Source organism: Rhinolophus hipposideros, assembly GCF_964194185.1.
Source record: "Rhinolophus hipposideros genome assembly, chromosome: 10".
NCBI classification, from domain to species: Eukaryota; Metazoa; Chordata; class Mammalia; order Chiroptera; family Rhinolophidae; genus Rhinolophus; species Rhinolophus hipposideros.
This window is the reverse complement of record NC_138056.1, coordinates 35,313,403-35,374,350: the sequence shown is the minus strand read 5'-3', so window position 1 is coordinate 35,374,350 and position 60,948 is coordinate 35,313,403. Positions and strand designations below refer to the sequence as shown.

Sequence of the window (60,948 nt, the reverse complement as noted above, 5' to 3'; positions counted from 1 at the left end):
CCCTGCCCAGTGCAGCACGTACTGGGGAAAGGCATGTTCTCTGGACCAGGGTACCTGGGCCTTGAATGCCAGCTCCACTGCTTTCTCACCTGTGACCTAGCGAATGTCACTTAACCTGTTTGTACCCCAATCTTCTCGTAATACGATGAGGTTGGTGGTAACAGTATAATAGTACCTACTGTGCAGAGTTGTTGAGGGGAGTAGATGAGCTTAGCGCTTAGAATAGTACCTGGCATATAATCAGTGCCATCTAAGTGTCAGCTCTTGTCACCGGGCTCCTTTGGGGTCCATGCGCCCATCCTAGTCACTGCAGTTTGAGATGGCAGATTCCAGGACCCAGCCCAGGCCTAGCACATAGTAGGTGGCAGCAAAAATGAACTCCTGCCTTTTACCTTCCTTTTGGAATTGTCTCTAGAGCCAAGTTAGAAGGTAGGTAAGAAAAACAGAGAATTTCTGTCTCTGGAGCCAGTTATTAGCAGATCATTGTGGTTTTGTCTCTACTGAGATCAGAAAGTCCAGCTGATTTTTTTTCTCTCTCTTTCTCTCTCTCTCTCCCCCTCTCTCTGCCCCTCCCACTGATCATTAGTCACTGCCTAGACTCCCTGCTGCCTCAGGAATCATGTTGGGTGGGATGTGACCCCATCCTCCGAGCCACAGCTGATTGGACCTGGGAATGGTCCCTGACCCCAGGGCTGCCCACTCAGGTGAATCGGCCAATCACATTCTGCTTTGGGAAATGGAGACTGAGCCAGGTAGAGGTAGTGGACCTATAGCTGAAAGATCACCTGGAGTTAGGCAGACAATTATGATGGCCGTGTTTAAGCTGAGCTCTGAGGACCCAGAGAAAGCTGGTGGCAGAGACAGGAAGCCTAAACGGAGAGAGCTGCTCCTCTAAGACACTTTAAATCAGAACCCCCTTCCATCCAATTCACAGGAGGCCTAGGGACCTCTTGGCTTGGATTTCCATCCAGTGCCTATACTGACATGATTCCACTCTCTTCCCCGAAGCCAGCCTGAGAATGTCTCTTGGCCCTGTAACCAGGAGAGCCTCCACTTACCTTCTGCCAGCCCCTTGGAGTTCCACCCTCCTGACTCAAACCCTTGCCTCCTTCCATGAAGTTCTGCTGGATTTAATTTCATGGACAGAGTGGACCCCCTGCACCTCCCTCACTCATATCCTGTTTTGGGGACCTCTGGAGAAGCAGCTGTGGCTGTGCTGTCCTTGAGAGAAGCTGGGGCACCCCACCCCTTGAGGTGAGCTCTGGAGCTCTTGCCTTCAGCTACCTTCAGTTACATTTTCTGGAATGGAGCCAAGTTCCTACCATGCAGGTTTCATTCCCTGCCATCTTTCTGCCGAGAAGACATTGAAGCCGAGCTCAGCCCATCTCTTGCTGCCCCAGCCCCCTGTTCCAAGCCAGCCCCTGGCCATTTCGTCACGTCCTTCATGTTAGACCCATATCACAGCACTGGGTTCTTTTTTCACTCTTGAATAGGAGCCAAAACCTTATGGTTTTTTATTTGACAGTCTTGAATCTACTGCCCACATCCACACTTATTCCCGTAAGCTGGAAATCGTTTTCTTTTATTAATGAGTTCAGAGTAAGGTTTGTGGTAGCAATCTTAATAGCTATGATAGCAGGAGAGAGAGGAGAGGGATGGAAAGAGAGACCCAAGAGTCAGATCCTATTAGATTTCAAGGGCAGAGTCTCCCAGCGCTGGGAGAGACCAAATTCACAGGGTCAGAAGGAAGACATGAGAGTCTGGATTCCAGGGACCTGCTTCAGGATGGTCGGCGGCTCCCTCCCCATGTTGTCCTTCAGAGGAGTGGCCCGAGGTGTCCCTTATGCAGCCCGACCTCAGGGCCAATGGGAGTCCGAAATCTCTGCGTCCTGGCTGTGGCTTTCTAGGGTGCCTGCGGGCTAGAGTCTCTCAAGGCTGCTTCCAGGCTTTGTCTTCAGGAGGGGGGGTCCAGAGCTCACTGGCTTCTAGGGGTGAATTTGGTTTCTCCTTCTGCACTTCAGAAGAAGGTCCTGTGGGGAGGAGGAAATAGACCAGGAGGGTGCAGGCCTTGTGGGTGCACACTCAGCCCACGGCAGGGCCTGACAGCAGGGAGCATCCCCCCAGTGGCACAAGGCCCTGTCACCCTCCGGAGGCCCCTCTCGGTGCAGGCCCCCAGCAGCTACATACTAGCCACAGCACACAGGACGCCAGGGAGAAAGCGAGGGACCCCTGGGATGAGCTAGACGGGGACCCGAAGGCAGAGGGGCTGGGGTCTCTCACAAAGAGCAGATGACAAGTGACAGAAAACATAGGGCCACTGAGGCCATCCCAGGAGCCATGGCATAGCGGCCAACTGTCTTGGGAGCATGAGGCCCTAATGTTTTGGGAAACTTGTAACAGGCACTTCAGGAAGTCTAGGCTTGGGTCTGCCCCAGATGCTGCCAGCTGTGGGCCTTAGACCACACCAAACACCACCTGCCGGCTCTGTCCACGGACACAGCCCTGTCACAGGATGGGAAACACATCCCAAAGCCGGGCGCCACGGTGTCCCACAGATAAGAATCTGGAGCCACGGGAGAGAGAAGGCAGAGAGGACAGTTTGATCTGAGCAGTGCTCAGGCCACAACAGGTCACAGCAGGACGTGAACAATCCCAGTAGGCCAACCCTGGTTCTTTGGACCAGCCCGAATCACCTCTTAAGTGCCCTGGCTCTGCCCAAGCATGGGGCCTTGTGAAGCAGGGCTTCTAGAAGGCGGCACCCCTAGGGAAGGGGAAATGCAGGTTGTGCTCCCATTGTGCCTGTTTGGGGCACTGTCGGTGCCCAGCAGAGCATGGTACTCACTGCTCCATCCTGCTCATTTGGGTGCTGCATGAGACCTATGACAGGTCCCAAGGGCTGTGGTGAGTCAGGATGCCCAGTCCCAAGCCTGCTACAAACTGGGCTTTGCTTGGCTCCCTGAGTGGGAGGGCCTTTCAGTCTGACAGTGTGGCCAGCAGAGGGGCCAGGCGGCGCTTCAGGGATGGTGCCTCGTGCGCCCCTCCAGACACCAGTCCAAAGAACCTGCCGACAGCATGGGCAGCAGACGGCCACGACACACAACATGGACAGACGGGGCCCTGCAGCCCGCCTGCCTATTCACCATGGGGGGCTGCCGGGCTCCAGCTGCAGGAGGAACCCGTGTCTATGCACGGGAGCACGGTCTTCAAGGAGCTTTTGGACTGGCTGGGGGCTTTCGGCTGCAGAGGAGGGAAGAGAAAAGCTACATACACAGAGCAGAGCAGGAAACTCAAAACAGGGCTCGGTTATTCCCAGGCAGAGCTCCACTGGACCTATGCCTTCACATGGCTCCTGCCTACGCAATGGGTTCCAGAATTAGTTGCTATAAGACCTGGATTTCTCTAAGACATGCACAGAACTCAGCCTCTGCTGCGTAGTGGGAGCAAGCAAGCAGAGCCATGACAGGCAAGCAGAGGGGTAGGGAGGTGATATGATGAGATAAGAATGGAGGCCAGACACCACAGAGGCAGAGAGAGAGACAGAGAGAGAAAAATGGATGTAGAATGACAAAAACGCGAATTGGGGACTCAGAGCACGGGATAGAGAGAAGCAAGAAAAGGAGGGGGTAAGAAAGAAGAGGGAAGGTGATAAAGGGAAGAAGGACGTAGGGGAAAGAGAAGAGCAGATGGTAGGTGGGGGAAAAGAGCAGAGAGAAAGACAGAGAATGAGATAAACAGACCCAAACAGATACAGAGACAGGAATGAAACAGATGTCTATATAGAGAGAGACATGTAGGGAAACACAGAGAAAGGAGACTGGGCCAAGGCTCCTTGGAGATCCTGCAGGTGGGACCAAAGCCTGTGGTCCTGGCCGCTTAGAGACTCACAAGAGGGAATGTGATTACCTATCAGGAAGACCTTCCAGAGAGCAAAAGACACAGGACTCTTTAAACTAGCGGATTCGGGTGCAAAGGATGAAGTTCTGAGTGGGGAAGCAGAAGTCTTGAGGCCTTGTCCTGACTTCTTCCTTTACTGGGTCTGACACCTTCACCTCTCTGGGCCTCAGCTTTTCGTGTGTAAAGAAGAATTTGGACAAGAGAGTCTTGGTGACAGCTGTGACGATGCTTGAGGACAGTGACTTAGTTCTAGGCTTTCTCTAGCCCAGGAGCTTTCTAGGAGCAAGTACTACTACAAGTTGTGTGCTTGGGTCATTCCTTCAGGCTGGATGGGGGCCAGGAGTGGGGGGGTGCAGGGTGTCTGGGAGAAGGTGGCCAAAACTCTGGAGGAGAAGGGGGAAGAGAAAGAGGAGGTCGCAGGCCAGTCTTCCGAACACACTTACAGTTCATCATCATAGTCCTTGGGGGGACAGACAGCAACAACAAGTTCGATCCAGTCCTGTGGGGAGAGGGTGTGTGAGTCTGGGGCATGCGCAGGGGTCGGTGACGGGTCTTACCCTGATACTCCATCCCCATTCCTGGGCACCATAGCCCGGGATCTGCTGGCTAAGGCCTTTTGCCCATGGGAAAGTGGGCCCAGGTGGGGCTGGAGGACCTCCTGGTAGGGATGGACTTCACTGTGCAGTCCCAGGGTGTGGGGAACCTTCCAGTCTTTGAAGCTTCAGAACCATAGAGGTCAGGGCTTCTAGGCCCTTGAATGACACTAAGTTCCCAAATGCTGATCTGTGGACCAGGGACAGGCAGCAACCTCAGAATCACTTTGGAAGAATTTCTTAAAACTCTAGACTCAGACTTGGCCCCTGGAAATCTGGGGTAGGTCCTGGGAAACAGTATTTTTTAACAAACTCCCTGGGTCCTTCTGATGCACAGACAATTGGGGGATTTCAGGCCTAGCTTTCTGATCCTAACACATGAATCCCTTCAATGGTGTCACTGCCATCCTTGGCTTATCCATCATTGTCCTCTTTGGCTTGGGTGTAACCAATAAAAACTATGTGAACCACCACTGGGCCCCTCCCTCTACCATTCAATAGCTCCTAATACTGAACTGAAATCTCTTCCCAGTACCTCCCTCCATCCAATCCAGTTCTGCCCTTAAGAACCACAGAGAATACTTCTGCTCCCTCCACTCTATTGCAACCCTTCAGATAATCAAAGACAGTCATCATGTTACCCGTAAGTCTTCTCTTGTCCACATCCCTTCATGGGGGTCCCAGTCCCATCTGGTCAGCTTCCTCGGCACTGAACTTAATACCTCAGACTCGGCTGCCTGCATACAGTTGCACAGGTTGTGCATTGCACAACATGAGCAGGCACCATTCACACTGTAGTCGGTAGGAGGACACCCCCTCGAATTGTGCAGTGCACAGCCTGGGAGACCGTTATGTGGTGGCCATGACCCAGGTGGGTGTGTAAGAAGCACAGAACAGACTACCACTAGCCCCTCCTCCATTCTGGGCCCTTTACTTCTGTTAACACTTTCTAATACCCCAAGAACTCTCTTGATTCCTAGGCAGTGCACACTTAGAGAAGACCTTAAGTCTTTTTCTTGGGTGGGTTGCCACACCTGGCCTTCTGGAGTCTGTATTTGTCTCACTTGCTTTTTTGATTCAAGATCGGGATGTGAATTTATTTTTCTGAATCCCATCTTGTCAGCTTGAGACCATTGGCTGGATGGGGTATGTGGGTGTCACCCAAGAGTTTCCTGGACCATGAATACCCGCCCTGGGATGGGGCACCCCGACTGTAAGGCCTGGCAAAGAGGCCAGAGTCTGAGGCAGGCAGGCAAGGGAGGGAGACAGGAAGGGCGTTCACTCTTACCCCCTGATTCCAGGCCTTCTGCAGGAGGGCCTCAGCCTCAGCCAGGGTATAGTCTGTCACAATCTTGCCATTGATCGCCATGACCTCGTCCCCTTTCACAATGCCACCTGCAAGGAGATGAGGCTGATTGGCGAACTGGGCTGTATGTGACAAGTGCCTAGCCCAGGGCTCGGCAAAGGAAGTCATTGTAGGGCCACAGAAGAAGCCTAACTCCTGGATTCTGAAAGCTCCCATGGGCTCAGAAAGCACAAAGGGAAACAATCCACCAGGTTACTCAAAGGATACTTCCTTCCCATACCAGCCACACACGCTCATCCCACTCAATAGAATAGGGACCCCAGTGATGATTCTTTGCCACCCCAGCTTTTCTATGGTCTTCTGCTATTGCAGAGGGAGGCAGACCTGCATTCCCAGTGAGGTTACTAGAAACACGAGCTCGTTCTGTGAGCCCTCTCTCTCTGTGCTCCAGCCCTGCTGGTCTGCTTCTGGTCACTGAGCATGCTGAGCTCTTTCCTGCCTCAGAGCTTCACATGTTGTTCCATCTGGAATACTTGTCCCATCTCTCTTTCTTCTCTTCTAGGTCTGAGATGAAATGTCTCCTCTGCAGAGAGGTCTTCTCTGACCCCCACTCATTCTAAAGTAGATCGTTTTTCCTTTTATCCTTTCATAGTATTCTGGTCTTTCCCTTCATAGCATTTTTCACAATTTGGAATCACATAGCTGTTTGTTGACTGACGGTCTCTTTGACCAGACTGTTGGCTCCATGAGGGCAAGAATTATCTTTTTGGCTCAAGGTTCTATCCCTTGCACTTAACACAATGCCCACCGCAACATAGGAATTCAATAGATATGTGTTGAATAAATGAATGATGTTGAAGGTGTTCCTTGGTAAGATGACCTATGATCTAATAAATTTGGGAAGAATTCAGTTATAAGCTAAACAGTTACTCACTGCAAGACTTGTCAGGACATTGAATATGCTAATATGTATGTGGCTCTCCAAGAAGTAGATAGATGGTCAATGGTTTCCTATACATCTTCGACTTCAGAACCTTTTTTTTTCCTTTTTCTTTTTTTGAGGAATTTCTTCTATTCCTGGTGTCCACAGCACACTCTTTGGGTTTGTTGAAATAGCTTTGTGGGCATGATGGCCCATGGGAATGTGATGTGTGTTACTGAAGATGGCAGCTGTGGTGGCTTATAACCCATGTGCTCCCAGGGAAACTTTCACCAGCTGCTTGTATGTCCAAAGCGGTGTGGGCCAAGCTGTAGCGAGGTTTCCTCTGGATAGTGGGCCTGGGAAGAGGTGACTTTTATTTTGTACAAACCCAAGATAGAGCCTCAGGAGCAATAAGACAGTGGTTGGGCTATGGCTTTATAAGCGCGGGGGGGGGGGGGGGGGCGGGGAGGGCGGGAGAGGTCAGGAAAAGTCAGGCATTCGTCCTGGTCTTCTTTACCTGCTAGACATAGCAGACAGGTGGCCTCCCAGGGCCAATTGTCGTTTCTACCCTCCAGTGGCACAGAAATAGGACAGAGCAGCAGGGGGTGGGCCGGGTGGGTAGTGGTGGGCTATGGCAGCTGACTAGCTGAGCAGGCCCCCTTCCTATAGCTGAAATGTAGGTTCAGAGTGTGGCAGTGAAGTGTGATGACTTCAGCCTGAAGTCGCTGAGGCCATCCATCACTCCATCTCCTGCCTCAGGCCCTTACCCACCCTCTGTTCTACCACCTCGGGCTTGCGGGAGAGCCTGACTCCAGCCTGGCACTGCCCAGAAGGGATCAGAGCACAGGATTCCCCGCTCTGGCTCAGAAAGGTGAGGTGCCTGGGCTCCTCCTCTGAGGGCACCTATGCTTCCACAAAGGACTTGGGAATACTGAATAGCCTCCTGGACTTGGAAGCCGCGATCATTAATGGTGGAGTCCCAGGTACCGTATGACAGTGAATGGGTTGATAGTTTGAGGCAAGAGTCTGGCCCGGGGTCCTCAGAGGCTTCACTCATCAGCAGAAGGTGTTTTTGTTGATGAGGGGATAAAGGCAAAGCAAGAAGATCATGCCACAAGACAGACACAAGGTGTGAGGGGGGCACCCTGCCCCTCTGGGAGGGGGCGAGACAGTGCAAGGCCCAGGCAGACGTGGCACTTCTGCTGGGCGGCATAGCCAAATGACCAAAGTGCTTGGGTTCAAGCGCTGCCTCCACTGCTGACTGGCTGTAAAATGAGAACAATCATAGCACCTACTCTTGGGGTCGTTACAGGATGAAAGGAGTTCACACACATGAACGACATGTCTACATGTTAGACACAGGCACTTAGAGTAGCATCTGGCACAGGGTTAATTCTTGACAGACTCATCCTTGTTAAAAGGACGGGTAAGATTTTGATAGTTTTTCTGTTGCCTTTATATGTGCTATCCCCTCATTCTGGAAAGCTCTTTCCCACCTTCACAAAGGTAATATCGGCTTCTCTTTTGAGGCTCAGCTCCGGAATCACCCTTCTAGGGAGGCTTCCCGACAGCCCCCTTTCCCTTGGTGGGGTAGGGGCCCCTCAGAGTTCCACAGCTTCCCTCCGCCCCCTTACAGCTCTTTGAGCCTTAGCAGACCACACTGTTCTTGCCAGTACCTAGCAATTCTGGGTATATTTTCACCACAGGAAAGGGAGCCCCTGGAGGGCAGGCTGCTGTCGGGAGTGGCTGTGTACCCACCCATAGGTGCTGGCACCATTGCACGCACGCAGACAACGTGTGGGACTGGGTGGGGTAGATGGATGGATGCATACATGTAGGGGGGCATTCTCGAGCAACTGTTGGCCCCGTCCATAGGGGCTGCTGTCGGTTTTCTTGGAGAGACCTGTATCACCATTGCACCATCCCCAAATTGGGGCCCTGCTGTCCCCACTCACCATGCCGCTCAGCCGCTCCCCCCTCATATACAGCAGAGACGACCACCTTGCCGATCGGGGAGTCCACGCCGCCTTCTAGGGCCAGGTCTAAGGCTCCCTCCTGGTTAGAGGGAAACAAGTTTTAGGGAGCCAAGCAAACAGCAGCCTATGGGCCCATGGGCACCAAGGAGCCTCTTGACAGGGCCACAGAGGGGACAGGAGAAGCCATGGGGCCAACCACAGAGCTGGAGGGGAGAAAATGAGGCATGGATGCCAAGTGGGGCCCGGGCATGGGATTCCCCCCCCAGGAGGGGGCATTTTCAGGGGGCGAGACGAGGGATAGTGGGGATCTGAGGGGTCTCCCATGAGTCATTTTAAGAGAAGGAGAAGGTGCAGGGCCAGAGAAGGATGGTGGCTACCCAACCTCCATGTGCCCACGTACCTTCTTAATGCGCAGGAGCCGGACGTCCTTCCCTATGATCTGCTCTGGGGTGAACTAGAGGGAAAAGACAGTGGGGAGCTTTGAGTCCACCGGAAGGCTGGGGGTGGGGCAGGGGTTAGAGGGGAATCCAGGCCCCTGTGGGACATTGGGCCCCACGGAGGACATGAATAAGGGGAACGTTCCCAGCCCTCTCCTTGTCAGTCTTTAACTAGAGGATACGTGGAAGGACACAAACACTCAGGGGACCACACAGAGCCCAGATCCATTCTTCTTGGCAGAATTGTGAAACTGGTGAGAGTGCGCCTTGTGAATACACAGCACAGTGTCTGGCCTGTAGTTAGTGCTCAGTAAGTTTACCGGTCATAAACCACACCCCCCCCAGCCATACGCTTTACACGGTTGGGCCACGTGCCCCACTTCACTCTGGGACCCCCAGGGCACTGAATGCATCACCACCAAGTATAATATAACCCCCTACCCCCACTCCTGGGGTTACTCCCCAGGGTAGGAGAGTTCTCTCTTACCATGGAGTAGGGGTCAAAGCCTTCCTCATATTTCCGGAAATCCTGGAAGCAAAAGAGGGTGTTAGGGTGACAGAGCAGATGCCCTTGAGGGTCACTGTAGAAAACAAGCTTAGGGCAGAGGAAGACAACAGTAAATGGGTCAGAGGCAGGGGAAAGAGGGGGACAGTCAGATGTGGCCTGGATGGGGGATGCAGGGAGGAGGCCGGCAGCGCCAACAGCCCAGCGTTTCTCCACCCAGTTCTCTGACCCTAAAGAAGAACCAACACTGCTCAAGAGGTTGCTCCTCCTGGGGAATACAGCCACAGGATGATGGTGGGTGGGGCAAAGGGACATCAGGCATCATGAGGAGAGGCAGGGGCCTGAGCTCAGCATTGTTCCTAATGTAATGCTTAATTGGAAGGCAAGAGGCCTCCCCAGAGCCTTAGCCCTGGGGGGAGGAGGGCGGACACACAGCTTAGGGGGTCTGGTTTGGTGGGGGCTGTGGAAACAATATCCTCAAGACGTAGAAATAAGATAATGAGAAGGCAGACAGGGGAAGAGCTAGAACACACCACCTTCCCAGGAGTCACACAGAGAGTGCTGGAGCCCGGGGTCCCCAAGGGGAGCAAAGTCTTGGTTAGTCCCCACGGGAGGTGGGAGTGAAGGAGAGGCCTTGCTGGACTGAGTGGAGCTGCCCCCAGCACCCAGTTCCCCAGGACACACCAAGTGTCTCCTGGGGCTGTGATCAGCATCATGGGGCGGTCACAGCCCCCCCTATGCCCAGCACGCAGCAAACCAAGCTCTGGGCACAGATGAGGGCCAAATATCAGCAGATGGATCCCTGGGCATCTGCCTGCCCTCCTTCCTCACTAGTCTTCATTGCTCAGGCTCAACCCCAAGAAGCCTGGTGGTCTGGAGTGTGGCGCAGCTCTGAAGCCACCCCCAGGTTAGTCTAGGTATCAGGACAGGAGAGGAAAGGATGTAGCAAATCCATGGGCAAGAGCGGTTATTTAGCTGACTATGTGGAGTTAATGCTCTTTCACTCAGCCTGCCCTCGGCTATTTCTTCTAAAAAACTGGGCAGTGCTGGCTATAAGCCTCCTCCTCTCCTCTCCACTTGAGAATCCACTCTCAGGGTTGGTCCAGATGGCAAGTACTTGTATCTCATGTGAATTCAGATCAGAGATGTATAAGCCACTACCTGGTCAGCCCTTGAAGAGGGAACCCAACCCTTCACCCAACAGATGGAGAAACTGAGGCCCAGGGAGGTGGCAGTTATGCCGAAGGTCACCCAGTCTGTGGATAGTGGAGCAAGGGTTTGACTCCCAAGCTGGGCCTTTGGACCTCTCATCTTCCTGCCTCTCCCTTTGAGACCCATTTATGCTCTAAATAACAAGGCTCTTAAATGTCTATGTTATAATCGCTGTAGTTTGAGAGGCAGGATGGTATAACATTTAGGAGCCTGACCTCCTGGATTAAAATCTGGGGTCTGACACTAGCTCGGCATCATGGGCACATTTCCTAATCTCTCTGCTTCACTTTCTCATGTACTAAACAGGATAATAATAGCACTTAACTCCTAGGTTACTGTAAAGATTAAATGAGTGAATGCATATATTTAGAAACAGTGCTTGGTACAGCACACGTTCCAAGTGTTAGATGTCACTTGTCACGCACGACTCAGTCCTGGGCTGGGAGCAGCCTCCTTTGCAGACACCATGTCTCCCTATACAGCTGACACCTCCCCTTTGCTCTCTGCCTGTAGTCAAATCAGCCTGTGGTCAGGTGGGTGGCGGGGGTGGGGGTTATCCATGAGGAGGTTGACTGCAAGGTCTCCCTCCATTTCGGGGTCTCTTTCATGGGTGGTGAGACACCCAATCCAATGACTGGATGTTGATGTAAGCCCCAGGAAACGGGCAGGATAGGGGGCTGCCTGCCTGGTACCACTCCTGTACCAGCAAGGATGTCTAAGGCCCCGTCCACAGGAGTGCCTCCAGCAGATAAAGGACCGGGGCTACCACGTCCTCCCCGATGCTGGCTTGGTGCCGGGTGGGATTCGGTGAAACTGTGCTTCTCTTTGAACAAACAGCAGCAAAAGGGCAGAGCCTCCAGGGACCCTGCTGCTTTCTCAGCTCAGGCATAGAGTCTAACAAGCCCCAGGCCCACACCTGATACGAGATCCTCCCCCATCCCTGGCTGAGGCAATGAGGACAGAGCTCTGGCCTGAGGCTTCCAGCAGATGGCACTTGGGGCCACCTCAGAGCCGGCCAGCGCTCCCAGAGCAGAAAGAGTGGGAGGCACCAGGAGTGGCAGGGAGGATCACGACACACAGTGGGTATCATTTTACGTGTCTGAACGTTGTCTGATAAACCACCATCCTCTTCAACATCTCCTGTGGCTGCCAGAAAAAAAACACACACAAAGTTCCACACAGGACGTTACCAATAGGTTTCGTCTGCCCCTGATGCCAGGCCCTGGGCCTGCCAGCCTGGGGCTGCCCTGCCAACATTTCTCCCCAAACAGACACAGCCTGATTTAGTTCTGGCCCACTCCAGGTCCCCAGACGCAGCAGCTACCCAGTTCTAGTCAAGCAGACACCACCGCTTGTCATTGGCCCGAGAATACGATATGGATACATCAGCCACCTGTCACAGGAGCGTGAACTTTACCCTTTGGGAGCTGACAGGACAGCTAAAGCTCAAAATAAGTATCGGAGCTGCGCTGCCCTGACATTTGGATAGGGTTTCCTGGAAAGGAGAATAAGAATTCTGGCATGACTCTTCCCACTATGGGTGGCTGGTGCCCCTGGAAGGGGGTGGTACTTGAGTCCCAGCTTCTCAGCTGCAAGTGACTGAGGGTGGGCAGACCCTCCCCACTCTCCCAGGACCCGGCACTCCCTGTCCCAGTGAGGAGGGAGATGTGAAATGAAAAAACGGAGTCAATCTGCTTTGGCCGACTGCCCACTTGAGGGTATTCCACGCCATGCCACAGGCCGTAGGGCAACTGGAATTGCTGTAGGTTTTGGTAAGATGGCAACATAGGTAAGAGTCTGGGCTTTGGAGTCTGAAAAACTCTGGAGTAAGTAGTAAGTCCTGGCTTTGCCTTGGGCAACTGACTTAACCTCTCTAAGCCTCGGTTTTCTCAAATGTGACAAAGGGATAACAGCAGGTACCATCCACCTCACTGGATTGTTGTGAGAACTAAGTGGCAGGCTCATAAGGCTCATAAGGCTCATAAGGCTCATAAGGCTGAGCTGTTATTTTCATTACTTCTAGATGGAGCACCAGCCTGTTTGGTCAAGTGAGGAACAGGAATCTCACTGGTTGTGTCAACAACTGCTTACACCCAGGTGCATTCATCTCTTGACCAATGAGAAGGTTCGGATATGGCACCTGATGCGAGTTTGTATCCCACCCACCTCACTCCCCCTCCAGCAGAACCGAGGGGAGACAGCCCTGGTCTGCTCCTCTGGAGATGCACTGGAGGGGCCCTGAGGAGCTTACCAGGACCTCGGATTTCACAGGTGTCCTGTAGATGAAGCTGGGCTCCTGCTGGACCATGACAGGCTTGGAGATGGTGGACACGCCAGGGCCTCGTGGAGGCTGTGGGCTTGGGCAAAATGGCTACAGGGGTTAGTTTAATAGAGAGCCATGTGAGTTCATGGCGGGGTGGTCCAGGCCAACCATGGCACTCTGCCACGCATGCAAATTCACACCATGCACATGCTGAGCCAGCCTGGTCCATTCACCATGCCAGAGGTCCTATGGGTGTGATCTGCAGCAGAGAGATGAGAAATCCAATGGCCATAGTGTGCTCTGAGGTCATATAAACTATTGGGTGGCTCTAAGGAATCAAGGACTTGAGCCAGTGTCTGGTAATGGGGTTACCAGCAGCCACGGTCACTCAGAAGATAGTTTTTCAATTTTTCTCAGTGGCTTTGGATGCCACCCAGTTTCCTCTCTCCCTAAGGGTTCTCTCTTCTGGCCATGGTTCTGGTCCCCAGGCTGCACATGAAGCATCTGCTGTTCCTGGTGGGTGGGCAGAGTCTCTGGAGGCTGGAGGTGAGGACCAGTATGAGACACATCCAGGAGAGCTCCTGCACCCTGTCTGCTTTGCTCTAACCCACTTGATCATCTTGGGCAAGACAAATCAGACTGGATCACAACCCTACCCCAGACCCCTCTGGATCCCCACTGACTACTGAGATCCTTGGCTTGACTCCAAAGTCCTTCATGAGCTTCTCTACCTTCCTTTACAGACTCATCCCTCACTCTTTCACACCTTCCTCACACTGCCTAATTTAGCCTCCAAAATGGGGGCTAAATGGGGGCCAAGCTTTCTTGCCTCAAGATTTTTTGCATGTACCCTTTTCTCCTGCGTTACCTGCCTGGGTCTTTGCTTGGGTTTCATTGCCTTCAAGGAGCATTCCCTGAGCTTTTCCTCTCTATCCCCACCACTCATCACAGCGCTTGTGTTCCCATGTCTCCCTCTGGCAGTGTGGTAGTTTCCTGCTTGCTTGTCTGTCTTCCCAGCAGACTGTCTCGGGCAGGGACTGGCGTGCCCATTTTGTGGTGGTGCTCCAGTGCCCAGCATAGCGTCTGGCATGTAGTAAGTGCTCAGTACACATGTTGCATGAATAAGTGAATGCCTCAATAGTATGGCGGGCACACAGGACAGTGTCTGGGGGCAGGTAAAGCCTTGAAAACCTTTCCCTGGCAGGTGCGGATGTGGCAGGCATACGTGCCAAGCTGACATAGGTGTTTGTTGCCACCACCTGAGACCTGCTGGTGGCTGGGCTGACAGGACAGGTGTGTGAGCAGCCACACTTCCTGCTGCAGCCCTGATGACCATTCACCAGGAGCATGCAGGGAGATGGAGGTTGGGGAGTGTCGGTGGTGCCAGGGCCAAAGTGCTGACGCAGGCAGCACGAAGCTACAAAAGAGCAGCCCACCCCACCCCACCCCCACCTTCGCGTCAGGAACAACCATGGCTTTGATGTTGCTTAAGACACTTAGGGTCCAGCTCTTCATAGGCTCCTCGTGTGGGGGGAGCTTTTCACCGCCCCTCCCCTTTGACCAGGAACTAACAGTGGGAACTTCATGGTTGTTAGAAGAATCCAAGAAAGCTGGGTCCTGGTTTGAATCTCAGCCCTAACTCAAACGTTTGCAGAGGTTACGTGCCATCTCATGTTTGCTGCTTCACCCTAATTTTCCTCTATCCCGATTTGCCACTGCTCATAGTTAATGTCTACTGAGCACTTACTATGTGCCTATCACGCTCCTAAGTATGAACTTAGAATAAGTTCATGTGTTAACTCATTTGATCCTCATGAGAGACAGCTGCCACTAGCATTCCCAGTTTTAGCATTCCCAGGCTCAGACAGATGAAGTGACTCAGGCCTGAAGTCATCTAGCCAGTGGCTGAGCCAGGATTCAAACCCAGGCAGTCCCTCCTGGCCATCTTCATGCTTCCTGCACCTGCAACGCCCTTCCTCCCAGCCTGCTTGTATCACCATCTCTCAAGGCTCAGCTCTGACAGCCCTTTACTCTACAGAGGTGCCTTCAACCGCCGGTTAGGAGGCCCCCCCACAACACCTAGGCTGTGCTGATATTATCGCTGCATCCTGTCGGGTCAGCTGCTCACCCTTCAGATGGCAAAGTCCTGGAGAGCACAGGTGGTCACCCTCCTCTGTGTCCTTTTCAGCACTACTCCCCTCTCCCTTTCATACAGACGGGCACAAGGCAGGCGCTTGATCAATGATGTTTGAATCAAATTTGTTGAGGAAAAGCTGCCACCCGTCTTGGTGGGGGCCACTCCCAAGAAGGATGTGACACTCTGTGCCAGGCTAATTCAGCCCCCTGCAAACCCGGTCCTGGCTGGGCTCTGGGGGAAGACATCCCTGGAACAGACAGCCTTCTCTCTGTCAGAGGATAGGGCTCGGGACTCCACCAGAGGTTCAGAGGGAGTCCCCTGGGACAGTGCTGCTGGAAGCTGCAGCCTCACCTGCATCTGATACTTTCTTCACTCTTACCTCCCTTCCCCCAACATCTCCTGAATGCTCTGAGATGCTTTTTCTGCTCTTCAGGCAGCAACTCAGATCCATCAGCGAGATTAATAAAAACTATCAGGTACTACTGCCTGCCCCCCACACAACCCCCACCCTCAGCTAACACGAACTGCTTCAGCTCTGACTTAAGCCTTGCCCCACAGCTACTGGAGAAGAGGAATATTTTGCTCTTCCTTCTGTGGAATAGAAGCTCCATGTCTTCCTTGGGGATATTCTCTTCCAATATAGTCTTTGGATTAAGAACAATTAATAAGAAATCTGGCTTTTTGAGAAAGATCACTGTTCTGCTGCTTGACATCCATGAAAAAGATCTCTAGTCTTTTAATAGTAAATTTGGAGATTTCTAGGAATTCTCCATCTTCATCTTTTCTGTAGCTGGAAGTCGGCCAGACATTTCTGGGTATTGCACGTCAAGCCAATGTAGTTGGCTAGGGCCATAGAAAATGGCACTGCAGTGTCCTAATACTGCACTGGACAGTGTTATTATTTCATTTCCAGAGTCTAATACTGCTCCCCGTTTCCCCCCTGTTAATCTAGGGATTTATTTCCCATACTCAAGGCTTTCTGGGTTAATATCATGACACAGAGCTCTGGTTATTCAACACCGTCTTGCCAGTACTACATTGAATGTTGCCATCCATACTGGCCAAGAGGAAGAGATGACAAGGAACACCAGTACGATACACTGTAGCTCATCCCAAGTATCACAGGCAATTCTCCATCCAATAGAGCACTTCAAAATCAGCAGAAACCATGCACATGCAGATGTCCACAACATGCAGGTTGGGGAGCTCATTCCTGGAAGATGGGGTGGGGTGATGTTTCTTCCCGTCTCCACTCACAGGAGCAGTGGAGGACGTGGGAAACAGCAGCCCTGCCCATTTTTCCTGCTTCCCAGTACAGCAGGCAGAACAGGGGTGGTACCTTTGGGGTGGGTGGGAAGTTCCGTTCAGGGTTGGGGGAGTTGGCAGGCTTCCCGCTGCTGTTCTTTGCCTCCCAATCCTCTGTGGGATTGCCTGGGTCCCCAGTGCGGAAAGGGTGGTTGCCCAGCACCTCTTCCAGTGCTGAGTGCAGTGGGCGGGTAGGAGTGACATCTTGGGCGGGAGCAGATGGTGGGAGAGGGATGGGAATGGGGGGTGGAGTGCGTTGCACCCAGGGTGAGGATGAGGCACTCACATGGCCTGAGGACGGAAGGACAGGGGGCGCGGGGACCTTGGAGGGTGGATTGGGGGGAGGAGGATGGGGCATCACAGGCAAGGCAGAGACAGTCTTGGGAGGATAGTAGAACATGTCCAAGGGGATGTCATCCAGGTCAGTGGTGTGGAGATGCAGCCCGCCGGCGAAGCGTCTCAGAGGTGGGACCAGGGGAGACACAGAAGGCGGGGGAGGTGGGAGCCCTGTGGTCATCTGGGAGGTGGTAAGGATGTTCTGTAATCACCTGACTTGTGCTCCACTTCATGATACATCTAGTATAATGGTCTTCTAATCTATTTCTCTTACTGCTGGAGACCCACCACCCTCAAACCAGAGCCACGGGGGTGTCACTTCTCTGCCACCTGATCTCATACCAGGCAGCCAATAGTGAACGCCCAAATGCAAGAGGGTCCCACGTTATGCCATATGTGGGTGATAAGTAAGGTGACTATATAATTTATCATTTAAACTGGAACACACATGACAGTGAAAAGGGCACTTGCGGTAATTTCGCCAGGACAACAGGCCTAACTGGGTTCATCTCAGACGAGCTAGGATTAGTGGTCTCTCTGGAGATAAGCCCAGAAGACAGGTATGTTCCCCTCCTCCAGAGAGGAAGGGGGAGTGGGCTGGTAGGGGTGGCCCTTGACAGTGGCCAGCTGGCCTCCCGCTGTCCCCAGGGCAGATCATTCTGAAGCAGCAGGACGGCCTATGTGGAAAGAAGGACGCTGTTACCTCTGAAATTTCATTATCAGCAGAGGAAATCTGCTCAAGGCGCGTCTGACAGAGCCTTTCCACCCAATATTGAATCTTTTCCGATTCCTCAAGGTCTTCCCGCTCTGTCTCAGACACCTGGGACCCAAGGCCAGCACAAAAAGAGGACAAAAGGCAAGCCTGAGTCACATGTGGGCAGCACACTTGAATCAGTAGCACGAAAGCACATCTTTCAAACCCCCAGAGTACTGTTGGGTGTGTCAGCTGTCTAGACAAAAATCCAAGCTTGTTCCCCTGGGCCCAGAGGAGGCAGAAACAATGGGGAGAGGGTTGACTAACTCCACTTGTAGGCAAAAATCAGAGAAGGGGCTCAGGCATTGCATGGGATTAGCTGGCCCCCAGCATCTCCACAAACCCTGAGGCTCTTCAAGAATTGTTCTTTTGTAGACTCCCAGCACATTCTCAGAATTTAACTGGACTCTCTATTCCTCTCTCTTGGCTGCCTTGTTTATTTTGTAGCCAATTTGTTCCTCATGACAAGACCTAATGCACTTCACATTTTCCAGAACTTCTCTGGTTTTTTTTTTTTTAAATCTAATCAGCTTGGCATTTGGTTCATGGAAGTATTAAAGAGAAGCAGAACCAATGATATCTACGAAAGCTAAGGAGTTAAGGTCACCCAGCTCACCTAGGAAATAGGAATTTCTCACGCTAGAAGACGGTTTTGGGCATGTATCTAAGGGGACAGCCTTAGATACATTCCTGGGTTGAAGAGGTTTAGGCTCAGACACACCCTATGCTGATGGGAGCAGCTTCAGATTCATAGCCTGATTAATTGGGGGGTAGCCTCAGACACCCTGCCTGTACAATGGGGTTAGCCTCAGGCTTATAGCCACACCTCGGGTGGAGAGGCCTCCCCTTGGGCTCACACTCTGGCGGGGTGGGGGTTGAGGGGACAGACTCAAACTTCTAGCCCAATGTATGGGGGCTAATCTAAGTCCTACAGTTGAGGCAGAGAGGCTAGCCTCAAATCTATACCTCAGCAAGGAGGCCAGGCTCAATCCCAAACATACATCTAAGCTAGTCTCAGATGACTCTGGGCAGGTAGGATGAGCTCACTCTCTGGACAAAGGAGAGGGGCAGGGATCATTCCATCCTTGGACTCCATTTGGGGAGAACAACTGGCAGCTGGTTACCTGGGACTGTGGTAGGAAACAACCAAACCGTGTCCCGGGGTGTTCAGCTGGCCTGTGAGCAGGACACATACCTCTTGGGCCAGCCGGTTGATCTTCAGTTGCTTTTCCTTTTCCAGCATTTCCTCTTTCTCTTTGTAAAGCTTTTGCTCAAACTCCAGTTCCTTCTTATTCTTTCTCAACTCCTGCAAGCTCTCATCGTACTTGGCTTTCTTCTTTTCCTTTACTTTCTGAGCCGATGTGGCATTTTTTATATGACAAGGGTTACAAGGCAGTGTGGACACTGGCACAGCACAGCAACAGGGCATTCAGTCCTCAGACAACACCAGGCAACCACCCCACCTCTGCCCCTCTGCACTGGGCATTAGGCCTTAGGTTTATGACAGGCAGGCCACTGTCACCCATTGCAGAGTGGGAGACACATTCCCTTTGCCAGCCAGAATGGACTTACTAGTTCATTAACTAGCTGTGTGACGTTGGCTAAGTTTCTGAACCTCTCTGGGCCTGAATCACTTCATCTCCAAAAATGGAAGAAATACCTGCCCCACAGGCTTGCCATCCAGGGCCAATGAAATAACATTTATAAAAAGAGATTTGTAAAGACTAAAACACTGTATAAATAAGAGGCATTGTATTAATTTCCTACCGTGTTTCCCCAAAAATAAGACTGGGTCTTATATTAATTTTTGCTCCAAAAGATGCATTAGGGCTTATGTTCAGGGGATGTCATCCTGAAAAATCATGCTAGGGCTTATTTTTTGGTTAGGTCTTATTTTGGGGGGAAACACAGTAGCACATGCCTTCTCCATTATCTGGAGAGAAAGGTATCTCAGTTCAGACACCATAGATGCATCTGGGGAGATTCTACAGAAAATCTGGGAGAAGTGGCATGCCTCATTTGTAGAGATCGTCTCTGTCCTGAGCGAGAGGAGGTGGGAGCCAACCTCAGACCTGGGAGCCCAGAGCCAAGATTTTGCCGTGATGCTTAAGCTCCAGACCATTTCATTCTGGAGATTCCACCATTCCCTCTGAACTAGGCCTCTGAACTTGTCAAAAACTACAAAACTGGGAGATGAGGGTGTGGAGAGAGAATGGCCTGACTGCTTTTCACTGGCTGTCAGGGTTCAAGAGGACTTAGGGAGAGAGGTGCAGGGCGAAAATGTTTCCTGTTGGAATTGGACCAATACAGCCTACTTTCCTGGCTGCTTCTCCCAAGGGGTTGCGGGGGAGCCAAGGAGTAAGGAAGGAAGAGAATTCACATTTATGGACTGCCGACATGCCAAGGAAATTACATTGATGATCTCATCTGTACGTATTATCCTACTTTCTTGATGAAAGAGCTAAGGCTCAGAGAGGTGAAGTCCCTTGCCTAATGTCAAACGTCTAGTAAGTAGTGATGCCCAGATTTGGACCTGAGTCTTAGAAGTCCCACAAATTTTCTACTGTGTCCAGATGAGCTGGGGGCAATGGAAGCTTGACAGGAGAGTGTGCCAGCCCCATCACCATAGCATGGAGGACAGAGCTAGCACTCCAGAGGGGGGACAGCAGAGAGATCAACCTCCGGGAGAATTTCTGGGGGAAGGAGGACACCTGCCTGTTCACTGAGCTCACACCTCCCCCAACAAGACTTCCTGGGGCCTCCCCTCAGAATTCCTGAATCATCCCAGCATGCAAGGCCAGGCATGAAGAATTGAGTTTCCCAGCAATGGACACACAACTCCGTCCATAGTTGGAGGGACGTAAGGGGTCAATATTGACCTACGACTGAATCATCCTGCCTCCCCTTCTAAAGACAAACCCTACCTCCGTGCATGCGTCATGTGCTTTGGAGATGGCCCCCCCATCTCGGGGAGGGGGACCCACCCCCATAGTAGTCTATGAGCCACTTGAGAACATGGTTCTAATTGCTTCAGAGTCCTGCTTGGTTGCTTGCCTCCCCTGTTCACTAGACTCTTGGCTCAGTGGAAAGTGGAATCCCTGCCATCATGTTCTAGATTCAGACAGCAATGCCTGAAGAGGAGCCAGAAATATTCTGCCTGATGGCAGCTTGCTAGAACAAGGGCATGGCTCCTACAGGGACCACCATGATAGGAATGGTCATAACACCAGCAGTGCTACGATTTTAGAGCCAGGGCTCTTGGGTGGGGCAGGCAGACAGAGGTGACAGTCTCTGTGCCATCCCCAAGAAAGCAGCACCTGCTTACCGATGCAGAAGGGCAAGCTGCAGCCTAGCACTGCCCGTTGATCTCATACCCCGCCTCTCCATATGGGGACTTAGTTGCACAGGAATGTGCTTTCCTGCCAGATGGTGGGCTCCTGAAAGTCGGGTTAGTCACAACCATGAATCTTTTAGGCCCTGGCAGAGACTTGGTCGGGCTATAGGCCGGGGATCTGAACTCTAGAGGGACTTATTGCCAGAGTAGGAATCGAAGACACTGGGTCTTTAGCTTTTCAAGTAAGGGGAATGGTGCATCGATGACCATGGCTGTAGACAGCCACTGGCGTTACTGGGACGCTGGGTGTCCCAGCTGCAGGGAGACACAGCATCTTGTGTGGCGCTAGAGAAAATGATGACGGGTTTTCAGAGCCAGCACGAGGGACATGATTCTGTTGTCCTTTCAGCTGCCAGTTAAATTCATGGCAAATATTCCTTTTGCTCTGGACTGAGAGGAGAGGCAGATGGGGTGGATGTGTTCTTGCTGCTACCTAGAAGCAATTTTCCTCTCTCTTGGAAACGAAATGAAAACCAAACTACCAGCTATTTCCAGAAGGGCTGAACTAATGAACAGGGGAAAACAGGTCAACTTCCTTAACAAGAGCACTTTTCAAGCCACATGATCTCTGATGAGAAATGTGTGTGTGGACGCGTCACACACACAATCCTTCTACATTTACCTAGTTAGTAGTGCCTGGAAAGGATGTGACCTATCCATCTGCTTTCCTTAGTTTTGCAAGTGAAGTCCTGTGTGTATGTGTGTGCTGTCCTTTCTAGCTGACGTCTAGTAGAGACAGTAGGTAGAGAAGAATCAGATATCTAACCCAATAAGGCATGCTAAGCCATAGAGTCAGCCTGCAAATCAAAAGGACGGTTTCACGAGACCAAGTCCTCTCTGAGACCACGGTGGTGTGGAAAGGAATCCCCTGAGGGCCACCGTTCTAGTTCATTCCATGTCATACCATCACGGTCTGTGCTCCTAGGGAAAGAGATTCACCTCCATCAGAAATTATACTTCTGTCTCTTATTTTAATGCTGTCATGTTGGTAGAAGGGGATAGGTGTCCCCGGAACACCAGATATTCCCATTTGACAGGCAGGGGGAAGTTACATGTCATCAAAGTCACCCTGCTGCCAGTGCTTTGGTTTCCACAGGACTGCCATCCTACCAGAAAGAGCCGGTGGAGTGACGACACCTACATTAGTTCACTCAGATTTATGGTGATGCCTGGTTTCCAAATATCAAGTCATGCTGAATGTCCCATCTATAGATATCAACCGTGGCATTTTCATAATCAAATGCTAAAGTGATTTAGAAAGCAAAAGGACGAGAAAGGTTTCTGGGGCCTGGAGATACAGTAATAAGATTTAAAGAGAAAATCCAAGGCCCCAGAGACCAGGACATTGCATTATCCTGGGCATATGTAAAGATATTTCTAGGAGAGAGTTATGATTGGTGTAGCTCTTTGTCGTAACTCAAGACAGCAAACCCCTGCCTCGGCAGCCAGTCTGTCTGGCACAGTGGGTCTCGTAATCTGCACTATGAAAGCTCAACCTCATTTTTCACTCTGTCTGACCTCAGCTTCTGGTCTTGGCCTCTGGTTTGACTTGACAGAGACACAAAGCAGAAGCTTCTTGTCGTGTCCCTGCCCCTGTGCCCACTGGGGCAGGTGCCGACCCAGTGGGTGCCTGATGGTGCTTGGGCAGTTCTCACCCCAGGGACACTTTCCCCCCACGATGACGCTGTAACAGCGCCTTGCCATTTGATGTCAGCCTGACAGAGAGGTGCAGACGCGGTCAGCTTGCAAGTGAAAAGGCTGGGTCACACCATTGAGAGTTGACCAGAAAAGAAACACTGTTTGGAAAACGCCAAAACCCACAGCAAACTCAGCAGCAAACAGCACAGCACCCAGCCCCGTCCTACCTTCCGGAAGGATGGGAATTTGCCGTCATAACGATAAAACCACCCAAAGGCTGTAACAACACAGAGAATGAAGTAGTGAGACGTAGTTCAGTTCAGCCAGCGTATCCAGGGCAGAGGCCAGGAGCTGGCTCCCAAGGAACTTGTAGCTTTGTGAGATGAAGAGCAGCACTGGTGGATCCAACAGCAAAACCACACCCTCTGACTCTCCACTTACCTGGCCTCACCTGGGTTGTAAAGCAGGCCTAAGGCCATCTGAGAAAGGCCCTGATTGCCAGTTTATGGGCCCCTGTCAACTGCCTCTCCCTAGGACACTGGCTTTAGAAGTTAGAGCCAGAAAATCAAAGAGAAAGCCCCTGGTGGAAGGATGAGCTTTCCCAAAACATAGCCACAGCGTGCCGACACAAAGCCCCGTTGAAAGAGAATGAGGCCTCCCCTGACTGATGACGTCTGGTCCCTCCATCCAAGAAAAGGCTCGAGAAAAAAGGGATCCTGGGTCTCTGCCTAGAACTGCTGTCAGACGGAACGAAACAGTCTTGTTTCATGGTGTAGGCCATATCCCCCATTTTCAACATTGAAAGAGAAAGCAATGATGGGGTCAGCTCTGGGAAGGACAGCTCAGGCAGCAGTGGGTAGGAGACTGGCCTCCAGAAAAGCGTATCCCCATCCAGGCCAAATAAGCAGGGCACCAGCCCTCGCCTTCCCCAGGCAACAGCATGAGCGGGTAATAACCTCAAACCTGAAGCTCCTTGGGCCAGTGGTGATGGCTTCAATAATTACCCACCTAATAAAGCCAAATAAGCAGGGCACCAGCCCCCGCCTTCCCCAGGCAACAGCATGAGCGGGTAATACCTCAAACCTGAAGCTCCTTGGGCCAGTGGTGATGGCTTCAATAATTACCCACCATTGACCAACCTGGGTTCTAGAACAGGCTCTCGGAAGCCTCCTGCTGAACCAAGCACTGCCCCCTAGTTGCTGCACCTTGGGGAGATCTGAGGAGAGGCCCGAGCAGCAGAGGAAGGACTTGACCTTGGGCAGTACTTAAATATTGAAACAGTGGTGTAGTCGTACTGATATGCACTGCTGACATTTCAGCCTGGCCATGAGTCCTAGTCTCAAGGTTTCGTGTGCAGTGCCTGGACCAAGCCAGGGCTTGGAGGAGCTTCACAGACTCCAGTGGTCCCCAGCACGTGCTGGCCTCTTGGAGCTGGGGTCTGCAGGGCTGGCAGGAAGAGGTGGGCAGGGCAAGCAGAGCAGCAAGGCCAGGAAGCGAAGCGGGGCTGCAAACCTGCTCTCCCTGCTTCTCTGTGCCTCTGTCCATGTTGTTGGCAGGCTCAAGCTTGGGCTCCACTCCCTCATCATCTACTTGGGAAAAGAGGAGGAAGCTGGTGAACCAAGAGGGATTCAGGAGACCAAGAAGCTGGGGGTGCTTCCCAGGAGCCTGAGGATCTGTGATCAGCTTCCTCTAGGGGAGCTGTGAGGTCAGGGGCAGGAACAGGGCTCAGAAGCCTGGAGCAAACCTTTCTTGCTCTGGGATGGTACGTGCAGTGCTTTCAACTGGGGTAGCTTTAGTTTCTCTATCTGTAAAATGGGCTAACAACAGGGGTTTCTGATCTGACAGCAGAGTGGGAACCATTTTGCAGAATGTGTGGCTGAAACTTGGGAGGCGTGGCACAGAGGGTGGGAATATCTGAGTACTATACATGTTTGGTGCCAAGGGCTTCCAATGGGAGAACAGAGCCTCCTGGCTTCTTTCCACCTCTGGAGCTCGGGGTCCCCAGGGGAAGCTGAAGCTGTGTGGCTGGGTGGGGGGGTCTTGAGGAGACTCCAAAGGGTAAGGGGCATATGTGGCCAGAAAGACATGGCTTTGGACATAATGTGGAGAATAGCAAACGATCCATTCCAGTGGTTTCCAACCTGGACTCCGGCCTCCCTGGAGACTGAGCAGTGGTGTATGAGTCTGCTGTGAGCTGCTCATTAATATTTCAAAATATTAATTAGAAGAACTTGCCCATTAACCTATGAAGAGGCTACCTGGGCTCGATTCATGTTCCTTTATGTTAAGTCACTTTGCTTTTGGCTCGATTTATGTTTATTCAACAGCAGAACACTGATGTTTTCTCGCTAATAAGAATGACTATTTAATCAAACAATGGGAACACAAATGATTACTTTAATAGTTTGGGGAAAAAACTCAACTTCCAAACCCTGGGGTCTCCTGGGTGTGGGGACTAATTGACGGGGTACTTGCTGGGGAGAGAAGGCTGGGCATCTCTTCTTTAAACTTTTTCCTCTCTCAGGCCTTTTCTAGCTCTGGGATCCTTAATAAAAAAATCCCCCTCTTGTTGCTTTAGCTACGGAAAGATCTGGGGGCCTCTGTGACAGTGCGTCCCAGACTTGCGGGCTTGGTGGAACGCTGGGGTTCTGCTGGGTCAGCCATGGGTAGGCAGGCTGAGCCCCTGGGGCACGCGGGGGTGAAGTCAGTCCCACTCACGTCATTAGGATGAGCAGCTTCCTTTTCCAGGTAAGAGATGCTCCGCACGCTTTCCTGACTGTTCACACATGCAGGGCCCACCCCTCACAGGCACAGACATCTGAGTCAGGTATAAATTGTCGGCTAACTGGGCCCCAGAATTGAAGAGTGGTCAGGGAGGAGCTGAGTACGGCTGGGTCCTATTGGCTCGACACAGCTGAGACCATTGCAGCCTCCCAGGAACGGGGAGAAGGGCAGAAACTGAGCTGACTCAGACGCCTTCCTGCATTTCCTGACTTATCTCTAAATTAGAATTTAGAGATAGGCCGGTACATGTGGAGATGGATGGAGGCGGCACATGCCCCAGCGCAGAATGGCAGACTCGGGTTATCAATTTCATGCTTCACGGCATTCCCTTAGAATACATTTATATCTTGAACAAAGGGAACGTTTTCACTCCTTTTATTCACGAAGCTTGATTTGGTTTAAAAGCACTAAATAAATAGCTGGCCAGAGAGAGCATTTTTATTGTCTATAGTTTATGAGAGGATGTGTCTGTGCCGAAGCCAAGACCCAATTTCTAGGAAGGTACTAAATTGACTAGGATTACTTCCATGAGAAGCAATTAAAATCGATTTCTCTCCTTCTGAAGCTCCTATTTCACGCATAAGAGCAAATTAGTTCCCTGTCTAAAACATAGATTGTTCGGGAGGAATTTAGCTCTGGCCACAACCTCAGCTAATACCCAATGTCACGGGGGAGGCTGGTGAGAGCGTGCTTTGTCCTTCGGAGAGGACCCTGAGGTGACACTGTGCCCCGCTGCCAGGAAGGGGGCTGTTGGCCCTGCACCAGGGAGGAATGAGATGGAGCGATGCAGATGCCCTGAACCTTTCCGTCGACTCAGGTTGATGTCCCTCTAGTGCATGGGCATGATTCAAAGCTGGGGCTGCAGCTGTCCAGACCCCATCATGGGAGATACCAAATGGCTGCCATAAGGCAGAAATGGGGAACCTGGGCTCTTGGGTGCAGATTCACCCATATCTGGAGATTGCCAGGTCAGCTGAGCACAATCAATACTCAGTAGAACCTGCCGCATAAGTCAAGTAGAAATAAAAACAACTGTAAAGTGAGAGGAAAGGGCCCACTAGGCATCCTGGGCTTGCCCCAGGTTCCCCACCAGGCGCCCCCTGAAGAGGCACTGAGATTGAGTTCCCCACTTTGTCCTGGTGCTGTGAGCTTGCCCCTTGAAGAGACATCCTGGGAGGTGGGGTTGAGAGCAGGTGGATAGGGCAGCAATCGGTTGGGGCCTGGACTGAAATGGGAGGTGAGAATGCAGAACAGGTGAAGAAAGGGGATGGGAGCAGCACACAAAGCTGAGGCCACAGGACGCCCGCAGTTTGGTGCCTGAGAGGGGTCTCACAGTCCTCTCCCTGCCTCCATTGTTGGAGAAGTGGGACCGCGCAGGGTCTGTGCACAGGAATGTGAGTGGTAGGGGCACGTCAGGTATGCTCCTCCTACAGTCGCCCATCAACCTTGGACCACCAGTGTCCTCTCTAGTGGGAGCCTGTTCCCCTCTTTCCTGCTGCTATTTTACCCCGGCCTCAGTTCATAGCCAAGGAGCAAGACAATCCCATGAGTGGTTCCACCTTTGCAACCAATCCCTCCTCAGTAGCCCAAGGGCATGGGGAGGGGTTTGCCTGCCTGAGTCTGTGTTGTGGGGCAGACCTGGGACAAGGAGGGCACACAGATCCTGCCCGCTCTAATGCCCTGGCAAGTAGCCCCTGGCACATGCAGGAAATGCAGCCTAGAGAGCCATGGGCTATCTACCTGGGGAAGTGGTGGTGGGTGCAGGGGGACCAGCATCTCTGTCTGGACCCCTCGGTCCCCCAGCCCCAGAAGGAAGCGCCCTCCCCTTGGCACATGATACATACACTTTGGCTTGCGAAGCGAGAGTGGGTGCACATCAGTGGTGATGATCTTAGGCGAGAGCAGCTGTTCCTTTGAGCCCCAGTCTTCTTCCCACTGCTGCTTAAACTTCTCTTCCTCCTCCACGATCCTGAAATAGAGACCCCCATGCCTGTGACTGGAGCCAAAACCTTCGCAGGCCTACCTTCTCCCTGTAGGGAAACCCCAACCAGCCTGGGAAGAGGCCGCGTGGTTCTAGCTGTGGTGAGGACAATAAAATCCTTGGCACTTGTAATCTGAATCGAGTGTGAATGCCACCCTGGCAATTACATAAGACTATGTTCTAGTTACCCTAATAGGATGGGCTTTACTAGGATTATGGAATGGCGACAAGCAACAGAGGCTCCACCAGGGAACAAGAGGGCCAGGTCACTGGACCTGGAGGTGGCCTCTACCTGGCTACACTCCCAAAACACACTCATGTCCACACACAGACACGTGTGTGCAGACGCGTGGAGCTGAGGCACTCACTGTTCCATCTCCTTCCGGTATCTCTCATTTTCCTCTGCTGCCTTCTGGGCAATTTCCTTTTTCCTTCTGAAACACAAGTGCAGATTGGTATATTGGAGTCTATGCAAGAGAAGTTAACTCTTCCTTGGGGCTAATTCCTGATTTGAGAAAGGTTTTCAGTATGTCTTCCAGGTGCCCTTCTAAGGATGCCTGGACCAGATTTGGATGCTGAGAAAGCACGTCCAACAGAGTCTGGGCTGTGTGCTCTTGTGTGGTTTTCTTTGGCCCCGCTGAGCAGAGAGTCTGTGCTGTCGGAGCTGGGAGGCAGGAAAACGTGGGCCACACTCCATGGATCGACCTCCAAACACTTCAAGTGATTAATGATAGGCTGGGTCTAGCCCGAGTAAGGTCCTCCCAGAGGAGGACCCCAGACCCCAGGGGCAAAGCTGGGGCTGCTAACCAAGGCCAGGGCTGTGGGCGGAGGTACCAACAGGGCTGGTCCTCCAAGCTAATTCTGCAGTGAGAAAGATGGGAAGATCCTGTCCACCTTCCTTTTCCAAATTCTTATGAGCTCCTAGAATGTATCAGGATTTGGATTTTGATAGTAGTTTCTGATTTATGAATTGCCCAATTTAATCTCTCAGTCCATCATCTCCACCCCATGTGGGGGCAGAGGGCTTATCACCATAGACAGGGTAGCCAGACTACCTGGGCGTGAATCCCAGCTTGGCCATGTATGACTTTGTACACTAGTGGCTTACCCTCTCTAAGTCTCAGTCTCCATATCTGCAAAATGGGTTAATCACATCTATCTTGTAGGGCTATTGTGAGAATGAAATTAAGTAACATGCACAGGCCCTAACACAATGCTAGCCACATGGTTGGTACTTCACAAATGTTAGCTATGGCTATCCCCATATTCCTGGGCCTTGGAAATCGGGGGCTCTCTTTGGGAAAGAGGGAGGAGCCTGGAGATCTGGAGGCAGGTAATGCTCATGCTGACCACCACTGGTCCCATCTGGTCTGCGGATGGGCTTCCGGGAGGAGAGGACAAGGGTGGCTCAGTACACGATGAGCAGGAAGCGAGGTGGGGGGTGCTACGGTGGTCTGGGAGGGTAGGGGAGGGGTGTCCTGGCTGCTGGCACTCACTGCCGCTCCATCTCCTGCTGCTCCTGGAGGATCTTGTTGGACTCCATTGCCAGCCTCTTCTGCATGAGAAGCTCCTGCCGCTGCAGCTCGCGCTGCCGCACCTCTGCCAGCCGTTCACGCTCTGTCATGAACAGCTCCCGGCCCTCAGGGGGAAAAAGAGGCCCCTTGCTCAGTCCCCTGGGGAACCTGGGCCTCCACCGCTGCAGCCCTGGAGGCCAAGATGAGGGTTGTGCTCTCATCACTAAGGCCCCAGTGTCAGGCACTGTAGTTTCTGCAGCCTCTGACCCAACTTCTCTCCTGGCTGGGCAGACACCCTCCCGCTCTGCTCTGTCAGGGCTTCATAGCAGGGCCTTTGGCCCTTCCCAGAAGTGTGGGGCAGAAATCAGGGCTCCGAGCTGCTGGGCCTGGAGGTCAGGGGTCATGGAGTCCCCACCAGCCCATTCTGGACTTACAGCTCCAGCTACGATGGAGATGGTCAGGCTGCGGCTACTCTTCAGTATGTTCACAGCCTGTGGGGACATGTGGGCGGTCAGCTGAGGCCTGACAGACAGAGCAGTCAAGGCCTCGAGAGAGCACAGCAGGTTTCAGACCCCATGGCGGGAGAAGGGGTGAGAAGAGGAGGGCAGAGGTGATAACAGCCCGCAGGTGAAGACCCCACATCTCACCTCCTTGTGGTCCAGGTTGGAGAAGTCGATGCCATTGACTTCGACAATCTGGTCCCCTGTCTGGTGAAGAAATAGAGAGGGGTCAGCGTGCTTGCCTAACTGTCCACTGTTCTGCAGCAAAGCTTCCCCACTTGGGTCTTCAAGTGGCTGCCCCTCAGCTGTCCCTGATGAGCAGAACAGTTAGAAATCCCCAGTGGGGTCTTCCCAGGGCCCCTCCACCTTGTGTCTTTTTCATCAGCTGCTAACAATATTATACCAATAGGTAGTCACTCCTTTGGCTGAATTATGACATTTAGTTTAAAAATCCAGTTTGTGGACATAGGGGCCTTTGGGCTTCTCATCTAGCAAAGGCTATGTTGAGTCATAGTAATAATAATTGGTAGCTAACATTCATAAATCCCTTCCTATGAGCCCCGCACACTTTTATGCATATGTATTAATTCATTTAATCTACACAATGACCCTAGAAGGAAGGTTATTACCTCCATTTTATAGGAGAGGAAACTGAAGCGCAGAAAGAGGAAGTAAGTAACTTGTCTAAAGTGGAGGTTAAAAGTTCTGGCTCTGGCATCAGGCCACCGAGGTTGGAATCCCAATCCTACTATATTAGGTACATGATCTTGGAAAAATCCTGTACTTTCTCTGGGTCTCAGTTTCCTCATCTGTAAAATGGAAATAACGATAGTACCTAATGCTCAGAGTTCTTGTAAATTTAAAAGGGCTTAGAACAATGTCTAACCCAGGAAACACTCAATGAATGTCAACTCTTTGATTATTATTATGTCATTTCCAAGCTCAGGACCAAAGGCTCTCAGAACTGGAGAAGACTGTAGAAAGGGTCAAATGCCACCCTTTCATTGAAGCTTTCCCTTGAGGAGTAGGAATCATCAGCCAGTGACTGCTGAGAGATGGCTGTGTGGGAAGGCACATGCCTCCATCACTGTGCGATCACAGTCTGATGCCAGCCCAGGGTCACTCACCTCCAACCCCACCTCGGCAGACAGGGAGCCAGGCTTTACGTTACTGATGAAGATGCCAGGTTTCTGGATAGGGCCACTGGAAATGCTGTGGAAGAGATGGGAAATGCAGGTGAGCCTCTGCCTCAGCACCTGTTCATTCTCAATGTCCTGTCGCCTCTGCCTGTTTGTTTAGTGCTCAAGCCCCTCAGGATACAGGTCACCCATGAGCTCAGCACCAAGGCCCTCCACTGTCTATCTATGGCAACAGCCACAGAAAACTACTTGTAATTCCCCCCTACCCAATACATTGCATATACTGTTTCTTTTCATTTTATAGCACTTTCTTATTCATACCTTAAGACTCTAATGCTATAATCTTTACAAGGTTTTAATCAAACTCCTAATATTATCCCAAGACTAAGCTAGTGGCTCCTTTCTCAGTGCTCCTAAAATACCTACAGCAAAGGTGGCACTCGTGCTATTATTCTCCCCACCCAGATCTGTGGCAGACATCACTAATCGATCACAGCACTCTTCTCTATCAAGCTTAGATACAGCCTTAGAGTTCTTTTCAAAATAGGGTGGTAGATGAGGGAAAAGGGGATCAAATATATGGTGATGGAAGGAGAACCGACTCAGGGTGGTGAGCACACAATGCGATTTATAGATGATGTAATACAGAATTGTACACCTGAAATCGACGTAACTTTACTAACAATTGTCACCCCAATAAACTTTAATTAAAAAATGAAGAAAAAAGAAAAAAAATAGTACTCTCGGCGGCCACTACTAGTTAATTAGATATAGCAAATAGGATAGGAAAACTATTTGCCATCCCTGATGCAGCAGGCAGGTCCATTCATGTCCTTGTCACTCTATGCTGTAACTAATGATGTGGCTGGCTCCAACATCAGGCTATAATCTCTTAGAAACGAGAGACTTTTTATCACTTATGCTTGGCAGAAAAGAGTTGAATAAGTGTGACTGAATGGAGATAATAAGAATAACTCAAATAAAAATAGCTACTATTTACCAACTGCTTACTACTTGCCAGGCACCAAACTTGGTACTTTACTTCTGTCATGTCATTTCTCCTCACAGCGTGGATATTATTATCCTCAATTTATAGAGGAAGAAACTGAAGCTCAGCATGGTAAAGTTAACTAGTCCAAGGTTCCAAAACTCACAGGTGGCAGAGTAGGGGCTGGCCCCTAAATCTACGACTGTAGCACCTGTGCGCTTACCAAGAATGCCCTGTGAGCTGATGTCTGTTTGCAATTCCTGGGCTGCCTCTTCAGGAAGCCCACCAGGTACTAAGTGGCAAGAGAACAGTGACAGAGATGACCAGAAGGACAGGCTCCCTTTACAATGACTAGAGGGCCCACGAAAGAAACATGGCTCTCAGTTTGTTCATCTATAAAATGGGCCTGTCAGAGCTGTCCCCCTGGCCCTACAGGACTGTTGTGACGCTCAGAGGGGAAATCAGGCACCAAAAAGTGTTATCGGCAGTGGATAAAAGCCTCCTCAGAAGCAGCAATGAGTGAGGGGAGACGTGTTAGGGGCCCCCTGGGATCTGCTGGCCATGAGTGAGCCCCAGGGCATGCCTGCCACCCACCTGCAGCCAAGGCCCCGGGAGCCCACCAGGCTGATGAAGACCTTCTTCTCTCTGTTTTCCCGATTCCTAGGGGTGCCCAGGCTGCTCAGCCCGCCCTGGAGGAAGGACAGAATAAGGGTCACTAGGTGTTACAAGTGGCCTCTTGCGCTCATAATCACTGCTGTTTCCATGTGAGCCCAATGGCCAGTCTGTCCCAGGTTTGTGTGTCTGCACCAGTTGGCCTGGCTGAGGGCCCACCACCCGCAGGGGCTTTTGGGATGCACTGCGGACCCGGGAAGCCCCTGAGGGCACATCCCTAGAACAAATCCCTCCTTTAGGACTGGCTGCCACTCCATCCAGACCCCATCACTGGTAGTCCTGGCTGTTACCTCAGATTCTGACACAAACTGATCCACGTACTGCCATTTGAGGGGCTCATCAGGAGAGCTGATGGGAAGGGAAAGGAGAAGGGGGGGTCGTTAGAGATGTTTGGGGGACCAGGCCCCCAATCCTGAGGGGGCAGCCCCTCTAAAGCCTCCAGCAACTGCTGGCCCAGGGGCAGTACTGGCCTAGGGGAAGCCAGACCCCAAGGCTGATCCCAGGAGCCAGAGCCCACAGGAAAGAGTCTGCTTACAGAGCAGGGTCATGCTCACCTTTTCACAGGGATCAGGCCGATATCTGTGAGAGAAAGGCATGGGGTCAGGACGGCTCCTCTGCCCTCCATGCCTCCCCGAGAAGCTGGATTCCCTCCAACCTACCACACCCCACCCCACCAGCAGCGTCCCCCACCTTCTAGCCTCACTCACGTCTCACTTTGATGGACACCGTCTTCTTGGTGCGGATGAGGTTAATGACCTCCTCGTGGGTACATGAAGAGATGGAATATCCATTGATCCGGACGATCTCATCCCCTACCTTGGCCACAGAGAGACAGAGAGAACGAGCACCAGGTTGAGGGAAGTCAGGCGGCTGGGCAGGCTCACTGGCGGCTGTCCCCAGCCTGCTTTCCAGGAAGGGGGATGACAGCCATGCATTCCTTCAGAAGAAACCTTGATATGTGTGTCCTAGAGCCTTGTCACAACCAACCCACCTTCCATCAGCCAGGGGTATTCCAGGGCGGTGGCACTTCCAAGCAGTCTTTCTGCCCCATTTTATAGGGGGAACCAAGACGGCAGGGGCGGGGCACAGAGAGTGGGTAGCAGAGCTGGGAGAAGAAGTCAAGAGTCTGCACCCTCACTCTGGTGTCTCTTTCACCCCAAGGGGGCACCATGGAATCACCCAGATTCCAGCAGCTCTTGCCTGGCCTTTGTCCCACCCTTCCCTAAGGAGCAGGTTCCCCTGTAACACCACAATGGATTGAGTGGGGAATTTCCATGACTCCTGACTCAAGCTTACATCACTGACACACATCCGATCTCTTTTTTTCCACTCAGTGGAAACTTGATGGACATTTTAATCTACCATAGCCCTGACCTCTGAATTCCTATTCTGGGCATAAGCAAAGAACGGTGAATGAATATAAGGCTTTGGCATAAGCTGTCCTGGGTCTGAATTCCTGTTTTTATTCTTATTAGCTGTGTGACCTTGGCAAGTCTCTTGAACTTTCTGGACCTCAGTTTCCCTCATCTGTAAAATGGGAAAATGCTATGGTTGCTATGAGAATTAAGTGAGTATGTGCATGTAAAGATATCTGGTGTCTGGCACTCCATACGTAATCAATACATGGTTGCTATTGTTTTCGTTAGTTGGCCCTGAGCTTAAATATCGGATCATGTTCCTCTTCTCAGGACTTAGGCCTCATTAGATTGGGAGAGATGAGGGCTGTGGGGCCTGAGAGGCCAGCCCTGGATACAGATGCGTGTTGAGATTGCCCCCTGCTGGACACTGCCTGGGGTTCCTCCAAGCACCTCAGCCCTGGAATCAGCCCTGAAGCTCCTCATTTAATAACTGCAATGCTGAAGGACCCTCAGACGTCAGTCGAAACAGGCCCAGGGAGGTGAAGTTTTGTCTAAGGTCACACAGCCATTAGCTATAAAACAGGGACTGGATCTGGATGAGCCTCTCCAGCCTGCGGCCAGAGCAGGTCACCTGGGTGCTTAACTCACATAACACGTGCTGACCCTTTGGAGACTTGTTGGTACATGTGGGGGACGCTCTGTGGGGTCTGGGGGCTGGGCAGACAGCCTCTGAGGGGTCCTCTCGGCCAACTCATACTCCCAGTCACCTTCTCGCTGTTGCTACCTGGACACTTCCTCATGTGGATACAGACCCTAATCTTCTCTAGGGCCTGACAGAAGTGTGAAGGGGCTCAAAAAGTTGCCACAGGAAGGGACTCACTGAAGACCTCTGGGTGTCTGGGGCCAACTCCTGTAAGGAGAACAGGTGGACTAACTCCTTGCATCCACTTTTTTTTTTTTTAACAACTCTGTTATCAGATAAGGAAACTGAGGCTCAGACAGGTGAAATCACTTGCTTAACGTCACCCAGCCAGTAAACAGTGTTGCTGGGATTTGAAGTCAGGTCTCCCTCACTGATAATAAGCGTTGTCTATTGGGCATCTGGAAGCAGAAAAGAAGGGCACCTGGCCAAGCCTGGCTGCAATTCCCTGTGTCCTGCCCTCTCTGGATCCTTGCCACCTATCAGAGCCCTCAAGTCCCATAGGAAAGGCAGGGATTACTGCGCCCGTTTTATAGCTGGAACAACCAAGGCACAGAAATCATTCTGCAGCTCTGGACTATACAGCAAATTGTGCAGCACACACCATCTTGTGCATGGCAGGGGACATAGGTTCAGACAGGATACGCTTGAAAAAAAATCTAAAATATCTGCAGTAGGGAGATAAGAGCAGAGAGCTGGGGGCCCAAGGCTGGGTCCTATTGGTGTGTCCATGCCCCCCACCCATGGCCCAGCCTCATAGGTCAAATCAGCAGTTTGTGTCTGGACATGCTCCTCCTCTGCCTTCCAGAATCTTCCTCTAGCCTCTCTCAGCCATGAGATCTCCCCAGAAACGTGAACCCAGACAGGTAAATGGATGCAGACATTTCCCCCAGCTCCTGTAAATGAAGTTCCCTGTCTTGTTCCTAAAGAGAACCTGCCTGGGACCCCAGTCAGAATGATTCCCACACAACTCCTGGCTCAGGTTGCAGGATCAGCTTTCCTCTCCCTCTCCCTCCCGCATGGAGCCCTGCAAAAAGGCTCTTTGTGCCAGGGCCACAGTGAAATGACGATCTGAGGGACAGCGGCACAAAGGAGAGATGAGCCTGTCAGCCCCAGAAAGGGTGGATAATTCACAAGCCTGAGAAACAGGCGGGAAGATAAAACTTTGTTTCATTAAAATGCCCCCATGCCCCCAATCACGGAGACATCATTGAGAAATGCTTATCCTAAGAGGAGAGCTCACTCTGGAAAAAAGAGGGCCTCTGCTGATGCCAGAAGAGGAGCTCATTATGGTTTTTCTCTGGCTGCGTTTCTGGGCTGGAAAATGTGCTGCACAGGAGAGGAATAATGAAGCGGCTGAAATTTCAGATGCCACCGGCAAGCCGTGAGACAGGGATTGAGAACAAAGCATTGTCTGTCAGCTCCCAGTCTCCACCTCCCTTTCCATGGTGTCTTATACCCTTTGCCCCCTGAAGCCCCTGGCTCAGCCGCTCGGATTGGGATGTTGATAACAAACATGCTGGGAGGGGGTGAGAGGGCCTCCTTTAGCTGGACATACAAAAACACAGCTCTGGGCTCCGGCAGGAGAGAGACCTGGAGGTCTGCCCATCTCTGCTCAGACACCCAGGTGTGGGGACCCCAGAGGAGAGGCACCTGGGGAGTTGAAGAGAGATCCTTGGGCTTGGCAGTTATGGCCCTGGGATCCAAATTTTGGCTCTGTCTCTTACTAGCTGCGACTCAAGATCTAAGCCTCTATCAACTCTATAAAATGGGGATGAGACAGCCAAGGCATATAATGGGAACTGATTGTACACATGTTACCTGGCACATTCTAGGTGTTTCTTCCATCTCCCTCTTTGCTTACTTCACAAACACAGAGCACGTATGTGCCTGGCACTGTTATAAGTACTTTATAATATGAACTGATGTTTTCCTCATAACAACCTAATGAGATAGATAGTGTCACCATCATCTCCATTTTACAGGTGAGGAAACTAAGGCATGGGGTTAAGTGTTTTCACCAAAGCCACACAACTAATGAAAAGCAAAGCCAGGATAGCCTGGCTCCAGAGTCTGCTCTGAAGCACCATATTACACCAGGATTTCCTTGTTCCTTTCAGTAAAAGGCTGAAAAAGCTACAGGGGTCCAGATATAACTAGGAGGTAGGGGAGGTGGGCTGTAGTGCAGTAGCAATAGCCACAAGCCAAGTTTCCAGCTTGACTCAAGAAAACAGACAATTGTCTGCAGCCTGATTTCTATGGGCCTGTGGAAGGTCTGTCAGGATGTGTCAGCCTCTTCCTATCCCAAAGTCTCAGACGGGTAAGGTGATCATGTGATGCCACATAGTCCAGCGAGTGAGGAAGGGGAGAGGCAGGAAGCCTGAGGGCTCCTCTCACTCACTTGGAGCCCGACGTTGTCTGCCTGGCCGCCCTTGATGAGGTGGGAGATGAAGAGCCCACAGCCGAACTCGAGGCCGCCACGCACGCTGAGCCCAAGGCCTTCTGGGTGCAGACGGTCCAGACGCACCTCCTTCAGCTTCCTGCCATAGGAGAAGTCGGTGATGGCTCAGCTCTGGCCTGACCCCCAGTGCTGCCCCACCCTCTAGAGAGCAGCCCTGTCCATCCCAGGGTGATCTCTCCTACCCCCTGCCCCCTGTCCAGGTTACTTGTCACCTCCCACTCGCACCTGGAGCGCCGGGGGGTCAGTTCGTCGTACTCCACCTGGTGCTTCAGCGGGATCAGGGGCCTGATGGCGTCAAACAGTGGCAAGCGGCTGGGCTCATTGATGACCAGCTTCAGGTCTCCCACAAGCACAGCCACGTCCATGGTCCTGCGGAGACACGGGGAAGAGGTGGAGCCGCACCCATAGCCATGACCTCTGAGACCCAAGGGTTCCCAGAGGAAGCAGTACCGGGCTGTGTCTCCACCCATTGGGCTCAGGCCTTGGGATTGAGGAAAACTTTCCTGAAAAACCCAGAGCCCCGAACTTAGGCCAGGGGCTTCCAAAGAGCTTTGTTCTCTCATATGAGCACAAGGACACTGGTGAGGTAGGGATGGTTAACCCATTTTGCAAATAAAATCAAGTCCGGATTCAAACTCCACTCTGCCTCATTCTGAAGCCCAGGTCTTTCCCGACAGGAAACCTCATGTGAGACTGTGGTGACCCCCCCACCCCCAGTCTCTCACTTAGCCTGCAGCTAAACTCGATAAATTCTCCCTTCACAGTACCTCTCACATGCGTCCTCCTCTCACTGTTGAGGCCCTCAGCGCCCCTGGCCTGCACCTCTCTAGCTGCCTGCAGACTTGCTCACTCTTTTCTAACCTTTTCTAAATGTAAGTCACTCCTCTTCTCAAAACCGTTTGATGGCTACCCACATGATCCATTCTCTCTGGCAGGCTCAGGGTCTCCACGACCTGCCTCGTGGATGTGTATGGTCCCTGTGAGCCCCGAGCTCTACTCCCCCAGGTTCCTTGTCATTTCCCACTCACACCTGTGCTTTCACCTCTCTGCACCTGTGCTAATGTTGATCCCTTATCCTGGAATGCCTGTCCCTGGTATTTCCACCTATCAAAATCCTTCTTGTGCTTCAAACCCCAGCTCAAGGCTTCTTGGTCCTTCCCTCCACAGTCAGAAGTGAAAACTCCTTTCTTCACATCCTGCTTTTACTTCCATTTATCAGTTATTTTACTGTAACTTATATTAGAGTTCTTCGTGTTTGTACGGTCTACCTCCCCTCTCCAGGCCACAAGTTGAGGAAAGAAAGTAGATCTTATTCATTTCCAGATTCTGCATGGTACCCGGCAAGGGGCAGGAGCTTATACGTGTACGCGGAATGACTCAGAAAGCAGGTGGGTGATAAGACACCTGATGCTGGGGCCGGCTGGCACTTCCTGCCCTGTCCCAGCAGTCACATTCTATGTGAACCTCTCGGGCGACTTGATAGCCTCCCCCATCAGACTGTGAGCAACCTGAGGGCAGTAATCAGTCTGCCGTGCTCACATGTGTGCCCCTAGGCCCTAGCACAGAGCCATGCACAGAGTGTCTGTGTAAATATTTGCTGGGACAAGCGACTGGTGTGTCCATTTGGTTCCCAGGAGACTTGAGAACGTGCCTTCCCTCCGACCCCATCTCCCCAGGGTGGGATGGGGAGGTCTTCCTGTCTCAGAACCACCTCCACGAGGGCTCCCTGCAGCCAGAGGCACCGGCTGGTCCACAGGCGCTGGGCGCAGCACACTTACTGGTGGTACATCCGCAGCACGTCATACAGATAGTCCTTCTCGGCATCATTTTCGATCAGAAAATCCACCTGGAAAACCCAAGGGCAGAATTATAGCTCCAGGCCCAACATCCCCATCGCAGACCCCAGCGAGGGGGAGGCGACTGCTGGGGACCTCCTCAGCATGTCCTCAGGCTGGGGTTGTGAGGAGAGGAGGGAACCCGAGGCCAGGCTGGCCTTCTGACCCAACACATCAGACCACCCTAACGTGGCTAGGGGAGCACCTCTGCACCTCCAGAGGTGGCAGGCCGAACGTCGTCCCAGGCGTATGCACACACCTGTGCACACATGTGACAGCAACACACCCCATGGCAGCAGTGCTGCCACTCAGCCCCTGGCGGTGTCGCCTGGGGCCAGGGTAGCAACCACAGTGTAGGCTCCCCGACATGGAGGGAGCCCGTTCCTTTGTTTTGTTTTTTTTTTACCTGATGGTGGCTGTAGTGCCGGATAACTGCTTTCAGAAAGGATTTGGACCACTCGCTCAGATAGCACATCCCACCCCGCCGGAAGCACCTCACCATAGAGCTCTTCTGTGTCACCAGTGCCGGGGGCAGCTCTGCCCTGTCCCCTCCTGGCCTACGCTGGGTTCTGGCCCCTGACTTCTGGCCACTCCTTCCCCTCCCCAGGTGCCTGCAGACACCCCCCCCCCCAAACACACACACACCCACGGGGGAGAGTCAGGTTACATTATTTCATCTTTGCTGACGTCAATGGCTGGGACTCCAAGGTCAGGGTCAAACACGTTTTCATGAGCACCTCAGCCCCAGGGGAGCTGGGAGCCCAGTAGTCCCAGATTCCACTCCACAGGGCAAGGTAGTGTGCATCTATGCACTGTATCCTTGGCTCTCTCTTCAGCCTGAGACTGAGTAAGAGAGGGAAGGAGGCTCGAGGGGATCACTGTGCCTTCCTCCTGCAGCCTCCAGCCCCAACAGCAGGGTCCAGGGCCTCAGCCCTCCACAGGGAGACGCTGCTGCTGATTGGTCCTCAGAGAAGGGCCAGAGCAGCTCTGTCTCTTTCTATGGGTATCTCAGGGGTTCTGGAAGGCTGGGGCAGTCTGTCTGTCCCAACACACTAGGCCCAGTCCTGGGGACTTCTGGTCTGAGCAGGGGTACAGAGTACAGATTGCTGGTCCCCACCTGACTCCCCGCTTCTCGCTAAAGTCAGGCTGAGCATTTCAATGAAGATGAGAATAACCTAGGAGGCGTGCCCTCCACTGACTCACAGCTGGGCTTCAGCTGCTACACAAGTTCACCCCACTTGCCCAATGAGGGCACTCCTGCTTTCTCCTATTTTACCGCCCTTCTCCTCCAGGCCAGGGGCTCCCAGCCAGCTGGATGATGGGTGGAAGCATCTGCTTGAGTGGATGGTACTATATGTTAGGGTGGTATCCTGGGCTCTTGCACACACCGCGTAAGGCTACCTCCCAAAGCCCATCTCTATGAGGAAACAGCCTGGACTCGCTCTCTCTGTCCTATGCCTGGGTCTATATGGGGGGGCTGGAGGAGGGGACCTCCTGAGATAGGCCTGGGCTACCCACATTTGGCTGTGTTAGAGGAGTCTAAGCAGAGAAAAATTCTGAACTCCCCGAGGGTCAGGCGCCAGAATTTTCTTTGTCAATTAGATCATATCACTTGTGGTTGCTTAATAGCTTCTCACTGTACTTAAAATCAAATCCAAATGGAAATTCCTTACTTTGACTTATCAAAGCCCAGCTTTATCTCGGGCCGCTCTTCCTGGCTACACAGGCCTCCAATCTGTGCCTCCCACAGGCCTCCCCCTCGCTTCAGCCTCAGGGCCTTAGCAGGTGCTCCTCCCTCTGCCTGGCTTGCTTCCTACTCCCCTGCATGGCTGGCCTCCTTCCCAGGGAGGGCTTCCTGCTCACCGACCCAAACAGAACTCATTCCATCCCCCAACCCCCGCTCCGAAATATTCCAATTCTTTCATTGCAGCAGTCACAATTTGTAACTTAATGTCTTGCCTTTTTTGTGAATTGGTTTGTTTCCTTCATCAGACAGAAAACCCCAATGAGGGGAAGGATGAGGTTTGTTTGTTCTAAACTCCTTGTGCCGAACGCATAATAAGTGGTCAATAAATAAGTAGTGAATGGATTTGTCCACCCTGCTGCCTGGTGTGCCCACACAATCAGATGGGAGGAAGGGAATTATGGGAACAGAAGGGGAAAGGAAATAATGTTTGCAGAGTCCCCATGGGCTGGCGCCAGGAGCTTTTCTTGGTTTTTCTTCCATTTGTCTATCTCACCAGCCCTATGAGGCCTGGTATTCTCACATCATGTTGCAGATGAGGAAACTGAAGATCAGAGAGGTTATGTCAACTCACCTAAGGTCCCACAGCTGATAAGAGACAGAGTTAGGACTTGAACCTTGGTCTATCTGATTCCAAGGCCCACACTCTTCCTGCTGTACCAATGAGTGTGTGAGTCAGGCCTTCCTGGGAAATACTCCACGCCCTCTTTAGGCCAAAATTTCACACCCTTTGCTGTCAAGTTCTTCCTTATCTCAAATCCCCATCTCTCTCTTTTGCATGGTTGAAAAAACCCTTTTCGCTTGGTCCATACTGAGCAAGAAAACAGAAGATCTTTTGAATGACTCTGAACCATGGATGTTCTCTCCAAGGGAAGCATAAAAATCCCACATGCTCTGGCGGAATGAGGACATCCTGACCAACGCGCTTCTAGCTCAATTCCAGCCGGGGCGGGGGGTGGGGGGTGTAGCGTGCCATGAGAAAAAGAATGGAAGAGAGAATCTCTTGCTGGCTGAGGCCTCAGGACTAAAGCTCTCTCCCACCCCTCACACACATGCCTCACGCTGCGTCATTAGGTGTCAGAAGTGATGGACTGTCCTTGGTAGGCAATTTACACACTGCCTGGAAATTGGGAGTAGAAGACAAAGGCAACTGCCAATGCTATTTGGCATTGTCCAGGATTCTGTTTTCCTTCCTTCCCGGCCAAGCATAGATCACCTAGAGATGGTCTTTGTGGAGAAGAGCCTGTTCCTGGTGTTCCTGTAGCTGGCCGATGCTGACTACTTTATCAAGAAATCACATCCTACTGGTCTCCTGTGGCAACAACAAGTTCAGCTCTTTAGCCTGATGTTCAGTCATTCTCACCAGTGAGGTCACAGAAATCCTAGTCTTCAGTTCTGCCCTTACCTGCTTTCCAGGGGTGTATCTCCACCATTTCCTAAGTGGGACTCAGGCTGCAGCCGAACGGACCCTTCCCCCAACACATGAACCTCCGTGTCCTCACTCACAATGATCCATCGACCTCTGCAATTCTGACTTGTCCATCTAAAAAATTATCTACATACCACAACAGCTGAGGAAACATGCCTGGATTGTGTGGAATGCTCTTTCCATACAAATCTAAGTGACAAATCAAAATAGAGGGCCTGTCACTGCTCTCCTGGGAGTGTCTCCAAAGGACTCAGAGAGAACAGCACTGCTTTGTCCCCTGACCACACCTCAGGGAAGACACACACCCTTACACCTCACTCTTTGGGCTTTAAGAGGCATGGGGAAAGACAACTGAAAAGAATGGAACTTTCTCTGGAAGCCTGAACATGCAATAACATCACTATCATAATTCAAATTTTACTTTTTAAATGCTTGAATGACTTAATATGGTCTTCCGTCCTCCTGGAGCCTGGGTCCTAGCAAACTGACCCGGAGGATCCAGCCAGCACCGGTCCGAGGATCAGCTTCGGGAGCACCTGCTCGAGGGCACTTTGTACCACTCTCCTGATAGCCTGTGCCCAGGTATGTGTAAAGCACCTGCACACCATAGGCCTTCAACAGCTCAGTGCTGTGCACACAGGTGCACAGTGCTCAGTGGTGTCCACTGAATGACGAATGAACTCCAGCTGCCCTAGTCTGGAGCCTCCCTTCCAATCACTTGGCCAGTCCTGGGTGACCACCTCCCGGTAACGTCTCAGCACACACCTGCCGCAGCTCCTGGATCTTTCTCCTCTTAGCTCAGTTCTAGCTCATCACAAAAGAGTAGGCCCCACACCCATGCATGATGGACTGCCCTCCCTCCTCCCCCCAACCCTGCCTTCATTGAAGGGGAATGCAAGCCCCCTCTTCTAGAGTCTTTCCTGACCATGCACGGCCCAGAGCCTCCTCACCCAGCTCCCAGCCTGACGCCCTTCTTGCCCAGTTCCCTCTTTCAGGCATACTCTGCTAACTGACTGTCTACCACATCTGACGAGGTTTACATGTATTGTCTTTGATCTTCCAACAACTTTCTGAGGTAGATGGACATTATTATCTCCATTTCACAGATGAGGAAATAGAGGCTCAGAGAAGTAAGTGGCAGAAATGAGACTCCACCTTATGCCTGCTGGTTCCAAAGCCTCTGCTTTTTTTCAAACCACCATTTGGTACCCAGTTACTAGATATAACGTTTTGTGTGTGCATTTGTGGAATACACATTTATGGGGCACCTACTGTGTGTAAGATACCATGTCTTCTTTCTCCAACTGGATTTAGAAAGCTTTTCCTTTTCTTAGATCTCTCTTGATGTTGGGCACATAAATCCTAAAGGAGCCCACCATCGACAAATAACAGTTGGGGGGGGAGTCTCTTTATCACATCAATGCCCCCATCCCTGTTGACCTTGTGTCTGACCTTGTGTCTGGTCCCCTCCCTCTAGCATCAGCATTGTCTGGCTGATGCTCAACTGGCTCTGTGCTGTAGGCCTGTACGGGCACTGGAGGCGAATTCTGGGTTTGGCCTTGGGCCCTCTCCAGCCTTATCTCCCGGCATTTCTCTGTGTGGTCTGGCTTTTCTGGACAGCCGCACAGGGAAAGCGTACAACCTTCAGCTCATGTAAATTCACCTTCATGTGTGCACCCAGCCAAAGGGGGAGAAGGAGAGAAGAACAAATTAAATAATGCATGTTGTTCCACTTGACCTTGGGCTGTGGTAGGGATTAAATGAGTGAATGTGTGTAAAGCACTTAGGACAGAGCCCAGGGCTCCAAACTGTGTGCTGTATCTCTTTCTTTGTGCTTCCAGGCCCCTCTCCAGCCTTTGCTGGCCTGCCCGGTGCCCCAGGAAGCTTTGCGGGAGCTCCCTGCCCTCTGCTTCCTGCTGTGTTCAGCCAACAGGTGGTGAGAGGGCGTGAGGAGACAGAGAATGGGTTCTGACTCCCAGTTCTCACTATGCGGGATCACCTTTAGGCAGGTTCCCTCACCTGAGGCGGGCTTCTCTCTGCATCCATGGCTCTCCCCTGTTCTGGGGACTCGCTCTTCCCTCGCCTTCAGGAACACCTGGCTTCCAGCAGCTGCTCCTCCCAGGCTGTATTAACAAGACTTATGGCCCCACAGGTACCTGCCCTTCCCTCTACAGAGTGCCTTCATAAAACTCTCTTCAGTTTCCAGTTTGGATGAGCCAGCTGCTTCCTGCCGTGACCCTGGCTGGTATGAAATGTTAGCTCTTAGTGGTGGTGGTGCGAGCAGCATTTCCTCTGTGACCTCTTCCTCCACCTTTAAGACTCCTTGATTCAAACGTCAGCTCTCCTTGGTCAAGCCTTTCCTTAGGCTCTGCCACAAAGCCTGTCCTGTCATTCTCTGTACACATGACAACACTTTGTTTCCACCCCTACCATGGAACTCCCCAAGCCGCCTGTCTGTCTCCCCACTAATCTGCGAGTGTCCCAGGCACAGGCCTGGGGGCAGTGTAGAGAGTGAAGCCAACAAGCCCCTTCCCCATCTGGGTCTACACCTCTCTGTGCTTCAGTTCCCTCACCTGTAAAATGGGGATAAAAGTATCAGTTTCATAACATTTCATCCTTTTATGAGGGAATTAATAACTTTTTTTGCTATTCATAAATTACTATTAAATGCTTCGAACAGTGCCTAGCAAATAGTAAGTTCTAAGTGTTTGTTAAATAAAACTAAGTAAGAATAGATGATACAAAATCGATTTTCTCAGTAGCTGAGAGAGAGTGGGCTCTTCATAAATGTTGGTGGGATGAATGGATCCAGCCACACTCTTCCCAGACCTTCACAGCTTGTATCCCAGATAGTACTGGGTTTACTTGACTCTTGCTTTATTATCATAACTTCATCTTTTCAAGACTCTGGTTGGTCGCCTTTGAGTCGGCGAGTGGCACAGCTGGCCACGCCCCCTTCTCCTGGGTCTCCTGCCTCACTTGCTATTCCTTTTCCTCTAAAGGTTGGGGTGCCTTGGACTCTGTCCTGGGTCTTCTCTCCATCTGCACTGTCTCTCTGAGTGACTCATCAGTCACGGGGCTCGCACTATCCTCTTATCCCAAAGGACTCACTGAGGTTTCTCTGTAGCACGGACCTCTCCCTCAGTCTTCACACGCCTACAAGTACCAGCCTTCTCAGTTCCCTCTCTATTTGAGGTCTAACCGGTGTCTTCAACTGAAAATATCCAAAACGGAATTCTTAGTTTCCACCACCTCCTACTCTTGCTCCTCCTCCCAAAATGTAGACTCATCCTTGAGTCTCTTCACACCCACAGCCAACCCATTGGCAAAGCCCATCGGGTTTAGCTCTAACATGTGCCCTGGGTCTGACCACTCCTCACGATAGTCCAAGCCCTCACCTCTGGCCTGGGCTACTGTAAAAGCCTCCTAAATGGGTTCCTCTCTTGGCTCTGTCAGTCTGCTCTCTACGAGCAGTCAAGCAATTCCTTTGAAACATCAATCAGTCATGTCACTGGTCTGCTGGCTTCTCATCACACTTACAACAAATTCCAAAGTCTTAACCATGGCCCAGCAGGCTTCCATCACTCCTCCAATCCATCTCCCACTACTCTCCATTCCATAATTCCTCTCAGAAACACCATCCTACTTGCCCTTCCGAAAGAAGGCAAGCATATGCTTGCCACAGGGCCTTTGCACTTGCTGTTCTCTCTCTTGGAATGCTCTTCCACATATATTCCCATGGCTCCTTCCCTCACTTCTTCCCGGTCTCTGCTTAAATATCACCTCTTCAGAGAGGCCTTCCTGACTCCCCTAAATAGAGAGTACCACTTTCTATCCTCTCATCCCTTTATTTTTTCATCACATTTATCACTACTTGGCATTTTATGATACTTTTATTGGTTTATTTGTTAACTCTCTGTCTTCCCTACTAGAATGTACTCTCTAAAAGGGCAGGGAGTTTGTTTTATTGTTCAGTGCTTAGAGAGCTGTGTGGCATATACTCGGAGCTCTGTCAATATTTACTACATGTATGTATGAATGAATGATAAGTGAATCCCTAGAAGGCAGGTTCTCTTTGTGACTTTCTAATGTATACCACCCCACCTCTGGATGCCTGGCCTTGGGCAGGGTACACTACAGATACCCGTAGACGTAGACGCATGGTTACTGAACAGGCAATAAATACTTTTTGAGCAAATGAGTAACCAAGTTCTTGCTCCATGCAGGTGAGTGAGCAGAGGGGCAGCCTGCTTTGCAGAAGCTGGTTCTCTGGGGAAGAAGCCTTAGTTTCTGATGTCGTTTTCCTCGTCCCTTGGTATCCTGGCCAAAGGCTGTGACCGGGTAGGCCATGCAAGTGCTGCTGGTGGCCTTGAGAAACTGCACAAGCCCAGAGGAACAGATTCCTGTTGCTCTGGAGGCACTGGCGGAAACAGTGGGGCCATTTACCAAGTGGTTACTATGGGTTCAGAGTAGCCAGTACTTGAGTTTCTATTTAATATATCCTGTCCTATGAGGTAAGCACTAGGGGCTTCATCTTACAGCTAAGGAAACTGAAGCTTGGAGATATTATGTGGCTTGCCCAAGGTCTCACTTGTTACAATGAGTGACAGGGTTCAGATCTGACACCAGTTAGGCATAACCCCAGATAATAGACAACAAACAGCAGCAGACATTGAAGCTCCGCCTAAACAGCAGTGCCAGGGTCGATTTAAGCTCCCCACACATGTGTAGATCTCATTCAGCATTCGCAGTAATCTTACTAGTTAAATACTACTGTTATCCTAATTTAACAAATTAGAGAACTGAGGCACAGAGAGGTTAATAACTGTCTCAGGGTCACACAGCACTTTCCATGACAACACACTACCTTTAATGTTACCTCCAACCACTAAGGATTTAGATTACAAATCATTCTCGAGGGGTCAGTTTGCTGTGAAACACTAAGGAGGGGGTCATCCAGAAAGCAACTGACAGCAAGCAATAGATTTCACTCAATATGCCTGTGTCCCCCTATATCTGTCCTCTGCTGCTTCATCCCTTTTCCCCAGTTCCTAGATGATCTCCAACCTGGGAGGGGAAGGCTGCTGCTGCCTCTGAAGCTGCAGGGCACAAAGTCCAGCCCAGACCTTGCCCAGCATGGCGCCTGCCCCGCCTGCACACACCGGGGCATTAATAGGTAATGACTTGTGAGGAGGAAGAGAAGAGCAGTGGAAACACAGAGGCCTGAGGCCCTTTGGAGCCTGTGGGGCCTGGGGAAGAGGAATAGGGGCTACTCCAGGGGCTGAATTAGACAGGGGATCCCACAGGCAATTCTCCTCAAAGAGGCAAAGACCAGTACTCTACGGGGAGAAGGCAAAAGAGGACCCGAATTTACTTTTAGCCAAGGAGCAGGAAAGTGAAATTCAAGCCTGAGTCTTGGGGTGCTCTTTCAAAGAGGGTTGTCTGAAATCTACACTCACCAAATGTCCTCATGTCTGAAATTTCTCCCCTCACATCCCTTTGCAACAGAGTACACTGGTGAACACTGTTTCACACTCCCCTAGCCTTTCGCCAGCCCCCAACTCCTGCTAAACTTGTTGTTATCTCTCACCCAAGGCTTCGTTTTAGGGAGATGTCGCCAGTATGAGTTGCCCCCTTCGTGCCCCCAACAAACCTTGATCCCAACACTCAGCAGCTAGCCACGGGTAATTACTAGTGGAGGGTCTGCCTCCCATCTACACCACCAACAGTTTGAGGTCAGAGACTGGGTCTGGCACATAATGGGTGCTCAAAACATGTCTATTAAGTGAACGATTGACTCCCCAGCCCCTGGCCTGTAGTCCTGCAATGACTGGCTCCTTAGTCTCCACAGGGCCTCTGTATGGGGAGAGAGAGGTAAAGCACCCTGGTCTTGCCTACCTGAGCTCTGCCCCTCAGACCTGGGAGGGGTTTGGCTTGGTCTAAAGACACTGTCCTGTCCCTCTGGGCTAAGGGAGGGCCTCAGGGCACACAGTCACTCGCCCCTCAGGCAGGGCCTGGCACCCCTGGTTTCACCCCTGGGCTCTGAGGCATCCCAAAACCTGGTGGGGAGGTCCGCTGTGTCTCCTGGAAAGGTCCTGTCTGACCTCAGGGCCTCAGTGGCTCTTGCAGAGCTCTGGACACTGTCTGGAAATGCTCTGGATGAAATCCAGCAGCTTCCAGGGATGCTGTCTGAGGATCCCAGACCACCAATGAGGCCCCTTCGTGGGACACACCAGGGGAGAGTGATTCTGCTGGAAGGGCCTGGCGGACTCTCTGGACCTCTTCCCTTCCTCTTACTGCCCCCTGACCAGCAGCAGTTCCTCAGCTGCTTGTCTGGGACCTAAGAAATACCCTTAGGCAGGGAGGGGACTTCTTGAAGTGTTTTGAGATCAAAGGACAGACACGGGCAGTTCCCCTTCCTGAGAATCCTCACTGCTCAGACACTTCCTCTGACCCTCTCCAAGTGCTCCATCTGAGCACTAGGAAGGAGCTGGGGAATTTGCCCACTGGGGCATCAAACAGAAGTATCCTCTCTCCCAGCCCGCCAAGGCTGGAAGGAATTCCAACCCCAGAGAAGTACCAGCGCCAGCCCCTGGAGGGCAGAACGAGGAAGGACACTTTCAGATCAGTTTAATAGTTCCTACATCTGGAGTCTCCGTGTTCCTCCCTCCTTTCCTGGCGATTCCTGCTGGCAATCAAATGACCCTCAGGGTCCCAGCGTACCGAGAAACTCAGGCTCGACTGGTAAAGGGAGGGTTCCCAGGCACTTGGGGAGCCCCTAGCAGCTCTGACCTTATGCCGGAATTCTCGGGCCACCTTCCGGTCCATGGCGGGGACAGATCGCGCGGCGTCGCTGCACAAGTCGTTCCTTGGGGTGCCTGGCTGCCGGGAGCTGGCAGGAGCGGCGACGGTGACCCGCGGGGCCTTGACGGGTGGGGGCGGGGCCTCGGCGGGGGCGGGGCGGGGCCTCTGGGAGGCCGGAGACACCTGTCCGGAAACTTGTCTCCTCCCACTGACGCGCCCTGGCTCCAGTGTGTAATGTAGTGGTGACTGTGGGTGGCTGGCGCTAATCCAATCCTTTTGGAATGACTCCGAACACACGCAATTGAAAGAGAGGATCTCTGGACGCGGGGGGGGGGGGGGGGAGGAGGTTTGGGACGTTTTTGTGGGGTCGGAATTAAGAGGTTCTGAGACTCTCACATGGATAAGTTGGGAGTGAGGTAACCTAGTCAGCGTTCTCTGGATACACAAACAGAGGCCCATTTGCCTTCCCAAGGCTACCACTGTCTCACCTTCAGCGTGCATTCCACAATGACCTCTTCCCACTAGGAAGAAATCTTTGATCTGTGAATTTCTTGAGGCGGGGTCTTATTGTGGCCCACGTAGGCCAGAGTCAGTGAGTGAAAGTGCCCCTCTTCACCCAACTTCCCCTCCCACCTCCTCTAGCCCACCCCACCCCACCTCCAAGCACACCTATACACACATTCACTGAAGCATGAAAGGGCCTGACAATGACAGTCTGATTTCTGGCTGACCTTCACCCAGGGCCCAAACCCCATTTGGTCCATTTGATTCAATCCAACCAAAGTTTGCTGAAGGTCTAGTGCTGGGTACAAAGACAAGGATGAACCAAGCCTGGGACAGACTGAGAGGAAAGAGGGGGCCAGGAAAGGTGTGGTATAACAGGTGTGGATGGGAAGAGTGGGGTCCTTTATGGACTTAACCCAGGACGGGGGACTGAACTGTTTGCAGCATGTCAGGGGGCAGGAGACGGACAGCAGCTCGAATCAGTGAACCTGACAATTGGAACTCCAAGGGCACCTAAAGATCTCCTCCTTTACATGCTACACCTAATGGCTGAAATTTTGCCAGCAGACTAAATTTGGGCTAAATTGTTGCCTAGTTTAAAATGTAAATCCCCCTGGAAAGAATCTTAAAACATTATCCATGTTGAGCACTCACCCTAGTATTAACTAATTAAGTCAGAGATAAAAGGAAAAGACTTGTGGGATTTTCAAAGGTCCAGGAAAGAGACACGAAACATATTCCTCTCCAACTTACTTCGTTGATTCTCTACATTTCATAATATGTCATATGGCTGTTTATTTCACATGTAGAATCCAGGCAGAGTGACAAATGCCCTTACAAGGGGAAATGAGGTCCCAATCCTTTTACATAACTGCCACCCCCACAGACTCTCTCCTTCTTAAAATGCTTCCCTCTTGGTTTGGGGGTAGCTCCGAGTCTTGGTTCTCCTCTCCCGTGAATGTTCCTTTTCAAGCTTCCTCTGAGACAATCCTGCCTTCACTCACTCTCTAACCATCCGCCATCCTTGGCTCTTGCCTCCTCACCGTCCTATCTATGTCCATGACTCTAAATCCCCTCTGTGGGGATAGCTATGTGTGCTTTATTTACCACTCTATTCCCCTGAACAGTGTGCAGTAAGGAATAGATGCTCAACAACTTAATTGAATGAATGAATGAATGCATCCCAAATCATTACCCCTGCCCAGAGGTCTGCTGGGGCCATCGTCATCATCATCTCCAAGTCCTGGTATCTAGTTGGTGTTCCAACACTCAGTTGGCCAAGTGAACCATACACAGGTTCCCAAAGCTCTCAGGCCCACATTTTCACCATTTTAAAATTTAAATTTCTTGCCAGACAGGGAGTGTACCTTTTTTACAAAATTAAAGTTATTTTTTGTTTTGTTTTGTCAGAGTCTGGCCTTGATGGGAGCAATAATATGGGAGGGTGAGTCACTTCCGACATTGTCAACATTTCTGAGCTGCTCAAGACTGAGGGTAGAGGGCAGACTTGGGGACCCAGGAGCCCGCGTGGGGACTGGTGGGATCACAGGCTAGCACTCTGCAGTCCTGAACCCTGCTTGCTGCTGAGCACTGAATGGCATGTCCCACGGCCTCTGTAAAAGGCGAGTGGGGAACCAGACACATACCAGCATCTTGGGCCTCTGCTGTAAGGGCCAGGACTCAAGTTCCTGAGCTAGGGGTCTCCGAGGAGTACGGGGTAAGGGATGATAGAAGCTGCACAGGCTGCCTCTTTGCTCCCCGGGGACTTGGGGCTGAGCGACCTGAAGCCCGCCTCTCCTGCGGAGGGGCAGCCTCAATCCACGCAGGGCGAAGGCTGGATCTTCCTCAGGCGCTTCAATTACGGTAACAAGCCGGGCAGTCCTGTCACTCTAGCTGGAGGAGGAGCTAAGCGCCTGGGAGGTGGGGCCGAGGGAACCCCGGGGTAAGAGAGCGAGACGCCGAGTGGAGGTGTGAGCTAGCCTTCCCCCGGAGAGTCACTCGGGACCCCGGGCCCCGCTCGGGCTTCTCAGTACCCACGAGCCCCTATGGGGGCCCCGGCCCCGTGCGATCCCGCACCCGCGCTCTGTCTGCTCCTGCTTTGCTTCTGGCTGTCCCGGGGTGAGCGGGCAGGGGGGTCCCTGCGAATGCAGACTGTGGTGACAGGGGTGTGGCCCAGGGAAGGCCGGGCTGGGGGAACGTTTAGGGAAGGCACAGGCAGGGTGGAGAGAGGGAGGAAAAAGCGAAGGGTTGAGGGAGGCAGGGGGATAACCACGGAGAGGGTCGGAAGAGATGGGGCGCGGAAGGAAAGAGAGGCCAGTAAGGGGACTGAGTCCTACGCTGGGTAGGGGGGAGGAGACCCAAGGTGGGGAGCTAGGGTGAACTGGGAACGGAGTGGGAGGAAAGAGAGAGACCCTTGTGGTGGAGTTACCAGAGAGGCTGAGAAAGAATTGGAAAAAGCTGCAGGGAAGGGAATGGGAGGGATGGGGGCTGATGTGGGGGAGGCTTCCTAGAAGGGGATGGGGTGGTTGGAGGCCCAACAATGGGGGGGAAATCTTGAGTGGAGAGTAATCCCCCTCCCCAGCCTCAGCACCCACGTCCCCGGGCAATGCCGCGCAGCAACCTGAGCCAGCCCTGCATCCTGGGTGAGTAAGTTGGAGCTTGCGGCTACCCCACCCACTGCTCCCATCTTTATTCCTGGTGTGGGTGACCCCAGAGGTTAAGCACAGAGGGTGGCATGGGGGGGTAGTGGGTGGCAGGGCCCATTCCTATAGCCTCATCCATGTTAGACTTATTTTTCATCTAGCCACAGCCATCAGGAGGTGACCCGTGCCATAGGAGATGGGACAACAATGATGGGGGGCCAGGTAAGGGGGCTTTAGGAAGGGGTGCTTTGCTAGGCAGAGGCTTATTTCTGCTGGGGTCTGAGGCTGGCAGGGAGCTCTGTAGGTTGCAGGAAGGCTGCCTCTGCAGTTATTCAGAAGAGAGCAAACAAGGTTCTGGTATGTGTATTAAGTATGCAAATTCATAAAACACTTTATTTCCACTCTTCTAATCTCTTGAGGTCCTGTAGCCGACTCATTTTTTTTTTAAATTAGGGGAGTAGGGCACCAAGGCACTATCAGGAGACAGCGGGCTCTCTCCTCTCTCTAGTGTGAAAGTAGGGAGGTAAGAATTTAGGAGAATGGAGTTCTCTCTTCCCTGTCTGGCTTGTAAAGTCCCTAAACCCTTTTAGAGGCCCCTCTCCATACCCTGAGCCCCAACAATGCTGCCCTGAGAGGAGAGAAAAACTGGGCCACCTGGTGGGGTTTGTAAGGAAGGGTTGGATGAGAAGCAGAGCCCTGAGCTATCATCCTCTGAGTCTTGACCAGTCCCTGTTGCATACCCTTCTGGGGTCCTCTGTGCTTTCGAGAGAGGTAGTGGTTTGTTTTCTCACTTTACCAAACTTCTTTGGTCTCTGGGTCAGGTAACTAAGGTTCTCTTTCTAATCCTAGCGTGCATTTGTCTCCTTTCTACAACCACAGACATGTTACAAATCCAGCCCACCTGCAGCCAGGCCCCTCCAAGCGTCCTGAGCCTCTCTTCACGCATGGTGCCCTAGGAATCAGCTCTGGGTAGCCCCTTGTGCCAGCAGGTTGGGAGAACCATTTATAATAGGGAACAATGTGTCCCAAATCCCTGCCCTTTGGAAATAGATATGAAGACCCCAAGGTAGGAAGGGGCACACTTATTCTCTAATGTGTGGATTATCTGGGGTTTTTATTTCTCATTTGCCCACTTTTGTAGTTCCCAAATTTTAGAATTACAGTCAGTTATAATTTGAGTTGAAAGATAATGTGGTCATTCTTTCATAGCCAGGAAATCAAGGTCGGTGGATGATTTGCCAGGGTCCCCAGAGCAGGTGGAGCTGGGTCTCCTGGGGCAGTGACCTGTTCCCTGGCACCATGAATGCCCCACAGGACTCCAGAAATCCCTGTATTTCAATGAGGGAAATGATCCCCAGCACCTTTTCCCCTGGCGGCTTCCTTCCGTGCTGGACTCCAGGGTAACCCCCACGCTTTTTCTTGGGAAGCATCTGACCCAGGGAACCCCCGTAGGATTCTCACATTACTCCTTAGAGCAAATAAGGGGTTAGAATGGCCCTCTTTTAAGGTAACTGGAGTCGGGTGTGGGGAATAATGCCATTCGCTAGAAAATGAACCTGGGGGCCTTGCAGGGGCTTCTGCCTGGAATACCCTCATTCATAAGGGTGGGGGGTTGTCCCAGACCAACAGCCGACCACCATTCATTTCAATGCTGCCTCATTCCTTTAGAGCTCAGCCATTTTCAAAGAATTGATGGTGTAGACAAGGGGTCCATGAACTTGGATGGGGGGAAATGCATCGTTATTTACAGGTCCCCAATCTAACTGAAATTTAGCATTCCCTGTGGTTATTACTTTAGGCTACGAACCACAGCGTGTTAGTGGTGTCTGTCACCAATAGAAATCCCAGATCTTTCCTATCCCCATTCAGTTGTGGACATCTCTAGAGCTCACTGATGCCCACGACTTCATAATTTGGGCAGCGATAATGCCTGCTACTAGGTCTTGTTATTTAAAGTATTAATAAAGAAGTACAAATATTACTATGTCACACATTTTGATAAAATATTTTCACAGCTATATTGCAATATATTTGATTTCCTTTGTCATCTGATGTTTTATTTTAGGTATTTAGGAACATTGCTTTGAGAAGGAGCTCATAGCCTTCACTAGATTGTCAAAGACGTTCATAAAAATGGCATAAAAATGATTAAGAACTCGCACTCTACACTGAAGACGAATCACTTAGGATCTAAATTTTTCTTCAGAAAATGACCTTGACTCTTTGCAGCACAGGCTGTTTCAACCTCAGAACACCAATCTCAGAGGCTTTATGTGAGGTGGATGTGAGGAATGGAGAGACACAAGGACCAAGTTTAGTTCAGCTCTTCAGGGGTCAGGGGACCTCGGTGTTGATTGTTTTCCCTGGCTGCTCTGTGTCTTTCCTGCAGTCTCTGAGGGCCAGTGAGGTAGAGTACGACCAGGGTAGGCAGCCTGACTCCTGGAGGTCTGCCAGGGTCTGCAGGGTAAGGAGAGGCAGAGAGGACCCAGGACCCAGGACCAAAGTGCCATGAGAACGTTAAAACCTGGCCAAGAAGGGGCCAGTGAGCTCCCAGAGGTCAGCCGGACAGTGAAGAGGGAGGGGATGAGTTCCGGGGGTTTAGGTGAAGAGACTCAGCACAGCGGGTAGACTCGGGGACCAAGGGTTCTGAATCCTTTCTGTATTCCGTGTCCTTTGCTGGAGGTTGGGGAGTCAGCTGGGAAAGCTGGCAACGACAGAGGCAGGTATGAGACAAACACCCGGAGTGTGGATTGTGCCTTGTTGGGCTTGTGAACGAGAACGTGAGCTCTCTGAGGGCAGGGACTTTGTTCTGTTCATTGCCCCTGGCTCGGGGCTGGGCATGTAGTTCTGGGAAGTTACCCAAATGGGGAGTTTGAGGGTCTGAGAGGGGAGGAGCCTGGTGTGCCCAGGGTCCCAGTGCTAGGTGACATTAGACACCTCAGACTGGAGTTTTGCCAGGTCAGGTGTCCCACTCAGATAGCCATGTGGTAGCTGAACACACAGGACGTTTGGGACAGTCCTAATTTCAGGTGGTTTATGTCTGGAGAGGCCAAGTGTTGGGATTTGTGGTCTGGAAAAGAGGATGTATTGGCTATGCTTTGCCTGTGTCCTCCTCAGGTGTGTGGTATCAGGGAGAATCCCGACTCAGAGCTGAGTTCTGAGGACTGTGGCTGGTGATCTGTGAGGCACTGTTTTTGCTCTTGTTGGAAGAGCCCAAAAGGTTGGGGTGAGGGATGGGGTGAGATGTTCCCCTGCCCTGGGGTGAGGGACTGCCCTTGTTTCCTTGCTCTCCCTCATGTGGTTTCTGTGGTGAGGAGGAACTATGTTTGTTCTCCAGACAAGAGGGTTTTGTGTTGGGCTGTGGAGGACACAGAAGTTTACTAGGGAGGGGAGGCTGGGGGATCCGGAAGCACAGAGGGGAGAGGGTGTGTTCAGGCCACCGAGATGTCACTTTGAAGGGTAAAAACCAGCCTTCTCTCCTCTGGGCCTAGGGCAGGCTTGAAAATTCTCCCTTCCATACCTCTCAGAGACGGGCCTGGGGAGGTGAAATGGCTGGGGCACCGAGGGGTATGGGCCTGCCTCTCTCCAGGTGATGGATAGGAAAGGCTGTGACCTCCAGGAAGTCTGCCGTCCCTGAGGTCAGCTCTTGATCACGTCTTCCTTTTTTAAAAGGGGGCTGAAGCCCTGGACGCCTTGGCCATGTCTTCCTGGGAAAGGCGGCTCCATCGAGCCAAATGTGCACCATCTTGTAAGTGGCCCCCTCCCTGTGGTCTGTGGGCTGCGTGTGGGAGGCCTGTGAGGGCAGGATGGGGCTCCCCCAGGGCCTCCTGTGACCTCTTTTCCCCGCGTGGGGTTTCTTTCCACCTTCCTCAGCCCCGGCCTCCAACTTCACTCTGTGTTCTGCTTCCTGGCTGAGGAGAGCTTCCTCTTCAGTGCCCTGTTCTTGTGACCATAGATGGCCCTGTGGCTTTCCCCTCTCACACCGTCCACTCCAAGGAGATGGTGCTTCCTTGTTCAGTCGTCCTTTCCCGCTGCACGACACCCTGTTTCTGTGCTCCGTGGCATTCCCCTTCATCCTGTCCTGTGCCCGTGGCCACTCCACTTATATCATGGCTCCATTCCTCACACACTGCTCTGCTTTATCAGGTCGTCCTCCACGGCCTTTCTCCCTACTGCATTGCAAGGCGGCCTTTCTGCCTCCCCTGGTTTATGTCGTGGCCTCTGCACTTATGGAACAGTGAGGAGGAGCAGTGCTTGAAGATCTCTGGCACTCTCTCTGCTACCCCACGTGCTCCATAGCCTCTGCCTTGCCTGGGAGCCAGGAACTTTTAGTTATGTCTGCTGAAGGCCCAGGTGGGGCTGGCCTGGGGGCCACTTAGTACATACTAAAGGAGGGTACTCTGAGACCCCATGTCACCTGCCTGCCAGGGAGGGGGCCGGGCAGGGGTATGAGGCACACTGTTTGTGCCCCCAGTAAGGCTAGCTCCTGAGGAATGCTGGGGCTGCCTGTGATGGGCATCGTGAGTTCCATGCAGCTCTGGGAGGGCCTGGTGCCCCGGCAGGAGGAAGGTGCTGTCAGTCTCGGCTTGGTGGAGAGGTGCCTTTTGTGTCTCCCTTGCAGACTTGTTCTCCTGCTTCAACGGGGGTGAGTGTGTGCACCCAGCCTTCTGTGACTGCAGACGCTTCAATGCCACTGGACATCGTTGTCAGATGGGTGGGTCTGGGCTCCATCCCACCCTGGGAGGGGCCATGGGTACAGGGAAAGCTGTGGGCCTGAGGCCCGGGGGTCCTGGGCTGGGGGGAATGGGGGTGGCCCTGCTCTGTGCCCACTACAACCACACAGACAGGTTCTCTTTTCCCGGGCTTAGTGTACAACGCCGGCCCTGAGAGGGACAGCATCTGCCGGGCGTGGGGACAGTACCATGTGGAGACATTTGATGGCCTCTACTACTACCTGTCTGGGAAGGGCAGCTACACACTGGTGGGGAGCCATGAACCCGAGGGGCAGACCTTCTCAGTCCAGGTGAGACCTCCTCTGCCCTACCTGTCCAAGAAGGCTCCTCTAGGCCCTGGAGGCTAGTGCCCCTCCTGTCTCAGGCGCAGACCTGCCACACGGCTGCCCTGGGGGAGCAGGCCCTGGATGGGCTGGGGACCCTGACCTATCCTGCTCTCTCTGCCTTGGGATGTCACACATTAGCGTTTTTCATGACTGTGCCATTTCATGATGGATATGTTACAATTCCTTAGACCTATGGGGTGCCACGCATTCATGGATTATGAAATCAACTTAATGAGTCACAACCAGCTTTAAGAAAAAAGAGAGAATAGAAAATAGAAGAATGCATTACACATTAACGGAGGAAATATTATTTTGTAAAGCTTTTGTTTTATTTATATTTGTATATATTTGTATTTCTTACTGTGAGTCATGGTGAAAAAAGTTTGAAAAATATTTAATTAGACTATGGGATGGTTTTCACAGGTTCCACTTTTAGTTGAAGCGGCTCCAGCCTGCTTAACCACATTTAACAGTGATCTAGTGGAAGGTTCGGGAAGAGTTTCCACACTTGAACGAGAAAAGTTTTCAGACTTTTCCCTAAGCTCTGGGAGTCTCATTCCCCTACCCCTCCTTGGGTCCTAGGGCCTTGGAGGTGTGAGCGTGGGGCAGAGGAGAGGTACATGTGACAGGCAGCACAGCAGTGACCTGAGTGCTATGTGTGTGCAGGGAAGGGCTAGACTGTGCCCGCCAGGGTCGTGGTAGGAGTGTGTGTTGATAGTGTGTGCATTGAGGGTACCCGGTGAGTACCTATATGACGGGTGTGTGTTTTGTGTGTGTGTGTGCGCGCGCGCGCTCACTTTGTATTCCTGTGAGATAGTGTGAGTGTATAACTGACTTTCAATCTGATGGGATAGTCTGAGATAAACAAGAAACCCAGACGCTGGGAGATGGCACAGTGTAAAGGAGCCCTGGAATGTGAGCCATCAGCCCTGGGTTAGAATCCTGGCTGTGTGCAACTTTCATCACTTTATCTCTCTGTGCACCAGTTATCTCCTCTCTGAAATGCGGATCATCATAGCTCTGACCTTCCTGTGGTGTTGTGGGGACTGGGAGAGATTACAGAGGAAAGAGGCCTGGTACCAAGTGGGCAGGCTACCAGCATTAGTGGGAGCTCAACAGGGGGCTGCTGGGTCCAGTAGCGAAGGTCTGGGCCAGGTTGTGGCAGGAACGCCCCTGCACAGTGGCCTCTGAAATCCCCAATCAGGTGCACAACGACCCGGGGTGCAGCTCCTCCCCCTACACCTGCTCCAGGTCTGTCAGCCTCTTCTTTGCGGGTGAGCAGGAGCTCCGTCTGGCCAAGGAGGTCACCCATGGAGGAATGAGGTAATTATAACACCTTCTGCCTGGAGCTCTCCTACTCCCTTGCCGCTGGAGGATAGGTGAGCACCTACCATTCTCAAACCTAAAGGACATTGTTTTTGAGGGCAAACAGCAGAATTTCCACCATTAGGGCAGGAACATACTGGGTTTCTAATGGTCTGGGTTTGTAGAAATATGAGTCCCTTGTGATTTTCTGGAGCTCTCAGGCCCTGTGGGTTTCCAGAAAGTGGGTTTTTAGGCAAATAGCAGTTTTCCAGATAACTAAGAGTGTACCACCAAAGCATACTTAATTTTTTTTCTTTCGCAATTAGAAGTAAATCTGTCCAAATGGATCATACACAGTTTCAGCCTCAGAGCAGAAACTGAGCATACTGTCACCCTTTTCTGATGACATAGGGTCATTCTGAATGCCACTTATCTGGTACATCAGGGATGCCTGGGGGACCATGCAAGGAATGAGGACTCTTTGTTCCCACACTAAATGGACTGTGGTTCTTTTTTTTTTTTTTTTTTTTTTTTTTTTTTTTTTTTTAGTTTTAGGTGTACAAAAGTATTTAATAGTTAGACATTTATACCCCTCACAAAGTGATAACTCCCCTCACCCATTCTACTACCCCTGTGACGTCGTATACAACCATTACATTTCAGACTGTGGTTCTCGACGAAATCTTTCTTTTATCTCTGCTGTCCTTTCCTTCCCTTGATGTCTGCTGTCACTTTATGTTGCTTACGGAGGGATGGGGGTCTCCCTGCAATGACCCTTCTCTCTATTCTGATTTTCTGCTTCGAATCTGGAAACTGGGTAACCAAGCTTTCTGGGGCTGAGTATAAAATTGAGGGCCCAAAGGTTTCTCTAGTGAATACAAGGCTGGTACATGAATCTTTTGGTATCAGTTTGGTTGGGTAGACACTTCTTTTGTTTTCCTTTCCTGATTTTCAGGTGGATTGAAAGTTGCCATATCCCAGATCGGCTAAGACATACTATACCAATAAAACTGGGAAAGTGGTCAAGTTTGCTGTAGCCCCTTCTTTTCTTTCACGCTCAGTTGTCCTTCCCTCTTGGTCTTTTCTTTTCCCATTCCTTTCTTGCTCCCCATCAAATAAATAAACAAACAAACAAACAAACAAATAAATAAAAATAGATGTCTGCTTATGACATCTTTCCTATTTATGAGAAAGGAGCTGGCAAACTCAGGCATTCTAAGATTTATCCCTGCCAGGGAAACTGAAGTTTTTAAAAGCAATGCTTAAAGTCTGAAGACAAAAGAATCCCTCAAATGATGGACTTCCATGTCCCCAAGCAGTAGGGGAGGGAAAAAGGGGGGTCTCAGATCCCATGGGACCGGTGGCCGTGTGGATGAGGCAGGCGCTGGGTACATGATGGTCCTGCAGGTAGGGCATGGTAGGTCCTTTGGTGAAGGGACTAGGCTACTGGCCGTGGCACTGCAACTCTGAAGCTATGGGCTGTGCCCTGCAGGGTCCAACTGCCACATGCGATGGGGAGTGTGCGTCTGCAGCAGCTTGCTGGCTATGTCCTCGTGCGGCACCAGTCAGCCTTTACACTGGCCTGGGATGGCGCTTCAGCTGTCTACATCAAGATGAGCCCAGAGTTCCTGGGCTGGACTCATGGGCTGTGTGGGAACAGCAACGCCGACGCCCAGGATGACCTGGTGACCAGTTATGGTGAGGTGTTGGTCAGGTGGCCCGCAGTGGGTTTTGGTGGGGGACAGGTTCGGTGGGAGGGGTGGAAGAGGCCTTGGGCCAGAAATCTGGGCTCATGGTACTAAAGTCTCAGTGGAAGGCCCAGGACCCCTTCCTACCAAATGTGTGGTCTCAGTCACCTTCCTAACAATTCGACCTGTTTCCTCATCTGTAAAATTGTTATAATGAGAATTCCTACTAAAGTTGTATGAGGATCTACCAAGCACATTGCTAGGTGGGATTGGCCTGCAAGGTGTGTGTGGTGGAGGGAGGGGCAGGGAGCAGAGTGCCCGAGAGCCAGGACGAGAAAGTGCCCAGCTAGAGCTGAAAATCCCTAGGGAGAAGTGATCAGAGCAAAAGTGAAGGGTGCAGGGCCATGGGGACTCTGGCCCAAAGCAATGACACCTTGGAGCACCCATAACATACGAACACTTTACATGCCTCATCTCATAGAGTCCTTGCAATAATCTCCCGGGGGCATTATTTGACCTATTTCATGCATGGGGAAACTGAGGCTCCCTGTCCAGGCTCACATGCTGTTCTCTTTCGATTGGTGATGCCTCTCCTGAGTTTAGAGCAGTAAGGACCCACTGCAGGGTCTTGAGCATTCTTGGCTATTATCACAAAACACCTTTTTCAGGAGAGTGGCCCCATGGGGGAAATGCCGATTAGGATGGGAACTCAGGTGGGATTCTTGGACTCCTTGCTCACAGCTTGGCCTCTCTTCATCTCCACCTGCCTTCCCTGAGATCCCCCTGGGCCTCCTGCCTCCGATCCCTATCTGTGGTCATGCTGGTTATCCCCTACAGGGAAGCTGACGGATGATGTGGCCGAGTTTGTGCACAGCTGGCAGGAGCTGGCCCCCAACCAGCCTCCAGGGCCCACAGCCTTCTCCCTGCCTCACGCACCGTGCCTGCAGCAGCGCCCGGGAACCATGCAGGTCTGGACTGTGGAGACATTTCCCCCCACCCTGACTCCTTACCCCCAACCCTAGAGCCTGGCTTCGGTTGGTTTTCTGTCTATCTCTCGGAAAGTCACTGGCTGCAGGGCCCAGAGTTGTGCCCATGGCTCCTTTCCTCTCTTCTCTACCCTCCTCTTTCTCTCTCCTGGGCCCAAGGTGGGGTTCCATGTGGAGCTGGTG

General features: G+C 51.9%; 1 protein-coding gene across 5 annotated transcripts; it reads right to left on the bottom strand.

The window, feature by feature from the left end:
* Positions 1–1,480: 1,480 nt before the first annotated feature.
* Positions 1,481–48,714, bottom strand: USH1C (USH1 protein network component harmonin). Of its 5 annotated transcripts, XM_081065080.1 has the most exons (26): positions 48,570–48,665; positions 38,548–38,615; positions 36,995–37,138; positions 36,710–36,848; positions 32,958–33,066; positions 32,805–32,829; positions 32,541–32,598; positions 32,173–32,267; positions 30,579–30,663; positions 29,599–29,658; positions 29,386–29,442; positions 28,934–29,076; positions 27,806–27,871; positions 27,301–27,425; positions 22,900–22,949; positions 18,836–18,991; positions 17,590–17,706; positions 16,585–17,067; positions 13,097–13,216; positions 11,941–11,991; positions 9,616–9,657; positions 9,092–9,145; positions 8,671–8,770; positions 5,776–5,882; positions 4,338–4,393; positions 1,481–2,030 (listed from the first exon to the last, which is right to left on the bottom strand). In XM_081065080.1, the coding sequence occupies exons 1-26, from the start codon at positions 48,603–48,605 to the stop codon at positions 2,018–2,020; spliced, it is 2,559 nt and encodes an 852-aa protein (XP_080921206.1). In that variant the 5' UTR covers positions 48,606–48,665; the 3' UTR covers positions 1,481–2,017. The 5 variants fall into 5 exon arrangements, with proteins under 5 accessions (XP_080921206.1, XP_080921207.1, XP_080921208.1 ...); XM_081065081.1 differs by lacking the exons at positions 16,585–17,067; positions 17,590–17,706; positions 18,836–18,991 and having other exon boundaries at positions 48,570–48,658; XM_081065082.1 differs by lacking the exons at positions 16,585–17,067; positions 17,590–17,706; positions 18,836–18,991; positions 27,806–27,871 and having other exon boundaries at positions 48,570–48,698.
* Positions 48,715–60,948: the final 12,234 nt, after the last annotated feature.

Excerpts from the sequence above, each read along its gene's own strand:
- USH1C (XM_081065080.1), bottom strand. The coding sequence starts at position 48,605 with ATGGACCGGAAGGTGGCCCGAGAATTCCGGCATAAG. Across the intron at positions 13,217-16,584 it reads ACTTCCCACCCACCCCAAAG|CCATTTTGCCCAAGCCCACA; the intron begins GTACCACCCCTG and ends TAACCCCTGTAG. Across the intron at positions 9,146-9,615 it reads GCTTTGACCCCTACTCCATG|TTCACCCCAGAGCAGATCAT; the intron begins GTAAGAGAGAAC and ends TTTTCCCTCTAG.